The sequence below is a fragment of the Phacochoerus africanus genome, chromosome X (assembly GCF_016906955.1).
Source record: "Phacochoerus africanus isolate WHEZ1 chromosome X, ROS_Pafr_v1, whole genome shotgun sequence".
Taxonomy (NCBI): Eukaryota; Metazoa; Chordata; class Mammalia; order Artiodactyla; family Suidae; genus Phacochoerus; species Phacochoerus africanus.
This window is the reverse complement of record NC_062560.1, coordinates 128,221,034-128,291,574: the sequence shown is the minus strand read 5'-3', so window position 1 is coordinate 128,291,574 and position 70,541 is coordinate 128,221,034. Positions and strand designations below refer to the sequence as shown.

General features: G+C 50.3%; 3 protein-coding genes across 6 annotated transcripts; 1 reads left to right on the top strand and 2 right to left on the bottom strand.

Annotated features, from left to right (window-relative positions):
• Positions 1-3,981: 3,981 nt before the first annotated feature.
• Positions 3,982-20,810, bottom strand: ZNF275 (zinc finger protein 275). Of its 4 annotated transcripts, none has more exons than XM_047764086.1 (5): positions 20,697-20,810; positions 11,086-11,194; positions 10,661-10,884; positions 10,179-10,262; positions 3,982-9,903 (listed from the first exon to the last, which is right to left on the bottom strand). In XM_047764086.1, the coding sequence occupies exon 5, from the start codon at positions 9,872-9,874 to the stop codon at positions 8,747-8,749; it is 1,128 nt and encodes a 375-aa protein (XP_047620042.1). In that variant the 5' UTR covers positions 9,875-9,903; positions 10,179-10,262; positions 10,661-10,884; positions 11,086-11,194; positions 20,697-20,810; the 3' UTR covers positions 3,982-8,746. The 4 variants fall into 4 exon arrangements, with proteins under 4 accessions (XP_047620042.1, XP_047620044.1, XP_047620041.1 ...); XM_047764088.1 differs by lacking the exon at positions 10,661-10,884 and adding an exon at positions 11,656-11,746 and having other exon boundaries at positions 20,697-20,749; XM_047764085.1 differs by lacking the exon at positions 10,661-10,884.
• A 10,855-nt stretch (positions 20,811-31,665) lies between these two features.
• LOC125118157 (paraneoplastic antigen Ma6F-like) lies at positions 31,666-33,979 on the top strand. Its single transcript, XM_047764284.1, has 2 exons — positions 31,666-31,764; positions 32,008-33,979. The coding sequence occupies exons 1-2, from the start codon at positions 31,703-31,705 to the stop codon at positions 33,977-33,979; spliced, it is 2,034 nt and encodes a 677-aa protein (XP_047620240.1). The 5' UTR covers positions 31,666-31,702.
• A 33,980-nt stretch (positions 33,980-67,959) lies between these two features.
• Positions 67,960-68,859, bottom strand: LOC125118156 (PWWP domain-containing DNA repair factor 3B-like). The gene has a single exon (XM_047764283.1). The coding sequence runs from the start codon at positions 68,857-68,859 to the stop codon at positions 67,960-67,962; it is 900 nt and encodes a 299-aa protein (XP_047620239.1).
• Positions 68,860-70,541: the final 1,682 nt, after the last annotated feature.

The following is a 70,541-nucleotide window of genomic DNA, read 5'->3' as shown; positions in this document are numbered from 1 at the left end:
GGTTCTGGGCCGGGTTTCCTGCGCCGTGCGGTGTCTGGGGCTCTGACCCCGACCCTCGGGCCCTCAGTCCCCCCCAGGCTCCCTTGGAGCCCTCCTCCCCTTCCCGAGGGGCCCGGGCCACACCTCACCCTGGCCCGGCCTCCCCATGCCTCCAGGTGCCTGAAGGGGGCCTTTGGGGCCCAGCTGGAGCGAGGGAGGCGCCCCCCCCCCCCGGGGTGGGGGCGGGGGCTGCCCTGCCCCCCAGCTCCCAGGGCCCGTCTGGCACCGGTGTCTGCCCCCGGGCCCCTACCTGGACGTGCTGCAGGATCGTCCGAGCGCACCAGTGCCCCAGCTGCGCGTAGCGGCCCGCCAGCTCCTCGTCCTCCTCCCCGAGCTGCTCCACCAGGCACAGCAGCATCATGGGCATCATCAAAAACGTACAGACAATAAGTGCTGGAGAGGGTGTGGAGAAGAAGGAACCCTATGATGCCGTTGGTGGGATTGTACACGGGTGCGACTGCTGTGGAAAACAGGATGGAGAGGCCTCAGAAAACTAAACATAGAACTCCCATTGGATCCAGCAGTCCCACTCCTGGGCATCTATTTGGAGAAAACCGTGACTCAAAAAGACACATGCACTCCGGTGTTCATGGCAGCACTATTTGCAAGAGCCAAGACATGGCAACCACCTAAATGCCCACCGACAGAGGAGTGGATCCAGAAGATGTGGGACGTGCACACAATGGAATACTGCTCAGCCATCAAAAGGAAAGAAATAACGGCATCTGCAGCTACATGGATGGACTACAAATTATCATGCTGAGTGAATTAGTCAAACGGTGAGACACCACCATCCAATGCTTTCACTGACATGTGGAATCTAAAGAAAGGACACCGTGAACTTGTTTGCAGAACAGATACGGACTCACAGGCTGTTTCCAAGGAGACAGGTTGGGGGGGGTGGGGGGTTGCACTGAGGGTTTGGGATGGAGATGCTGTAACATTGGGTTGGGGTGATCCGTGTACAACTACAAATGTAATAAAGCACATTGAGTAGTTCAAAAAGAAACAGAGAAAAATACATACTACGTACTTACATACATAAACTTGACTGTCCTAGCCACTAAAAAAAAAATAAAATAAAATAAATCACTGGGGCCTGGAGGGAGGGGGATTTATTTGTTTATGTTGTGCTTGTGTGTTTGGCTCTGTAGTTTTTTTTAAATTTATATAACGATTTAAATTTTTTTCCCGTAGAGCCGGTTTACAGTGTTCTGTCAATTTTCTACTGTACAGCAGCGTGACCCAGTCACACATACCTGTATATCTTCTTTTTTCTCACATTGCCACACTCCATCGTAAGAGACTAGACATAGTTGTTTTTTTTTTTTTTTGGTCTTTTTTAGCTATTTCTTGGGCTGCTCCTGCAGCATATGGAGGTTCCCAGGCTAGGGGTCTCATCGGAGCTGGAGCCGCCGGTCTAGGCCAGAGCCACAGCAACGCGGGATCCGAGCCGCGTCTGTGACCTACACCACAGCTCACGGCAACGCCGGATCGTCAACCCACTGAGCAAGGGCAGGGATCGAACCCGCAACCTCATGGTTCCTCGTCGGATTCGTTAACCACTGCGCCACGACGGGAACTCCGACATAGTTGTTTTTTAACAAGTGTAACCTCTGTCCACTAAGGCGCACACATCCTAGGAGCTCAGCTTGGTGAGGGGAGGTCCCACTTGTGGTGACACTGGGGTTGCGGGTCTGGCTCTGGTGCTCTGCCCCTGTGGGAAGGGATTATGTCTTTCTCTTTTGGACCTTGGCACACAGCAGATGCTTAATAAATGCTTATTGAATGAAGGTCAGAAAAGGGGTGAGGGATGAGGGAGTACAGGGTTTTTCTGACCTGTCCTGCCAGAAAAAACTGGGGAGCCAGAGTTTTAATTATCTATTTTTAAAACTTTTTATTTAAGCCATAATATACGCTCAGCGGGAAAAAGTCCAACGGCTCACCAGTGTGTAAACCAAACTCAGAAATGCATAAACCCCAGAGAAGCCCACGTCTCCCCACCCCCGTTAAGGGTGGTCTGGGCACCCTTGTTCAAGTGTTTCTCTCTTCTTTCTTCTCCCTTTCTGTCATCACCAGTGGCAGCTCAGGAGTCAGTCTTAGAGCTGTGACCTGAACTGCAGCTGAGGCAACACCAGCTCCTTTAACCCGCTGCACCATGGCGGGAACTCCAGCAGTCCGTCTTTTGAATGAGATGCATTTTAGCCCAGTATTCTGAGGGGCTGGTGAGGGTGGCCTCGACACAGCTCTGGAAGCTTCAGGCTAATGGGCTAGGAGGCAGTTGAGAAGGGCAAACTGAAATGCGGAAGCCCCCCGCCTTTCTACCTATATGTGCCTGCAATGGAAAGAACATGTGTCCTCCCCAAATTCATGCATTGAAATGCTCACCCCTAAGGTGATGGGGTTAAGAGGCGAGGCCTTTGGAGGACTTTGAGGTGATGAGGGTGGAGCCCTCATATAAGGAATTAGTGCCCTTATAAAAATGCTCTTCCAGAGAGCTCCCCCACCCTTTCCACCGTGAGAGGACACAACTAAATGGCAGCCATCCATGAATCAGGAAGCAGGGCTTCACCGGATGCTAGCTCTGCCAGCACCATGATCTTGGACTTCCCATGCTCCAGAACTCTGAGCAATAAATGTCAGTTGTTTATAAGCTACCAGCTTATGGTATTTTTGTTATAGCAGCCCAAATGCACTAAGACAATGCCAGAGGCCCCTCCAAGGTGTGCTGGAGCTGGACAGAAGTGGAGTTGGCGGAGGGCCATGGGCTGGAGCCCGGGCAAGGGCAGTCAGGGAGGCCCAGATGCTGGCCATGAGGTCTGGGAACCGTGAACTCCGAGGTAAGCAAAAGACTTCTGGGGGGGGGGGGGGTCTCAGAGGAGGGTGTGGTCGGGAGAAGGTCCAGGGCTCGCGAAGACAGCGGCGCTAGGATAGGGGCAGAGAGGAACATTTTCCACCCCTACGGGAGCCCCAAGGGCTCCAAGAAAATAGCCCCAGCTCCCCCCTGCCCATTACTAGCTATTCAAGTGGACCTGTGGCCTTGACTTTCACAGCAGAAGCTTGCCAGAGCAGAGCTTGCACATGTTTTAAAGAAAAATAAGTGAAATTCTCAGTAGCAGGCACATCATGAAACCAGTAAAGCAAATGAATGGTTCTTCACAAACAAGTGGCTGGCCAGCAGGAGATGGTCCCCCCCCCCAGCCGGGCCGGGGGCGGGGGTGGGGGGCAGCTGCCTAGAAGCTGCATTTAAGGTAGAGGAATAATTGAGGAGGACAGGACCCTGGGGGAAAGATGACAGAGGCCTTGCCTGGGTACCTCCAGGGAGACCAGGTCGGTGGCGGGGTCGCGCTCCTTTCCAAACTGTGGCCCCTCCCGTCGGCGCACTTCCTGGAGCCCATTCATCCTTCTAGGATGGGGTAACCGACTCCATAGCTGCGCTGTTTGCATTTGGGAGGGTCAGGAAGCCAGCGGCCTGTCTCATCACCCGCCTCTTCTCATCACCTGCAGTGGTCGTGAGAGAGAGGGCTACAGCCCCTGGCCACCCAGAGAACTGACCTCACGCCCACCCCTACGCAGCGCAGAGAGGCCGGCTGATTCTCAGGTCTCAGAAGCCGCTTCTGTTACCCCATTCCTGATTGCTACAGGGGAAGCTCAGGGTCCAGCCAGCCTTCTGCTCCCACCTGGAATTCAGACTCAGAGGGGAGCCCTAGCGGCGGGGTGGGGAGGCACCTGGCTGAAGGACAGGCCCCTTCTGCCAAGGGATGGCTCAAACCACCAGGAAAAGCAGCCCTCTCTACTCAGGGCACCTCCTGTCCCCTCTAGGCATCCAGCGAGCAGCTGGGGGGTGGGGCCAAGGCAGAGGGAGGAGCTCCAGAGCCTGACACGAGGGGCAAGGGAAGAACTCTTCCACCAGGCGGGACAAAATAAGTCAGGGAGGACCAATGCCATTTAACATATATTTATTGAAATCTACTCGATGCAAGGCACTGTGCTAGGTCTGGTAGGGGCATCGGACACGAGGGGCCACCCCTGTCTTCTAAGAGCTCACAATCTAACGGGTGGGGCGGGGGCGGGGGCGGGGGCGGGGGCGGGCGAAGCTCTAGTGCAAGGCCAATTATAGTAAGTGCCGTAAGACAGACAAGTTAAGGAGACGGGGGAGGAAGGAGAAAAGAGCGCCAACAACCCAAATACAAACTGGGGCAGGACACAGCTGTTCTCAGATATGCAAGTAACTTTGAAGGCCATGTTTAAAGAGACCATGTCACCTTTTGAAAGTAAACAGCCCAACGGGTGCAAGGAGAACCACAGAACGAAAGTACACGAGCCATACAGAGGTTATCAACTCCCCGATCTGACGGATTTGCTGGAAGTGGTGAGAGAACAGGGTAGGCGGTGGTGATTGAACTCATTTCCCGGGGCAATCATGGGGCAGGACAGGAACAATGCCCAGACAGAGAAGCATTGGTCAAACTCATGGAGACCAGAGGGCATAGGTTTTCACTCATCTTAGCGAACCGAATATAGGACCACATCTAAGACAGGTGTTCACGCCAGTCGGTGGGGGGGGGGGGGGGCTTGGTCCTGGACGGAGGGCCACGGGGTAGCACGGGAGGAAGGCCAGCCATGTGATTCGTCTCGGGAAGCAGCCAAATGGTAAAATGCAATTGCTCTCGACAGACTGCAAAAAGCAGAGACCCACTCAAGCTGGCTCGGGTCAGGGGACTCTATGGCGGGGACACAGGCAGCCCAGTCAGGGCAGTTGCTTGAAACCCTAGAACGTAACAGGGCGGGCCACCCTGGGACGGCTCTGGGTGCCCAGCAGGAGCCCACAGACCTTCAAGCCGGTGCCGCCCATGGGGGCAACTCCTCTCGATCCCTCGTGGCTCCCTCTTTCTTCCAGCACCAGCCAGAAACTTCTCTCTCAGTCTTCTTCACTGATGGAGAACCCGAAAGGCCCAGCCCCGACGTCTCCAGCTCTGTCGACCAGTTGCTGCCCCCGAGGCAGGTGCTCAGTTCTGACTGAAGGAACGTAGCCTAGAGTGGGGTGGGGGTCACGTGACACACAACGAGGGCAGGGGAAGGGGAGCCCGGGCACGCAGAGCACAACACCAAGAAAGGTGCCCACCGAGACTGGGTGGGGCTCATTTTGAAAACGCGACAGTGGGCAGGTTACAACTAATCCAAACGGTTAATCATATTAAGCAGCAAAAGTGGTAAACAATTACTTTCTTTTTGAAAATTTCAGCAAGTATCCCAAACTTGAATAAAAGCAATGGACGGTTCCAGGATATAAGAAAAGGACACATTTCGCATGAGAGCCGGCATTCTGGGTAAGCCACCTGCTCTCCGTTTGCCTTTGTGATTAGAAAGAAAAATGAGATGAGGTAGATCCACGAATGCATAGACGAGCACACGCGACAGGAAGCCTGGTCACATTTTGCATCTGACGTAGCGGTACACCTAGAGTCCCACGAAAGCCACCCCCCAGGGACCCGGGGCAAAGCCTGGACTCGGCACAACTACAGGACACATGTTAAAGCCACAGACTGCTTGCGTTTGCAGAGCGCACAGACTTTACCCGCAAACACAGGGGCCGAAAAGCTGCGTTCGCTCTGGAGGACAGTTGGTTTGAGAGAAAATCATAGAACTGCGAATGGGAAAAAAAAAGAAGGTATGACGGATGCCAAGACGCCGCGTCCTGGCCGGAGACACGTGGAGCGGTGATGCCCACGATGCTAGGTTCCAAGTTAATACTGCATCTGGATCTTTCCTAAGACCCGGGCAACAAATGGCAGGGTGTCTCCTGCAAAGGTGCCAGACGCCCCCCCCTCCCCACGGCCGTCCGCGCTCGCTCCCAAATGACAGTTGTAGCACATACGTCATAACCGCTTGAAAAGAGAGAAGGAAGCAGTGATTTCAGACACAGATTCACAACGACGGCAAGGACTGAGGCCCCCAGAGCAAAAAGAATCGCTATGTAACAAGTGCCGTCAGCTTCTCTCCAGCCCGGGGCTCAGGATGGAGATGTCGCGGAGAGACACTGCTGTGGCCCGGAGGCCATTCCAGAGGACCTTCTAGCCAAGGTCACAGGGTCACTGTGGGACCCTGCTTCCCGGCCTCGGGGGGCCCATCAGAAGGGCCCGCTTCCTCGGCAAGCCCTCGAGCACCCCCTCTACCCCAGGCCCAGCTGCTGTGAAGTCACGGCACAGCGAGGCTGGCTTCTGCCTGCGGGCTCTCCAGGCCGCTGGAGGGGCCAGGTTGCTGGCCGGCCCTTGCTGCCGTTCCTCCCGGGGTGGGGGGTGGGGGGCTGGCGGAAGTGACAGCCCAGCCCCAGGATGACCAACTTCTCTTTCCATGCCACACAGGCCATTGTCAGAAGGGCGTTGGTGCCCTCCAAACCCGCCTTGGAGTGCCCCTCCTGGGCACGGCTGCTGCAAGTCACAGCCCGGGCATGGCGCAGCCTTCAGAGGGGCGCGGTTCTTCTCCGAGCCTTTGCTCCGTCGCCCCTCTGAGGTGTGGCCGCACCTCAGAACACACGGGTGAAGTTCCCCCTAGTTGTCGAAAGCGGAAGCCACCAAACCGAGCTCTTTCTAGATCCAGGGTCCCTCTCTAGGAGGAGGAGGAGGCCATCCACGTGACAGCGTCCCTCGAGTGAGTCTCCGTGTGTTTGGGACGTCTCTCGGGTGGATCCACTGCTCAGGCACTGAATCCACGCCGAGCATGGCCAAGGCCTCGGCCTGCTGCTGCCAAGACCCACCAAGTTGGGACCACCCCTTTGATGGAGGTGAGGCCCGGCCCTGTGGCTGACGGCCAGGGCTCTACTGAGGAACGGTCAGAGTGCGCTGGCCAATCCGAGATGGAAGTTCCTCTCGAGGGCCTGAGTGGCCAGGCTGGATAGTCGAGCACTGCCCACAGATGTGCGGTCTGCGTCTTGGATGAGCGAGCCTGCGTCTCTGGCCCATTTCCATCCAGCCTGCCCGCCTGGCACATCCAGCTTCTGGTGGGGCAGGGCTTTCAACTTTTCATTTGTAATTAAAATTCTAGAAAAAAATGTAATCACCTGTAACTACTGAAGCAATGGAAGCTACGGCGTAGCCGACACCTATGAGTGTTGGATACGTGAAAATCAAAAGCTGGCACAACAGAAATGTAATAAACCTGTTACACGAAGCAAAGCAATAAAACTGGAAAAGCCATCATCACAGTCGATGAAGAAAGAACTGCTGTCTAAAGTCAATATATCCAAAGGGAACTCGGTAACTGGTCAAAGGAGATGAACATACGATTCGCATGCAAGACAACGGAAACAGTATTTGAAGTCATCGCGCGAGACAAAGAAGAGGAGACCAGGAGTCAGGAGGCCTGGGTCTGTCCCCAGGAGTCACGGAACAACAGCGACGACAACGACGTTGACGGCCGAGGCCCTTCGCCGAGCGCGTGCCTCCGGGCCGGGCGCGGGCGGCACCGCGGTCCTTGCGGGGAGCTTCGGAGGTCGTCCCGTGGTCACGTTCGTTTCCCGGAGGGGGACATGGAGGCTGGGCGAAACACCAGCTGGGCCCCACCTGAGGAGAGGCTACGGGTCCCGAAAAGGAGGCGCCACCTCACCCTTGAGTCCTTGAGACGTTCCTACCTTGTTTTGAACACAGGAGTGCTGCTGGAGGACAAGACCCATGAGGCCGAAACGAACCCCAGTCAGTGGCAGCTCTGGACATGGATGGGCGTCACCAGATGGCACGGGCTTAAGAAAAAGGGCCACGAGAGCAACCGAACTCCGATTCAGTACTTTTTCTTAAGCGAAGGCCCTCTCAGTGACAGTGTCGCTTGAGATGCTTTCACGAAGTCGGTGAGAGGTCGTTTCAAAAAAGGAACACCTTCAGTTTAATGAAACAACAACAACAGCAAGCATTCTAATGTTACGTGAACATGTGCTTATGGCTTGGGAGGCGACTTCTGGCGAGAGCCTTGTCACAGTGCTACATGGCCCACAGCTCGGAGGGATGGCAGCCACTGGATGTGCTTTGGAACCGATGACGCCAAAGGGACTCTGAGGCTGGTGAAGGCGGTGAGGTTGGGAACGTGTAAGAGGAGTTAGAGTTAAATGACCTCATGGAGCGGCGCTAGGGAAAAAGGGAATGATTTTCTGAATTAATATATTATTCTATGTCATATGCACTTTACAATATGTATGTATCACTAAATTAATAAATTAAATCTTTATCAGACATGTGATTGTCCTATTTACAGCCCTAAAAATTTATAAATTCAAGTAGGCCAAAGCAGTCTGGGGCGAGCTTCTCTTCGGGAAGGTTGGCTTCGCTCTCTCTCAAGGCCATCCCCGAATAGCTGCGGGTCTCGGTGTCCCCCGGCGGGGAGCAGGTGGGGGAGGACCGACGAACCCCACCTCCACCCCCACGGCCAGGCTTCTCTTCTCTCTCTCTCAGGTTCAAGGCCTGTGGATTGGTACCTCAGGCCAGCTGAAGCAGCCCAAATACATCGAAATGCTAGAAGCTACTCTCATAGGCAAAAGGGGAAACACGGACACTTATAAATTGCTGGTGGCAGTAGAAGTTGGCTTCAACCTTTCCGACGACAAAATGTGTAAGCGCTACAAAACGGTTCATCTCCTTTGACTCTGCCCCCCTCGCCCAGAGCCCTGGGCGCCTCGGCCGGCGGCCGGCGGCCGGCAGCCGTGGGGCTGCGGCCCGTCTTACTCGTGGTGGCTGGGCTGATGCTTCTGCAGCGCCGACCGCCTCTTGAACACGCGGCCGCACTCGCTGCACTCGCAGCGCCTCGCTCCGCTGTGGGTCCTGCGATGGCGACTCAGGCCGGAGCTCCTGCGGAAGGCCTTCCCGCACGTGTCGCACTCGTAGGGCTTCAGTCCGCTGTGGATGCGCCGGTGCTTGATCAGGTCGGAGGGCCCGCGGAAGGCCTTGCCGCAGTCGCCGCAGGCGTAGGGCCGCTCGCCGGTGTGGATGCGCTGGTGCTCCAGGAGGCTGGAGCTCTGCCGGAAGGCCTTGCCGCACTGGCCGCACGCGTAGGGCTTCTCGCCCGTGTGGATGCGCCGGTGCTTGGTGAGCTCCGAGCTCCTCCGGAAGAGCTTGCCGCAGTGCGGGCAGCCGTAGGGCTTGGCCCCGCTGTGGATGCGCTGGTGCTCGGCCAGGCCGTTGACCCCTCGGAAGGACTTGCCGCAGTCGTCGCAGTCGAAGGGCAGGTGGCCGGTGTGCATTCGCTGGTGCTTGAGCAGCTCCTGGCGGTCCAGGAAATCCCGGCTGCACGTCTTGCAGGCGAAGGGCTTTTCCGAGGTGTGCAGCTTCTGGTGTCGGAAGAGGTGGGTGTTCACTTTGAAGGCGCGCCCACACTCCTCGCAGCCAAAGGGCTTCTCCCTGCTGTGCACACGCAGGTGCTGACTGAGGCCCGCGTTCTTCTTGAACCTCTTGCCGCACTCATCGCACTCGAAGGGCTTCGCCTCCCTCTCCATCTGCTCCCCCTTCGCCGCCGCTTCATCCGGGGCGCGGCTGGGGCCGGGCCGGGGCTCGGGGGCCGCGTGGCTCTTGCGGTGCTCGTTGAACTCCGACGCCCCCCGGAAGACCTCCCCGCAGTCGCCGCACTCCCAGCCCTTCTCCTCGCTGTGAATTCTCTGGTGCTGCACCAGCAGGACCTTGAGCCGAAAGGCACCCCCACACTCTTTACAGGCAAAGTGATGCTCCACAGGCGGATCCTGCGGGCTCCCTCCCCGCCCCTCCGAGTCCCCGCTCCGTTTGACCTCGGCGCTGGGCTCGCCCGCCCTCGGGGAGCTGGTGGACGCCGTATCCTGCGACTGGGCGTCTTCACCCATCGTCCGCGGTGGGGTCCCCCAGATGCTTTCTGAAATGAAAACGGCAGGACACTGCAGGCTGCAGACGAGGGAGGAAGGAGGGGACTCCTGCTTCAAGAGCCACTCTCCTCCCGAGACAGCCTCGAGCACCGGGCCTGGAGGCCACCGCTGCAGAATGGCTGCTCCCCCAGCGCGCCGGAAGCCAGGCCCGTGGATGGAAGGGGCAGAGGGGCCTGAGGGCATCAAGGCGACGCCCCCTCCGCCAAGGCTCCGCTGCCCCCGCCCCCACGTCCTCACATGTCCTCAGGCGGCTGCTTTCACTCACCAGGCTGCTCAGCTCGATCCACCGCCCGGGATGGGCCTGATGAGGGCGGGCGAGAGACAGAGGCCGGATTCCAAACAGGAACTCCTACGAGTGGAGAAGGAAGCAGAGGCGGCATCGGAATGGGGCAGGAATGGGACAGGGCCCCGAAGGGGAAACCCCGTGGGTCCTCACAGTCTGCCGGGGGCGGGGCCCTTGGTCGAGGGATCCATGCATGTCCCGTGCCTTTCCCAAGGGTCGGCTCCTTCCAGGGACTGGAAGAAGTAGGCTCTGAGCCCCCGGGGGGAGTACCAGGTGGTCTGGCTCAGGAGTGGATCCTCCCTTTCCCCCCGCCCAGCCTGCCCACTGAACTGGACATTCTTCCACAACAGTCAGAGCGGGCCCCTAGCAGTCTCTCCTCCTAAGAAGCCCCCCCACCTCACACGTGCAGCCCCTGACGGTGCAAAGGAGCTTTGCTGTGTCACCCGCCCTCAGGGGCCAACTACCTCAGGTTGCCATGCACGGAAGGAAGCCCCCTCGGTCTTCTATTGGCCAGTTTGTTCTAATGTCTTTCCCAACAGGAGACTGAGGGGGCTTCCTTCTGTGCCACTAGGAGTTGAGAGTTGGAGTTCCCTTTGGCTTAGTGAGTTAAGGGTCTGGCGTTGTCACTGCTGGGGCTCTGCCGATGGCAGTAGTGCGGGTTCCATCTCTGCCCGAGGCCTTCCGCATGCTGCGAGGGGGGCCAAAAGAAAAAGAACAGGAGTCGGGAGGGAGACTGGCAACTCTGAGATGCCGGGTGCAGCAAATACAAACACCCTTTGCTTTTCCTCATAGCCGGTTCGCGGGGAGCCGGAGCCCATCATCCACTCCCAGCTTTCTAAGGCCGTCAAGCTGGTGGCCAAGCTGGTGGAAGGGCGAGGGGCATCCTTACCCGCGGAGGTCACATTCCTTCAAGGCGCCGCTGTCCTCTGCTCAGGGTCCAGCCTCAACCACTCCCTCTTGGTGAAGTACTGTGCCACGCTGGCAAATGTCACCGAATCCTGAAAGAATTCCCAGGGATAAACGGTCCTTCCGTGCGTTCTAGAATGAGGCGAGGGCGGTGCCAGTAAGCCCAGGGAAGGAGGGGAGAGCCTGGAATGGCTGTGCATTGCTAACACAGAAACATAACCGCGAGCCTCGAGAAGCCCTGGAGAGAGAACCTGACATGCGCCAGGAGACCTGGGCCGTGGCCCTGGCTCCCACTGTCTTCCCAAGGGACCTCAGTGCAATCACTTTCTCAGATTGAAGCTCAGCTTCCCCACTAGTGCGATGGGAATGACAGGCCCCGCAGGCCCGCATTCCTCCCCGGCACTCTGGGGAGGAATGCGGGGAGAGGGAGGGAAGACAGCGGCTGGGATCCAGGCCCTGCTGTGTGTCGTGCTGGGGCAGGAGGTGGAGGCTGAGGCCGGACTCGGGGAGCAGTGGCAGATCCCCACCCCAGGCTGCGGGAAGCACAGCTCACCCGGGCCGCCAGCACCTCAAGAGAGCCAGTCAGGACTCGGTTTCCCAGGAATCCATCTTGGGGGAGGGCAACACCTGGGGGGCAGGCGGAGCTAAGGAAAGTGAAAAGAGCTGTGAGTGACAGCAGCCGTGCTTCGGGTCCCGTGGGATGGGACTGGCGATTTCCTTTTCCCTTGGTTTACATCTTGTAGAGTCTGCTCTTGCAGAGAGGCCGAGGGACAAGCCAGAGGCTGGATATGCGTAAGCAAACGGATCCCAAACACTGGGGAAGGTGCGCTGGCAAAGGATCAATACGGGCCGGCCAGAGGGCACCCAGACAAGACAAACGAGTGTAGCCCAGGCACAGACACGTGGAGACAGGGCAGGGAGACTGGCTCTCAGGGACGGGTCGGCCACAGGCCTCCGAGCAGCAGGCCTCGAAGAGGTCAGTGCTCACACTGCCAGGAAGGAAGTGTCCTCAAAAGAACATCAGGAGAACCAACTAGGAAGTTAGGGATCCTTTTCGCATTTGTAGGGGCAACAAGAAGGCAGACTGGGCCTCCAGAGGGAAGACAGGTACCGAAGAGCAGGAGCCAGGGCTTCCTGACCAGCGACGAGACCCTCTAAAGGCCACACCCCGCCCCCCTGAACAGAACAGCTGGGAAAAAGAAGACTGGAACAAAGAATCTTCAAAGACTAAGTTGCTAAATAAAAGATCTGAAGCCCGTATGCAAGTTACCTTTTTCTTTCAGAGCCCATCACAGGTGTGCATGTATCACAGGCCCCCCACTTCAGTCAGGTCACAGACACAGGAACACAGTTACTGGGCCAATGTCAGGTTGGTTTGGTTCACAGTTAAACCAAAGGAAGCTTTTCTTTTCTTTCTCTCTCTCTCTCTCTTTTTTTTTTTTGTCTTTCTAGGGCCGCACCCACGGCATCTGGAGGTTCCCAGGCTAGGGGTCCAATCGGAGCTGTAGCTGCCGGCCTACACCATAGCCACACCACCGCCAGATCCGAGCCGCGTCTGCAACTCACATCACAGCTCACAGCAATGCTGGATCCTTAACCCACTGTGCGAGGCCAGGGATCGAATCCACAACCTCATGGTTCCTAGTTGGATTCGTTTCCACTGTGCCACGACGGGAACTCTCCGAGGAAGCATTTTTACACTGCCTTAAGGAGTATACACCCCCGATACGCCAGAAAGATTTTTACATAAAATTAGCTGTTACATTAAAAAGGATGGACAGAAACTTCCACTTCTGGCCACGATGGAGTAACAAGGAAGGGATTTAATGTCCTGCCATAAGTAGAAAACGGAACCAACATAGATGCGAAACAACAGCTCTTAGGCGTTGGACAGCGTTGGACAGCACAGGACTATGATTCCTGAAAGAGTGCAGGGAAGGGGGACCCAAGCAAAGCCTGGTGACTTCATCATCAACACAGCCCAGCATTCAGGGAAGCTGAGGCAGTTGGAAGTTGCAGAGCAGAGTTCCAGAAAGGCGGGAGCTGTGCAGAAAAAAGAGCTCTAAAAAAAACCTGCATGAGACACCCCTTGAGTCTTTCTTACCAAGCTATGCATGCATAGAGTGACGCTCTGAAAAACTCGGGAAAGAATGATGCGGAAGCTGCAAGCTGAACAATTCCGAGGGCACACCAAGGTAGGCAGATGTTCAGGGTCCAAGCAAGCAGAGCAGAGAGTCCTCAGTGACCACCTGGGGTATTAAGTACAGAGTCAGAGGGGCCATATGCTTTAGAGGTAGGGCCCATCTATCCCTGGAGCCACAGCTACCCTGGAGCTGCTCTACAAACGCTTAAAAGGTGGTCTTGAAGAGATGAAACTGTTCCACAAATAACTACCTTCCAAAACAATGTCCAACACTTTTCACAGTGAAACAACAAAATCCAGACACTCAACAACATAATCTCTACAATGAGTAACATCCAAAAAACAAACAAACAAACAAACAAAAAACAAAAAATGATGCCAATGCCCAGAAGCAGGAAAATCCGACTCATGGAAAGGAAAATAATGTCAATAGCAACACTGGGCAACGATGGCTGATAGACCTCACAGATGAGGATAACAGCTCACTTAACTATGTATAAGAATTGAAAGAAAAATACAAACATAATTAAAGAAATGGATGACATAAACAAGAGCCAAATGGGCCTTTTGGCTCTTTGAGATGAAAACCACAATATTTAAAATGAAAACTTTGCTGGATGTGATTAACAGTCGATTAGACAGAGCCCTCCCCAAACCCCTGTAAAAGATTAGAAAACTTGAGGGCATAGCCATAGAAACTATCCCAAAGGAAGCCCAGAAATAAAAAAAAAAAAATTTAAAAAACAGAGTTTCGGTGATTTGGGCAATAACAGAAAGTGGTCTCACATACATGTAACTGGGATCTGAGATGAGGAAAAGTATAATTGAGGAAATAACAACTAAAATGTATTATTTTCCAAATTTGATGAAACCTAGATCCAAGAAGCCTGATCAACCCCCAGCAAGACTAACAAACAAAAAGCAACCCCCTGAACCCGCATATGTACGGTAAGACACATTATAATCAAACTGATGAAAATGAGTGATAAAGACGAAATCGTAAAGCAGCGGGAAGGAAAAAAGATGTTAACATACAGAGAAGCAAAGATAAGAATAACTGCCGACTTCTTATCAGTAAATGTGCAAGGCAGAAAACAACTGAATGACCTTTTTAAAGCGCCAAAGGGGGAAAAAACCTATCAACCGAGAATTCTATATTCAGGGAAAGTATCCTTCAAAAATGACGGCAAAATAAAACCTTTTTTTCAGACAAAGCAAAGCTGAGAGAGTCTCTCAGCAGCAGACCTGTTCTATAAGACACATTAAAGAAAGTTCTTTAGGTGAAGGAAAATGACATCAGACAGAAACTTGGATCATGGAGGTGTGAACACCAGGAATGTAAATGTGTGAAGAAATATAAATTAAGAGATAATCGAACATGTCAAGCAAGTATAAGAAGGTAGTGTGGGGTTTATAACATACGTAGAAATAAAATGTAGGAAGCCCTCCAAGATGCTGATGAAGGCCAGTCGTGGAAATAAAATACAATTCTAAAAAATAATTCCAAAGAAGAAAGGTGAAAAACAAAGGGAAAAGAATAGATGGGACAAAGACGGAATTTCTCTGCAGAACAGATGCTGACTCACAGACATTGAAAAACTCATGGTCTCCGGAGGAGACAGTTTGGGGGGTGGGGGGATGTGCCTGGGCTGTGGGATGGAAATCCTGTGAAATCAGATTGTTATGATCACTATACAACTACAGATGCGATAAATTCATTTGAGTAAAAAAAAAAAAAAAAAAGAATAGATGGGACAAACGGAAACAACCACCAAGAAGCAAACTTAACTCTAACCATACAGATAATGAAGTTAAATATAAATGGACTAAATACACACCAATTAAAATGCAGAGATGATCAGATTGTATTAAAAAAAGAGACTCACCTATATGCTGTCTACAAGAAACTTTGAATATAAAGACTTTAAATGTAAAGACAGAGATAGGATGGAAAACAATATACTATAAGCAACAGGAAGGGTCTCCTTCTTGAAGAATCCTAGAACTCAGAGCATGAAGAAAACTGGAGAAATTAGGCATAAAATCAAGAGGTGGTAGGAGGAAAAAAAAACACAAAAAATAAAAAATAAGTAAATGAAAAAAAAATCAACAGGTGGCCAATGCAGGATGACACAGAGCAGATCACAAAAATCTGAACCCTTCAAAGAAGACTGTAGACAGGCAGTAGCTGTTTATTAAAACATCACAGCAACCAAGCTACACTTCTTGGTAACCAAAAAGGAACAAGAAAGATTTTAACATTTTAAAAGATATGGGGAAGAAAAAGGCTCAGCGTGTGCGAGGACAGGGCAGAGGCCAAGGGCACAACTGAGACTGGCCCTCGAAGCTGGTCATCATTCTCAGGTGCCCGCACAGGAAAGGCAGGCACAGCAGAGTGGGGCTGGCAGGAGCATCTGGGCAGCTCCAGAAAGCTTGGAGGCAGGCCCATGGCTGGGTGACTTCCTGGGCTCATCCCCCCAAGCTCTCAGCACCATGACAGGTGTAAGCCGAAGCCCTGCTTTGGCCCCAACATCCATGGAAAACCCATCTCCCGTCTTTAACCGGCTGCCCAGCACAGGTGCTCCCCAGCGTGTGAGGGGAGCCCCAGGTGCCCAGCAGCTGAGCCCTCTGCATCCTACTGTCACCTGGGCAGGACACCCTCTGAGCAGATGGTTTGACTCTGGTTTTTCCCAAACAAGAAGAACTGGTCAGAGATGACTTAGACGACTCATTCTGCAAAATGCACTTCAACTGCCACTGAGGTTTTGTTGCCACGTGGAAGGGAGAGCGGCACATCTCACCTTCACCTTCTGAGGAAGAGGGTCAATAACGAGCCTTGTCTCGCTGCCTTCGGGCCAGAGACCTAAGGCCCTGACCCCTTACGAGGCCTGGCTGAGCCGGACACTCGGCCCTCATTCTGCCCTAAATCCACCAAGGCGACACCCCTCAAGGCCTCTGGAACCTGTCGCAGGTGGCTCCTTCGAAGAAGAATTCAAGCCTCGCTCGAGTGACACCTCCTCAAAGTGTGTTCACTCTGCAGCTCCACGAGGGTTTACCTGTAACACTTTTCACCACCTAAAACGGCTTGGTTTTATCTGACTCTCCCTGCGAGAAATGTCACGTCTCTCTTTCATGGTCTCCCCTGAGCCCCCAGCCTCCGCAGCAGCTCCCAGCCCCGGGCAGGCATGTGCGAAACTGCGCGGGCTGGGCTGTGTTAAACGCAGCAGACCTCCGTTTACGAAGCCCCTGCTGTGTGTCTGGCACCGTGTTTCTCCCACCTCCATCGCTCGCAGAAGGAAGTCATGGATCTGAGAGGTTAAGCAATTTGCCTAAGGTCTAGCTCCCAACATTGGCGACGTTTTGAACCACATCCGTCCGATAAAGGAGAAGTGGTCTGCAGCCAGGTGCCGTCTAACACCAGGTAGCCACTGAGCATCCTCGAAGCCTCGTGGTATACACGGGTTCAGGGGACTGGCTTTAAATCCGCCCAAGACCATGCCGGCTCAGACCTGCACGGCGCCACAGGCACACCCCTCATTTCATTGAGCAGTTCCTCTTAATCGAGCGGATCCTACTGAAGTGTCTCCACTTAACTGGCATGATTAACTGTTGAAGTCCGGGAGCCACAACCCCCAAGCGAATTGTTAATTACCCTTTCCTGTGTAGCAACAGGAGTGGCCCTTCCTGTACCAGCCTTGCCTGGGGGACTTTGGATCACCACCCACAGTGTCAGGGCCCCGGGACACACAAAAGGAAGCTAAACGGCATGATTCACCTGGTATAAAAGCTTTAGGACACGCAAAGGAAGAGCATTGAAAAAGATACCCGTATGAATCCCACTGCGGTTAAAAATAAAATCCTGATCAACCCCAAAGACAATCTGATGACTCAGAAGCCATGTTGTCCAACTGCTCTACTTGAAAACGGTGGAACGCATCTGGAAGAGGAGCTGGACTCCGGGACCCAAACAGGTGTCCATTGCCTTCCCAACGTGGACCTTGGGAGATCAAGGTCAAAGCAATTCCAGGCAAAATATGAAAGCGCTTCACGTTCGATCGAGGTCAGCATCACCCCCTCTGTCTCCACGGAAAAGCACGCCCCAATCTCCTAAGTGCATTCCTTTACCCAGCCGGGAAATGGACGTTGGGAGAAAGACTATGGGAAAACAAATCTTTGCCTCCTCATAGAAACAACATGCTCTTCCTTCTTCAAGTGGGACCTGAAGCGCAGTCGGACGACCACACGCTCCCAGAGGGCGAAGGCCCTGCCAAGGTTGCTGTAAGCCACTGCCCGAAAATCTGAAAAATTGTGCTTCCTAAAACATGAGAGTTCAAGTGAGTGAACATACGTTCCTGATCTGTGCGTTACAGGGCAGCAGAAATTTTAACCCACTTATTTAAATCCAGCTTTCCGTATGCAATCAGAAACACTGAGAAGCAAAATAGTCATTCCACTTTGCTCTGAAAGAACAGAAATTAGGAGGTGAATTCCATGGAGACAAAAGCCAACCCATGTCACAAAAAGCAGTGAATACCTAGGTGTCTTCGGATCACCTCTGAGCCTAGCAGATCGGCATTCGACTGACTCCATGGTACAGGTAGCCAAGCAACCATCTCAGCAGGGGCCACCCTGCCCTAGGCAGGGAGGGCAGGGGAGAGGAAGCGAGGCCACCCAAACCAGATCTGGCAGCTCCCAGCAACTTCGAAGGGGCGCCAGAATCACCTGGACTCCCTGGAGCATCTAAACGAGGACCTGAGGCAGGATGTTCTCAGTCCCCAGAGCACGAGGAGGCTCAGGGTGTTCGCTTCAGTTCCGGGCCAGAGCAAAACGCCCCGAGGGTGTCTTGACGGGTCACACAAGGGACCACGTTCTCCACCGTCGAACTCAGATGGGGGCCTTCAGCTCCGTCTCCCATCCCTAACCTAACCCTAACCCATCCTATTAATCAGCTGGATTCCCAATCCTCCTTACTGGCTAGCTGTTCTATCTTGGGTTGTGTTGCTTTTAGATGGAGAGAACCGTCTCTGGGCAAAGATGGTCCAACAACACCGGCATATAAGAAAACATAAGTGCTTCCAGAACCAAAACGATCCTTCTCACCATCTCGCAGTCCCTCTCGTGGGGTCTTCTAAGGGTACGGCCAGCTTTAAGGCCAGCCCGTGGGGTCTGTAAACGCCCAGACTTACCCAAGAGGCACGCAGGGATGACACTGTATCTCAGAGTAATTCTGAGCAATTAGGCAGGGACCATCCCACCTGATGGACTGAAATAATTTGAGGGGACAGCAGATTTGGGTGCACCCTCTGGGAAGGCGGGACATGAGCGCCCCACGAAAGGACAGGCTTCGAGACGGAACACGGAGCGCCGAGATCCCCATCCGCCTGGGTCAGGCAAGGCTTGGGGGATGCTGAGCCGAGCCCTTGGGCTGGAGCGGGCTTAGCCCTCACTGGCTCTCAACCCGTCCTGCCAGGATGTGGCTGGGAAGGCCCATCTGAGTCCACCCTGTACAGTGCAAATGCACCGCTCCTGGAAGTGAATCCTAAAGGGCCAAAAGAGAGGGTGTTTCACCAGGAAAGTCTGTTTTTCTTGGGATGTTTGCGTCTGTGTGTGTCTTTTTCTGTGTGTGTGGGTGGGAGGCATCTGTCTTGTCTTCCCCGTTTTCCTCTCTCCCTCTGCCTGGGCACCTGTCCCTCTGTGTTTAGCTTTGCGTTTTCCTTCCTTTCTATAAAAAGCCAGAAGGTACACCGGAAAGGGATTTCGTAGTGTTTGTTGTACTTCATGGAGGGAAGGGTTCTGTTTCCATTTCCCCAAGAAGACACGTGCTATCTTACTGAAAATCAACATAAATTGTAAGTATAGCTTCGTTTACGTTACACTGCCCCGGCTACGAAAGATCCTAAACGGGGTGGTGGGTGCTGTGCGAATCCCAAGGAGTCCAGGGCTGGATCGGCGGCTTAGAACCCCGGCTTGGGGTCTTCAAAGAACTCAAGGGATGGAGTAGCAGGTGCAGGTGGGGCCAGGAAATCCGCATTGCAACCAGCATTCAGGGGATGAGGGTGTGAGCGGCTGCGCCTTGTTAGCCCTGGGCCGGTTTAGGTTCTGGAGGCTTCCTCACCTCCAGTACTCAGGAGCCAGCCTCCTGAATGGGATCCTACGCTGTGCGTTGTCCGATTTCTGGAAAGAGAATTCATACTTTCTAGCGATTTTCTAAGGGGTCTCGCACCCAAAGAAGGCTGAAAATCACTGTTCAATAGGATTCTAAATATAGATGCTGAGACATTTTGGGGGGATGGATGGGACTGTGCCAGGCACCGTGCAAGCTGCTTCCACTTAAAGGCCCAGAGGGGGGAGGGAGGGTGGGGAATGGGGTGAGGCAGCATTAACCCAGAGGGGGTGCTGCTGTTGGAGCAATCCCATCTGAGATCCTTTGGTAAAAGAAAAATGTCGGGTCTGAGGTCGGAGAGGAAATATTTCACTGACCAAGGAGACTGGAGGGGGCCGGTGGCCCTGGGGCTGGGCCTACGCTCGCTGGAGGGTGTCAGTTGGAACAGGGTGGGGCCTCCGGGAAGAGGGCCAGGATTTGGGGGGGGTGTTTGAAGGGGACCATGGGCTTTGGGCGACAGGCGAGTATGTGTGTGGGGAGGATGGAAAAAAGACATGTAATTAATCATCCAAATATAGAGCAGAGGAGGCAGCAAAGGAGTTGGGGGGGGGGCACTGGAGCGGGATATGGTGGCCCCAGAAGGGCAACAGAAAAAGCCCTGTTCAGACCAAGGGCCCTGAGCGCGTCTTCCCCGGGCACGGGCTGCTCCTCCCGCTCCTTCCCAGCACTTGGGCTCTAGGCTACCCACCCCCATCCTCCCCGCCAAGCTGAGGCTCGACCCCCACCCCAAAGGAAAGGAACCTTCTCCTTGACACCCACCGCGCATCTCAGACGGCTGCCCGGCCCCTCCCCCAGACCGAGGAAAAGCCATGTAACACCCCCCACAACGCTCCTTCCCTCTCCGTCTCCATTGCGCTTGGGGGTGGGAGGGATCGGTGGCGGGGGCGGGGGGGGGGGGCTCCTTCCCGTACAGACCGGTTCCCATCCCCAAGCCTTACCCCCAAAGCAGCGTAGGCCTCGGCACGTCCAGCAATTCCCGCCCCTGGCCGTCGCCCCCAGCCCGCCGCTGGAAGGCCTTCGGCCTCCTCGTACCCGCCATCCCCGACCCGTCCCCCGCTCCAGCTGGCCCCCCGGGCCGAGCTGCTTCCCGCGGGAACAACACTTCCCCCAAGACTTGGCAGGCCCTCGTCCCCCTCACCGCACACTCCCTGGAACACTCACCCCAGCCCTGCACACGCTCCTGCCCCCCTCCCCCCCCCCCATCCATCCTCCGCGGCCCAAACCTTCACCCTGGCTCCGCACACCCTCCCGGACCCCGCGCACATCCTCTCGTGGCCCGCACGCTCACCCCGGCCCGGCGGCGGCCGCCGACGCCCGGCCCTCGGCGGAGCAGCGCTGGCGCGGCCCAGGCCCGGCGTGGCAGGAAGCGCCACCCAGCCGCCAGCGCCCGGCTGAGCCCAGCAGCCCCGCGGCGCCGCCGTGGGTAGTGGGAGAGCGAGGCCCCGCCCCGGCTCCGGGCCCGCCCGGCCCACCAGTCCCGATTGGCCCCAAGAGGGGGCGGGGCGGGAAGGGGACGTGGCCGAGCCCCGGGGGCCTGGGGGGCCAGGGTCAGGCCAGATCCCAGGGGTGTCGCGCGCGCGGGCCGGATGCTCGGGGAGAGGCGGGATCAGCTGAAATGGATGTACTACTGAATGAATGAACGAGCGAACGAAGCGACTAGCACACGAAGGAGGGGGCGAAAGCAGGGAAGGGACCCCCCGCCTTGGGCTCATTCTGGATGGGATCATGGGCGGGGGGGCGGGATGAGAACGGAGGGCGTAGCAGAGCCAAGCCAGCCCCCACTGCTGGGGTCAGAGTGCCTCACTCAGTCAAGGAAGGTGTTGTGAGCCCTCGCTGTGCCACGCACCGAGAATACGGCTGCGAGCAAAACCAGGCTGCATCGCTGCCCTCAGGGGGCGCGCATTTGGCGCCCGAGAGCTCCTATGAGTACGTGTTGGTGTGCGTGTTGTGTGTGTGTGTGTGTGCGCGCGCGCGCGCGGGCACAGGAAAAGTGGAGGGGAAACGTATTGAGTTAATTTCAAAAGAGCAGGTCGCACTATGAAGAGGAAAGAGCAGGATCCTTGGATCAGTGGTGCCGCAAGTAGAGACGGCCGCTTCCAGATGAATTTGCTCCCCGTCAGAAAAGCTCCGGAAGCTGCTGCGCCCTGCCCTGTGCTAAGCCCATTGATGCTTTCTTGAAGATCAGTGTTCCGTAAGGAAGGTAGTATACAAGGAGCAGCAAATAACGCACAAGAATGATAAGAACTGTGAAGAACATCCATGAGGGTGATGCTTGGGAGTGATGGGTGGAGGGTTCCAGTGAGGCTGCCGTTGATATGAGACTTGAAAGACAAGGACTCAGACTGTGAAGGTTACAGAGGATAGGGGATCATCCATAGGCGGAAGGAAGAGCAAGCTCAGATCCCCTGTGGCAGGAACCCACTGGGCATCACCTAGGATCAAAAGAAAAATGCAGTACGCCAAGGGAAAAAGCCGCCCTGAAATGGAGTCTGAAGGACATGAGGTGTCTTTTTATTTTGGATTAACATTCTTTTAATGCTTTGTTAGTGATAATGATTATGACCAACTTCTTAAATACTCGTGTAACAATTTTATCCATTCGATGCTACCAACTTCTTTTTCTTAGCTACCCTGCACATTTTATCATGAAAACTTTGCAACATACAGATCAGTTGAAAGATTTGTACCCACGTACCCATTCACCAATATTCTACAATTAGCATTAGGCTATACTTTTGCTTGATCGCACTCATCCTTATTTTACTGACCCATTTCCAAGTAAGTTGCCGACTATAAGCACAATTCACTTCTTAACACTTCAGCGTGCATGGCATTAGCTAGAGATCAATGCCTGTTTACTGTTCTTTTTTGCTTTTTGGAGGTAAAATGTACATACACCGAGATGCACAAATCTTAAGTGCCGCAGGCAGTGAGTTTTGAGAAATGCACACTCCAAGCTCTCGTCAAGATGCAGAACTCTGTCAACACAAGCAATTCCCCTTGTGCCCTTTCCTCCTCGGTCCCCACCGCAATTCCACAGAGGCAACCACTGTTCTGTTTTTTCCATCATAGATTTTGAGATCTGTCTAGGTTGTTGAATGTGATGCTTCTTTCTTTTTATTCCTGAGTAGTATTCCATTGTTTGCATATATTCAGGTTGGTTTATTCATTGACCTGTTTATGATCTGGATTGTTTTCATTTTGGAGTATTAGAAATAGAGCTACTATGAACATTCATGTGCAAGTTTGTGTAGACATATGCTTGCATTTCAGTTGGGTAACTACCTAGAAAGGCAACTGTCACATCACAGGAGACTTGTTCTGTAAGAGACTGCCAGAATAGTCTTCAAAGTGGTTGTCCAATTTATGTTCCCACCAGATATGTATGAGAGTTCCTTTTCTCCCACTCCTCCTCTGCATTTGGGGTTGTCAGCCTTTATTTTTAGCCTTTTAAGTGGGTGTGAAGTGGTAACTCATTGTGATTTTAATTATCTTCTCTCTGATGACTAATCATGTTGAATGTGACGTTTTTATGTGCTTACCGGCCATTTCTATATCTTCCTTTGTAAAGTGTCTGTTCAAATAGCTTGTCCACTTTTATGGAGTTATTTGCCTTTTTATCATTTACTCGTAGTTTATTTTTTTAAAAACAGCTTTTTTGAGGTGTATTTGACTAGTGCTAACGTGGACATGTTTAAAATGTACTGTCTCAGAAGGTTTGACATACATACAGATATATCTGCATGAAACCATCACCACAACCAAGGCAATAAACAGGTCCATAATTTTCAAAGTTTCCTCCTGTCCTTTTGTCCTGTTTCTTCTTGCTCCTGTCGTCCTCAAACAACACTGATCTGCTTTCTGTCACTGTAGGGGAGTTTGCATTTTCTAGAGTTTTATGGAAATGGAATCGTATAATAAGCATTCTTTTGTATCTAGCTCCTTTCACTCAACAAAATGATTTTGAGATTCATCCATATTATTGCATATATCAACAGTTCACTCTTTTCTATTGCTGCATAATATTCCATTGCATTGATGTACCATAGTGCGTTTTATCCATTCATTGGTTACTGGACATTTGGGTTGTTTCCAGTTTGGGGCAACTATAAATAAGGCTTCTATGAATATGTGTGTACAAGCCTTTATACGGACATATATTTCCTTTTATCTTGGGAAAATACCAAGAAGTGATATGGCTCGATAATACAGTAGGGGTATGTTTAACTTTCAAAAAAACTACCAAACCAATTTCCAAAATCGTTGCACTATTTTTCATTCCCATCAACAGTGTAGGAGAGCTCCAGTTGTTCCCCATTCTTGTCAAGACTTGGTATGACCAAGTCTTCTTAAAGTTAGCCAGGCTAATAGCTATGTAGTATAATCTCATTAGGATTTTAATCTGAACTTCTCTGACTAGTAATATTGAGTATATTTTTATGTCCTCATTAGCCATCTTGTTCATCTTCTTTGGTGAAGTGTCTACTTAAATCTTTTGCCCATTTTATTATTATCTAGTTTTTGTCTTCTTCTTGAATTGTAAAAGTTCTTAGTATATTCTGAACATAAGTCTTTTGTCTGGCATGTGTTTTGCAAACACTGTATCCCAGTCTGTAGCTTGTCTTTTGAAGAGCAGAAATTTCTAAATTTTGATGAAGTTAAATTTATCAATCTGCTATTTTTATGGATTGTGCATTTGGTATCATATCTAAGACATCTTTGTCTAACTCAAGGTCATAAAGATCTTGTTTTAAAGGTTTTATGGTTCTGTTTTTTTTTTTTTCCTCCTTTTATCTTCTTTGGTGGCCGCACCTGCAGCATATGGAAGTTCCTGAGCTAGGGGTCGAGCCACAGACACCGTAGAAGCAAGGCCGAACAGTTGTGTTATGAGCCACACGGGAAGTCCTGGTTCTAGTTTTTATATGTACTTAGTTTTCTGATCCATTTTGAGTCTTTTTTTTTTTTTTGAGATATGGGTCAAAAATTCATTGTTGTGTATGTGGATATCCAATTAGTCCAGCATTATTTTTTGAAAAGACTTTCTTTTTCTACTGTATTTTTTTTTTGCCTCTATCACTTTATAATTTGTGGATTCAGGACTGTCTATTGTTCTGTTGATGTACTTTCTCTCTTTATACCAACAACGTGAAGTTTTGACTAGTGTTGTTTTATAATAATCTTAGGAATCTGATAGTGTAAGTTCTATAACTTTGTTCTTTTCAGTGTTGTTTTAATTAGTCCAGGTTTTTGCATGCGCAAATAAATTTTAGAATTACTTTAGTTTCCAGGGAAAAAAAAGCCTGCTGGAATTTTGATTGGGAATGGATTAAATTCTGTAGAGCAATCTGGAGAGAATTGACATCATACCAATACTGAGTCTTTTGCGCCATGAACTAGGTCTTTCCCTCCATTTACTTTGGTCTTTAATTTTTCTCATCAATATTTTGTATTTTTCAGTGCACTGTTCTTTCATACAGGAAAGAGCCACAGCCATGGAACCAAAATTAGGTATATAAACTCTGCCCAAATCTCTGGTGACACCAGGCTCTGTATGCATAAGGCAGACTCCAAGAAAGTAACTGAGCAGAGATTTCAGATGATGCTCAATACAGGGGGCGGAGGAGACAGAGTTTGGAGTTTGCGTTTAGCTAAGTTAACTGCCTGCTGAAGTAGCAGCAGCAGCAACAACATAAATAACAATAATACCTCCCTGGAGAAATATAACAGAAAACAAGAAGCCAGAGCCCCTAGAACACATTATTGACAATATCCAGGATATGATGCTTAATTACTAGATGGAACAAGAAAATGTAGTGACACTCAAGAAAAAAAGCACTCAAGGGAAACTGACCCCGAAATGACCCTAATCCTGTAATTCACAGACAGTATTTTTAAAGCAGCTATTATGAATATGCTGAAGGACATAAAGTATGCTCATAATTATATTTTTACAGTGATACATGTACTTCCTAATTAACGCATAAAACAACAGTATCTAAATGCAATCTACCAAATCTCTAATTTTGAAGTAATGCTATTTCTAGTAAATATTTCTAGATATCTATAATAACCATATGAAAATATTTATTTCTGTTGGTGACAGAGTAACATGCACTGCTAATACTGCTGTGGTTTGCTGTCACATTCATTATTGGAAGAAATTTCTTGACTGCATTTTCCTCCATTTGAGTTTACAGATTCCTTGAGTTCTTAATGTCAGGTTTAGATCTTAAAGTCACAGAAACTGTTTCTCTCCAGTCGAACCAAAAACCACATCTGGCATATAGTAGGTGCTCAATAAATATTTCTTAAGTAAGTGTATACATCTGTGTTTCAATCTAGCGGTGAAGGACTGTCCTAGCCCTTCCTCAATAGATCTGCTCAACAGGTGTTCCTGCTGTGTATGTGCCCTACCACCACCCAAGTAATACCATATTATCCCAATAATCATATGTCCGCCTCTCCTTACCATTCTGGAGACCATCTCTAGTTTGTTTCTAAATTTTTAGGAATTAGGATAATGTCTGACACAGCAGATACATGGTAGATGCTTGTTTGTTGTTGTTGTTTTTTGTTTGTTTGTTTGTCTTTTTGCCATTTCTTGGGCTGCTCCCTTCCTCAATAGATCTGCTCAACAGGTGTTCCTGCTGTGTATATGCTCCTGCGGCATATGGAGGTTCCCAGGCTAGGGGTCGAATCGGAGCTGTAGCTGCCAGCCTATGCCAGAGCCACAGCGACACGGGATCTGAGCCGCGTCTGCAACCTACACTCCAGCTCACGGCAACGCCCGATCCTTAACCCACTGAGCGAGGCCAGGGACCGAACCCACAACTTCATGGTTCCTAGTTGGATTCGTTAATCACTGCGCCAAGACGGGAACTCCAGTAGATGCTTGTTGAATGGAAAAATACGTGAATGAATGATATGTGGCCACCCTCCTTTGGCCGTTGTGTTTGTTATGACCTACGCAATCAGGTGTGTTACGTAAAAATGTAAATGTAAGGTTGAAAAAGGTCAAACGTAAAAATAAAAAATATATAGTCCAAGGGAATATTAATGAATTTATAAAAGAGGAAATGTTAGCAAGGAAAAAGAAATCAGTCAGTAAAATGAAGCACTACGTATAGGAGAACATTAATAAGCGTTATCACTGAATTCTCATTAGAAACAGTGGGAACCAGGAGACAGTGGTACAGCAACTTTAAAATGCCGGAAAAAAAAACCCTTTTGAACCCAGAACTCTGTATCCGGGGGAAATATCCTTCAAGAAGGAGGGTGAAATAAGTATATTTGAGACAGATGACACCTAAGAGAAAATTCTAAAGAACAACTTTCAATCTGAAGAAACTTGATAGTAAAGGGAAATCTTGATATGAAGAACACCAGAAATGGTAAATGGGGGTAAATATTAATATTTTCTTTTAATTTCTTTTATAACACCTATGACTTTTTTTTTTTTTTTTTTGCTTTTTAGGGCTGCACCCATGGCATATGGAGGTTTCCAGTCTAGGAGTCTAATCGGAGCTGCAGCTGCCGGCCTGCACCACAGCCACAGCAACTCGGGGTCCGAGGCACATCTGCAACCTACACCACAGCTTATGGCAACATTGGATCCCGGACCCACTGAGCGAGGCCAGGGATCGAACCTGCATCCTCATGGATACTAGTTGGATTCATTTCTGCTGTGACACGATAGGAACTCCAACACCTACGAGTTTTTAAAATAAAAAGTTTGACAGTCTGTTATACAGTTTTTAACATATGTAGATGTAATATGTATGGCAAATACAGCATAAAGTATGGCATGAGGGGAATGAATTTATGTACTGGAATGGTTCTCAATTTATGCACAATATTAACTCTAAGTAGACAGTGAAAAATTAAGGATATATATTATAATCTCTAGAGCAACCACTAAAAAAGACAACACAGAGTTATAGCCAAAAATATAACAGATAAATGAAAATGGAATTCTGAAAAACTATTTGATTAACTGAGACACGAAAGGGGAACATAGGAACCAAAATAAATGGGATAGATAGTAGAAGGATAGACTTAGGGCCAACCACTTGTAAAATTATACTCAATGTAAATGGCTAAACACTCCAATTAAAGGGCAGAGATTATCATAACAGACAAATGAGGATTTCCCATTGTGGCTCAGCAGGTTAAGAACACAACATAGTGTCTGTGAGGATGCAGGTTTGATCCTTGGCCTTGCTCAGTGGGTTAAGGATCTGGCATTGCTGTGAGCTACAGTATAGGTTGCAGATGCAGCTCGAATCTGGCATTGCTGTGGCTGTGGTGTAGGCCGGCAGCTGTAGCTCTGATTCGACTCCTAGCCTGGGAACTTCCATATGCCCCAGGTGTGGCTGTAAAAAGACAAAATAAAGAATAGATAAGCGATCAAGGCCTTTTCTGTCTACAAGAAATTCAGTAAAATATAAAGACAGATGGTTGATAGTAAGAGGATGCAAAATGGCATACCTTGCAAAAAGTAAGCATAAGAAAGTAAGAAAGGCCATATTAATACCAGATGAAGTGGAGTTAAAGACAAAGAGTATATTACCTGATATTAGGGGTAATAATGACATAAGTAAGGGCCAATTAATCAGGAACACATAGGATTCAAAAGTGTATTTGCATCCAATAACAGAACTTAAAATATCTGAAATAAAATTTGACAGAATAAAGGCATAAGCAGATATTTCCACAGTTTTGGTTGGAATTTTTTTCTTTTGTCCTTTTGCCTTTTTCTCTAAGGCCGCTCTCGTGGCATATGGAGGTTCCCAGGCTAGGGGTCGAATCAGAGCTGTAGCCACCAGCCTACGCCACAGCCACAGCCACGCCAGATTGCTAACCCAGTGAGCAAGGCCGGGGATCGAACCCGCAACCTCATGGTTCCTAGTTGGATTCGTTAACCACTGCGCCACGATGGGAATTCCTTGGTTGGAAATTTTAACACCACTGCTTCAGTGACCGATACCACAATTAGGCAAGAAATCTGTAGATAACACAGGCGGGCTGTATGACATTATCAATTGTCTTTACTTCACTGACACTTAGAGAACATATTCCTAACAATTGCAGAATATATATTACTTTCTTTCTTTCTTTTTTTTTTGTCTTTTTGCCATTTCTTGGGCCGTTCCCACGGCATATGGAGGTTCCCAGGCTAGGGGTCGAATCGGAGCTGTAGCCCCCGGCCTACGCCAGAGCCACAGCAACGCGGGATCCGAGCCGCGTCTGCAACCCACACCACAGCTCACGGCAACGCCAGATCCCTAACCCACTGAGCGAGGCCAGGGATCAAACCCGCAGCCTCATGCTTCCTAGATAGATTCGTTAACCACTGCGCCACGACCGTAACTCCACTTTCTTTCTTTCTTCCTCCCCTCCTTCCTTCCTCTTCTTTTCTTCCTTCCTCCCTTTCTTTCTTTTGCTTTTTAGGGCCACACCTGTGGCATATGGAGGTTCCCAGGCTAGGGGTCCAATTGGAGCTGCAGCTGTGCCTCCACCACAGCCACAGCAAAGCGGGATCCCAGCCACATCTGTGACCTACACCACAGCTCATGGCAATGCAGGATCTTTAACCTACTGGGTGAGGCCAGGGATCAGACCTGCATCCTCCTAGGTACTAGTTGGGTTCTTTTCCACTGAGCCGCAATGGGAACTCCATCATATAGTTTATTTTCAAGGGCCAGGAAACAAGTCTCAACAAATCTAGAGAGATAGAAATTTTATATGTTAAGTTATATCAGTCCACAGTGGCATCCCATTACAAGTTAGTAAGAATAATGTATCTCTAAATATTTGGAGATTCAACATCTTGCTTCTAGAAAACTCATGGATCAAAGAAGAAAACACAAAGGAAAGTAGGAAATACTTCAAATGGAATAGTAATAACAATAAAATGTCAAAATTAGTGAGAGGCAGCTAAAGAACTGATTGCTTTTTTTTTTTTCCACTTCTTGGGCTGCTCCCGCGGCATAAGGAGGTTCCGAGGCTAAGGGTTGAATCAGAGCTGTAGCCACTGGCCTGCGCCACAGCCTCAGTAACTCGGGATCTGAACCGCATCTGCAACCTACGCCACAGCTCACGGCAACGCTGGATCCCTAACCCACTGAGCAAGGCCAGGAATCCAACCTGCAACCTCATGGTTCCCAGTCGGATTCGTTAAGCACTGAGCCACCACGGGAACTCCAAGAACTGATTGCTTTAAATGCTTATATTGGAAAAGAAAGAAGGCACAAAGGAAATGCCCTAAGCTTCCATGTAAAGAAACTAAAAAAGGAAAAGCAAAGCAAATACGAAATAGGTAGAAAAAAAGGAAATAATAGAGATGAGAGCAGAAATAGATGAATTAGAAAACAAACTATGGAGAAAATTAGCAGTCATATGTTTGAAAATAGCAATGAAATTTTTAACCCTCAGTAAAGATTAATCAAGAAACAAGAGGAGTGCACTAGTCATTGATATCAGGAGTGAAAGGGACATGTCACTGTAGATTAACAGGTAGTAAAATGATACAGCACTATTATGAGCATCTTTACGCCAATAATTTTGATAACTGAGAGAAGACCGACAAATCCCTGGAAACAAAGAATTTACCAAAACTAACAACAGATTAAATAGATAATATGAATAGCCCTATTTCTTTTTTTTTCTTTCTTTTTTTTTTTTTTTTTGGCTTTTTGCTATTTCTTTGGGCCGCTCCCGCAGCACATGGAGGTTCCCAGGCTAGGGGTCCAATCGGAGCTGTAGCCACCGGCCTACGCCAGAGCCACAGCCACGCGGGATCCGAGCCGCGTCTGCAACCTACACCACAGCTCACGGCAACGCCGGATCGTTCACCCACTGAGCAAGGCCAGGGACCGAACCCGCAACCTCATGGTTCCTAGTCGGATTCGTTAACCGCTGCGCCACGACAGGAACTCCTCTATTTCTTATAAATAGATTTAATTCACTATCAAAAAACTTTCCTAAAAACAAAACAAACACAACGATTTTGTTTCCTAAAAACAAAACAAATCACAACAGGCTCAGATGATTTCATGGGTGAATTCTAGCACATATTTAAGGAACACGAATTGCCAGCCTACACGAACACTTTCAGAAAACAGAAGGGAACAATGCCCACCTCATTTTGTGAAGCTAGGATAACCCTGATACTAAACCTTGAGGAAAAGATTATGGAGAAAATGAAAATGACCGAAAAATACCCCTCGTGAACAGTGTAACAAAAATACTTAAATATCTGCACATCGAATCCAGCAATACAGAAATAGGAGAGATTTTCTACTGACTATTTATAGATGTGAGTGAGGCACAAATGGTCACTGACTTGGATAGGCCAGCCAGCTACCTGACCCAAAGCCTGCACACTCTCCAAGGCAATGGCTGCCTGGGTGGTTGAGGGCTGGCCTTTACCGTGTAAAGACGTGTGCTTACGCTCCTGGCTTGGGAACAGCCAACCAGCCTGCCGAGGAGATTCCAGGCTTAATGAGGGCAGGATGTGCGTGCAGGGTAGGGATCAGTTATTAGGGACCTCTGCCCCCACAACTGCTGATTTCCAGTCCCCACCTTTACACCCCCCCCCATATTTGGCACAATTACTGATGGAGGCCATTTTGCTGTCGGAGGGCCAATGAGTGTGCCTGTTGCTTCTGGAGGCTCCAAGCCCTGCCACATCCAGCCCTTACCAAGCAGGTCCCGCTGCAGCAACAGTGACACCTCAAATGCTCTCCTGATCCAGCCACCTGTCCTGCACAGAGACGCTCATCCACCTGGGGCTTCCGGGAGCCCCGCGAAGCCCACGGTGGCCTCAGCACAGAGGGCCTGGGAGACCCCTGGACTGCGCAGCCCCAAGGCACACACAGTCTGCTGGCTCTCAGGCTCCAGGGCTCCGAGGTGCCTCTGGAGTCGACTCCGAAGCCCACAGGCAGCGCCCACAGAGTCGGAGAAAGGGAGCAGGTGACCCGGGCTTCGCAGGGGCGGGACCTCAGGGCAGGGGCCAGATCCACAGGCAGTGGGGGCGGGAGGGGGGTCTTGGTGGGACGCTGGCGAGGAGGGGGGTGGGACTCCGGCCTGCAGGGGTGTGGGGAGGGGAGGTGGGGCTCCTGCTTGCGGGGGTGGGGGGGAGCAGGGGAGGGCGGCTCCAGCTGCAGAGGGGCAGGTGCTGGTGGGAAGGGAGGGGCTCCCGACTCGGGGCGTGAGGGGCGAGGAAGAGGGCCTCCGGGGGGCCGGGTCCGCAGAGGGAGCAGGGGCGCTCCGGGTCCCGCGCTGGGAAAAAGGATGGGAGGGCCCCTGGCTGGGGGCTCTGGGAGGGGAGGGCTCCCAGCTGCCCGGATGCAGAGGTGGGTGAGAGGGGCTGGGCGGCTGTGGGCGGATCAGAGGCGTCAGCCAAGGCGAAGGGGGGGGGGGTCTGCTCGCTGCGGAGGTGAGGAGTGCAGGGGCGGGGGCTCTGAGCAGCTGCAGAGGGGCGTGGGGAGCAGGAACTGGCGGGGGAGGGGCGGCAGGCCGCCGCTGTCTGTCGGGGCCGGTGGCGGGGGGGGGGGCTGTCTGATGGCAATGTCCCTTCCTCCCCTCTGCACCCACAGGCCGCAGTGCAGAGACTGCGACAGTCTGCGCGCTCGCCTGTCGGATCGTGCGCCCTCCCCCCAGGTCCGGGCGATGGCGCTGGCGATGCTGCGGGATTGGTGCAGGTGGATGGGCGTGAAGGCTCAGCGCTCTCTGCTCATCCTGGGCATCCCGGATGACTGCGAGGACCAGGAGTTCCTGGAGGACCAGGAGTTCCAGGAGGCCGTGCGGGCAGCCCTGCGGCCCCTGGGCCGGTACCGAGTGCTGGGCAAGGTCTTCAGAAAGGAGCTGGGGTGCCGGGTCGCCTTGGTCGAGTTTGCCGACAGTTTCAACAGAAGTTTGATCCCCCAGCAAATACGAGGCCGGGGGGGACCGTGGACTGTGGTCTTCCTGCCCCAGGCTCCTGACTCGGAGTCCCAGGAGAGACCCAATTCCCCTGCACAGGCCCAGAGACAAGCAGTGGCTGGCGGGGCAGGGGAGGCAGGAGTCCTGGGTGAGGCAGGAGCTTCGGGTGAGGCAGGAGCTTCGGGTGAGGCAGGAGCTGCAGGTGAGGCAGGAGCTGCAGGTGTGGCAGGAGCTGCAGGTGAGGCAGGAGCTGCAGGTGAGGCAGGAGCTGCAGGTGAGGCAGGAGCTCCAGGTGAGACAGAAGATGCAGGTGAGGCAGGAGCTGCAGATGCAGCAGGGGCGGAGGCTGAGGCAGGAGCTGCAGGTGAGGCAGGCGCTGCAGGTGCAGCAGGGGCGGAGGCTGAGGCAGGAGCTGAAGATGAAGCAGGGCTGTCAGATGAGGAGGGCGCCGCGGGGGACACAGGAGCGGCAGGGGTGGCAGGATCTTTGAGTATGGCGGGCGCCGCGGGCGAGGCAGGCGCTCCAGGTGAGGGGGCAGGAGCCATGGGCTACGAGGAACTGAGAGCCTTCTCTGGGCTGGGAGAGCCAGGCCGCGGGGAAGAGTCCTTCGAGAGCTGGCTGGACCACGCCAACGACATGCTGTACCTGTGGCGCCACGTGTCCGAGAGGGAGCGGCGGCGGCGGCTGGTGGAGAGCCTGGGCGGCCCCGCGCTGGACCTCCTGTGCGGCCTCCTGGCGCAAGATGCCGACATGGCCGCGCAGGACTGCCTGGCCGCGCTGGTGCAGGTGTTTGGGGACCAGGACAGCCCGGTGACCGCGCGGCTCAGGTTCGCGACGTGCGCCCAGCGGCCGCAGGAGACGCTCTTTGCCTACGTGATGCGCCTGGAAGGCCTGCTGCAGGCGGCCGTGGAGACGGAGGCCATCCACCCGGCCACGGCCGACCAGGCGCGCGCCCGGCAGGTGCTGATGCGGGCGCGGCCCAACGACACGCTCCAGACCAAGCTGAGGAGGCTGCGGCTGGAGCGGAGGCCCCCTGGCTTCGTGGGCCTGCTGCGCCTCATCCGTGAGAGCGAGGCGTGGGAGGCCGAGCCGGCTGCGAGCGAGCAGGGGCACGGGGAGGAAGAGGCCCGCGCGGGCATCGCAGGCCTGGCCGCCGCCCAGCGCGCCCCGGCCCGTGACGTCGCCGCCCAGGGCACCGCTGCAGAGGGCACCCCGGCCTTCCCGGCCCGGGAAGATAGCGGCCAGGCTGCCCTTTCCAAGGAAGGTGGCGCCCAGGCGCCCCCAGCCCAGGAAGAGGCCGGTGCGGCAGTTCCCGCCGCCGCCGCCGCCGCCGAGGCTGGCGAGGCCGCCCCTGAAGCCCGAGGTGCTGCCAGCGTGGCCCCTGCCCCTGGGGAGACCAGCCAGGCCTCCCGGGAAGTCGGAAGTGCTCCTGCCCCTGCGGGCCTAGGTCAGGCAGGATCCTCAGACGCCCCCGGGGCCCCCATCACTGCCTGGACGGCCAGGGTTTCTCCTGCGGCCCCAGGAGGTCCTGGCTGTGAGCCAGATGACCTTGACCAGGAGGCCGAGGAGCCCCCCGAGGAGGGGCTCAAACTCAACCCCGAGGAGCCGGGAAACGAGGACGGGGCTTCCGACACCAGCCCCCCCTGAGTCCTTCTCGGGCCAATAGGCTCAGCAGGCTCCCCGGGGCCCCAGGCGGGGAGGCAGGGGGAGGCCAGGCCAGGCAGCCTCCTGGCCCCACAGGGGGAGCAGGGCTGAGGGGAGGGGAGCCCAGCCCAGCCCCAGGTCCCCCACCATCCCCAAGGGGCCCTGGCCACCACCCCCATCCTTTCCAGGGACCAAGATGACCATGTGTGACACCAATCGGGGAGGGGAGAGGGGCCCCCTCCCCCCGCTTTGCCACGCCAGCCCTGCCCCCAGCCCCAGCCACCCACGCTGGCCTCGGAGACCTCAGGGGCCATGTCAAGGTGCCTGGGCCTCCCGAGAGGGGACCCCTGTCCAGCGTCCCCCGGGGGCAGGCAGGCTGCACCCTGTGCTGGGAGCCCACCTGTGTCTCTGTAGCCCCTAGTGACCCACGTGTCAAGGCAGCCCGCTCTCTGGTCCTCTCCTCTCCAAACACGCACTAGCCTTGGTTCTGCCACAGAGCCCCGAGGTGCCCCTGAGCCCTGGCCACATGTTCCCCGCCCACCCGGACAGCCACTTCGGGACCCCGCCAGGTGGCCTGAGCTTCAGCGCCAGCCAAAGCTCTGCTCGCTGTGGTCCCGTGTCCCGAGCTCACCGTCTGCTTCCTGGGCGTAGATGTAGGCCCCCCGCGGCCACGCGTCCTTGTGGGGATGTGCCTGTGTCCTTCTCTGAGCAGCTCCCCCAGCCCCACCCAGCGTGGAGCCCCCCCCGGCCCAGTCCCGGGAGACAGTGGGAAGGACAGGAAGGACGAGGGCGAGGCCGGCGCCCACCACGTGACCTGCAGAAGGAAGACCTGGACCGCCCGTGGCCGGCGGGGACTTCGGGAGGCTCCACTGTGTCCTGCGGTTCCAGCCCGCCTCTCCTCGTGACTCAGTTTCCTCGGCGTGGTGGAGCGTGTCCTGCTGTGTTTTCAGTCCCATGACTGTCCTGTGTGGGCCCTAAGGCAGGGCCAGCCCCCCGCATGTCGGTCAGAGGCGGAGGGGGCGTCCTGGGGGGAGGGGACGTTGCTGGGGTCCATCGTCCTGGCGAGAGGCCGCCCGCGGGGCCCTCAGGAAGGAGACCATGGGGCAAGGGAGGGGGAGGGTCACAGTGGGGGGGGGGCCGCTGAGGCACCGAGTTGGGGACCGGGGGTTGGGGGGGTGGGACCTGTGGGCTCCAGCGGCTGTTCGAAGTTGTTCTCTGTGTTGTCACTCTCTGTCCTCAATGGTTTCAGTCAATGCTTCTCATCAATAAATTTCACGGACAGTTTCCGCTGAGTCTGCCTCTGCTGTGGGCAATGGAAGGGGGTGGGGGCGGAGGGAGGCACCGGTGGGCTGGTATCCCCAGTGGGCACTGGGGTGTGGTCCAGGCAGGGTCCAAGGAGGTCTGTGGGGTTCCCTGGCCTGGATGGAGCCGGGCGACAGGGACTTGTGGGCACAGGCCGTGGCTGGTGGGTCCCCGGGAAACTCAGGGAGCCCCCAAGAATACATGTGTTAGACGTTGGAGAGGGGGGGCAGCAGGCAGGACCCAGTGGGTTCAGGGAGCCAATTCCCAGGACCAGTCACAGATGGGTCCAGGCGTGAGGTCAGAAAGCCCTGCTGAGAGTGCGACACAGGACTCTGGGGTGGGGGGTGGGGGGTGTTTGCTCACCCAAGGGCCCCCCTCCCTGTCCCACTCCGTCCCCTGCACCAGCCCTGTGTCCTGGGAGAGGCGGGATGGGGGCGCTGCGCGTGCTCTCCATCTGCCTTTTAGTGGCTCGGCGACTTTGGACCTGGAATGACCTGAGCCATCGGGCCCCTCCCTGCAGGGGGTCTGGGGAAGGAGGGCAGGAGAGCCAGGCCTGTAGCCTCCTCGGTCCAATGGGTTGGTGCCTTGTTGCGGGGACCCTTGGATGTGCCCCACGCGGTGTAGGGCAGGATGGAGTGAGGCCCCAGGTGGCCCCGCTCTGCTGCCGTCCTCAGCCAAGGTCCCAGCCCAGGCGCATCTCTGCTGGGCCCCCTTCCCACCAGCCCCTGAGCATCTGGCCGGCAAGACAGGAGGAGACCCCAGCAGGGGGCTGATCCCGTGTCTCTCATCGTTCAGCGTGTACCTGTGGCAGGTGTGAGTGCGTGTGTGAGTGTGAGAGTGTGTGAGGAATTCCTCGCTCGATGCCCCCATCATTTGGGCGCAGCCCTGCTCACACCCACATCTTCCTATAAACCTGCCCCCCTGTCCCCCACCCGTGCCCCGTGGAGTCTGGAGCAGGCCTGCCTCTCAAGCCTTAGGCCGCTGTCCCTGGCCACCGGCGTCCTGCCTGTCAGCACCTTGGGCCGCCCTGCTTGCCGCTATCCATCTGGCTCACACTCACGGCTCCCATTGTCACGGTAGGAAGCCATAGCTCTCTTGCTCCCTGTCACCTCCTTGCAAGCCAGGGTCCCCATCACAAAGACACAAGATCAGCCCCCTGCACAGATTGCTTTCCTATGCCAGGGCTTGCCCGGGGCAGGTATCTCCTCCCCAGGACTGACAGCCAGCCCGGATTACCAGTGAGTCCCCTTGTGGCCTGTGGCCCTGTTTCAGGGCCCTGCTGTCCTCCCCGAGGCCAGATCCAAGTATCCTAGCCCACACCCACCTGCGCCCCCGAGGTGTTCAGGTGCCCTGCACCCCGGGCCTCCATCGACTCCCCCCTGGTTGTAGTCCCGCAGGGCAGTCTGAGAGCCAAGATCCCACCTGGCCAGGTGAGGGACAGTAGAAGAAAGAAGTGCTGACGGGTTGGAGCCTGGGAGAGGAACTGCGTCCTTAGAGCTTCCATCTGAGCACTGACTATGCCAGGCACTGGGCTGAGCCTCTGGGCCTGCGAGGGCTCGGTGGGACCTCGCAGGTGCCTGGGGTCGGGGGTGGGTGGGCTCCACCAAGACCGCTTTTCTGCACTTGAGGACACTGGGCACAGGGAGGTTCAGAGACTTGCCTGAAGCCCTCCAGCTCCTACCCGGAGGTGCTGGGCTCCCAGGCCAGGCTGGGACAGTGCTCGGCCCAGGCCCTGGAAACGCATCCAAAAGATTGGCTGGAGGCACGCAGCTGGCAGTGAAGGTCCCCAACGCACAGCTGAGGGCTATGAAGCAGATGTAATGGTGACAAGAAGGTGGTGGCCCCTGGTCTCTGCTCCTGCCCGCCCCCCCGGGCATAGCCGTGTGGCCGACCCTCGGCTGGGGCAGGTGTTGGGTTGTCTTCTCCAGTATCTCCTTGTGGGCACACACTCAGGCAGCACGAGCTTGTTTCCCATGAGGCTCCCCCGGTCAAGTGTGAGGATGAGCCAGGGTGGCCGGGACCTGCTGAAAATGGAAAATGGGAAGGAAGAGAGAGACCCAGGGCTAAGGTGGACCCCAACACGCTGTGCAGCTCACCTTACTGAGCCCCTGTTCTGGAAAGCACGCTGGATGCCAGATGCGAGCTGGCAGATGAGGGCATTGACCCCCATTCCTGACCTTGGGGGGCCCGGCGCCCTCCCCGGCCTGCTGCCTCGTGCTGCAGCTGCCCTCAGGCCACGAGATGCAGCGAGAGGCGTCAGGGCTCCTTAGGGGCCCAGTGTGAAGTGGGCCGCCTGGGGGGGCGGGCATATCTGTGGTACGCGTGTGGGGTACGTGGCAGGGAAAACTCGGGCCCCTTGTGCACCCTCACCTCTCCGGGAGTCAGGCTCTAGCAGAGAGGCCAAGGAAGGGGCCACAGGGACCTGGCCCAGTGGTGGAGCTGGAGGGGGCCGGGATAGGTGAGGAGGCTGTGCAGGAAGGCGGGGGTCCCTGCAGGGGCCGGGAATGGAGCCTGACTGAGGGGGCGCCTTTGACCTCCGCACACTGTACCCTGCAGGGTGCTCCCCCGGGAAGGTCCCAGATTGGCAGCAGGGCTTGGGGTGAGCAGGGCCAAGCGACGCATGTACTCCAGACATCGGGCCCCTGCCAGGCTGTGGGCCACAGCACCCGTGTGGTTTGAAACAAGGAGCTCCCGTCCCCTTGGCGTCCCCTTGGCCCGCCCTTGGCGTTCCCAGGCCTCGTTGATCCGGAGCCAAGCACATCGCCTTGTCGGGCACGGCCCCCAAGGGCAGCTCCCACCTCCAGTCTTGCACCACCACCCATGGAGACTCCGGGGCAACTCCTCCCTCCCCTGCCGCTCGTAGGAAGGTCCCTCCCGCCTTCGCCACATGTCTTTCCCGCCAGCCTGGCTGGGCTGGCGCCTTCCTCCGGGACCCCTGCCCCGCAGGCAGGGCCCATTTCTCTCCCTTCTCTCCAGACTCTCTGCTTTTGCTGTCGCCCTCAGCCCCGTGACGCTGGTGACTCGGGCTGGCGGCGGGGCCAGAGGAGGAGACACTCCAGTGAGAAGACAGCACAACCGCTAACAAAAGAACTCAAAAAATATAGTAGCAGAAATGAGAACAGATTAGCCTAATACACTAGAAAGGATCATTGCTATTTAACAGAAAAGCAGGCATCATGGAGGAATAGTGGAAAAAATGACATATCAGGAGGAATGGCAGACATAATCCTGCTCTACCAGGAATTACATTCCACACTCATGGATTAAAGGTGAATGATGCCCAATTTTGTTTTTAGGGAAATACAAATTGAAACCACACAGAGACAGCCATTCACAGTGACCCGGACGATAACAAGTGTTGGCGAGGAAGTGTGGAAATTGAACCCCTCACACACTGCTGGTGGGAATGCAAAATGCTGCAGCCGCTTTGGAAAACAGCTGACAGCTCTTCAAAAGGTTAGGCGTAGAATTACCATAGGATCCAGCACAGCTACTCCTAGGTCCCTACCTGAGCGAAGGGAAAATAGATGTTCACTCAAAAACTTGCACAGAAATGTTTGCAGCAACGTTATGCATAATACCTGAAAAGAGAAAACAATCCGAACATTCACTAACTGATGCATGAATAAATAAAACGTAGTTTCCCATACAGTGAAATATTATTCAGCCATAAAGAATGATCAAGTACCACTACATGCTGCAATATGGACAAACCTTGGAAACATTACGCTGAATGAAAGACGCCAGACAAAAAATGCCACGTTTTTTACTCTGCCTCCGGACAGAAGCGAGGTTACGCAACGCTGTGAATGGGCTGCAGGAACTGGCGCGCGCAGGCGCACACGGGCCGGATGCCGGTCCACTTCAAGAGTGAATTGTATGGGATGAGAATTCCGTGTCAACTTCCAAACAGCAGATTTCTTCACACGGGAGGACGCCGCGGCTCCCGAGTCGGAAGACCCTCGTCCCCGGGATCAGTTCAGCCGCTTTTACCCTTCACCACCCTCCTCTGAGGACCAGTGTGCAAAGCTTCCGGGCCCTTCTGCAGGCGTGGTCCCAGGGCTCCGGAATTGCTAGAGGTGCTGCAGATGGACTGCTGCCCTGGGTTGAGGTGGCGCCAGGGAAGGGCAGGCCAGGCCAAGTGGCTCTGGGTCCCCAGCAGACCCCGCCAGGGGTGGGCCGGGGCCCGAGCGCCTCCATGGGCCTTCCTGTACCCCCAGGTCTGACGGCCGAGGAGACGGCCCAGGGTGGGGGCTCCACTCCCAGGGTCGGATCCTGACGAGTCCAGGTGGGAGCTGCTCTGGGAGTCGATGGAGAAGCAACCTGGCTCGTGTGTGCCTTTTTCTCCCCCCGGCTGGGCGGCTCTCAGCCAACCACCCTGGGTCAAGCCCCCGACTTAGCCGGACCACTGGGGGATTGATGGCCAATAGGGAGAGGGGCCCAAGGGGCCTCTCGAAGTCCCAGAAGGGCCCTGACTGGGAGCGGGTGGAGAAGAAGCGAGCTCCCCCCTAGGGCAGGGGCAAAGACCCCTGGTTCTGGGGATGGAGGGCGGACCCCACCGACCTCAGGGCCCTGGGCTTGGACTGTGGGAAGGTTTGTGCTAATGCAGGTCTCTGCCCCATCCCCAAAAGAGGGGGATGCCTGGGGCTGGTGGAGCTGCCAAGGCCAGGGGGGCCTGGAGGGGGAGAGGCCATCATTACCCCGCACAGGGCCCCAGCACGTCTAGGGATGAAAAACCTAGGACACACCTGCTCAGAGGAGAGGCCAGGGACGCATCCAGGGCACCTGTTTCTTTCATTGTTTACCAGCAAGGGGCCCCCAGGCCTGGTGCATTTCTCTCCAGGATGCGGCGGGCAGTGGGACAGGGCTGTCAGTGGGGATTGTGGCTGGCAGGTTCATTCCCACCATCTGGGTACACAGAGAGGAAGGGACTAAATGCTGGGGAAGAGGGGCACCCCGATCTAGGTCATGGTGGCAGGGATGTAACTGGGCACGTTGTGTGCTCTCTAAGTGCTGGGCCCCTTCTTGGACTTCGTGGGCATCAGTGTCCCATCTAGGGGCAGCACAGCGCACCTGCATTTGGCATGGTGTGTGCGTGGGCCCAAGGGGGATGGATTTCCCTGACAAAGAACTCAGCCTGGGGGAATCCACAAGGGCTCCCTGGAGGAGACGTGTTCTGAGGTCGGTTCTAAAGGGCTCACCAGGGCTAAAGGGTGGGAGACAAGGGAGAAGGTATGGCCAGTTCTTTCAGAGAGGAGAACCATGTGTGCCCTGATGTTCGGGTGCCCAGAGTGCTGGCATGCCCAGAGAGGCTGCCGAGGCAAACGTGGACTGATGGTGAAGTTTTTCACGACAGGCAGAGAGCTCTCCTGCTGTCTGCCGTGGAAGCGGATTCTGGGGCAAAGAGCATGAGGTGGCCTGCAGCAGGACAGAGGTGGCCGGCTCCAGTTCTTGCAAAGGGAACTGCTGCAATTACACGTCAAGAGTGGCGAGAAATTTTCAGGACCCCAGCCAGCCAACATTCTCATGTGCAGCCTCGGAAGCTACGCTGTGTCTAGACTTGACCCAGGGCAGCTGTGCATAATAGCTGGGCATTATTTTAAGCTTCTAAATTTGTAGCAGTAGGGTACAAGGGGCTGGATTAGGTAAAGGCAGCTGCTTCCCATGGATGTGGCCAAGGGGCGTGCCCTTCTTGCCATCCAGGCTGAGGAGTGGTAGGTGCTGGCTCAACTCACTACAACACTTGGGCAGTGTTTTTGCCCTCGTCTGTCTTTCTTTACAAGGTCTCCTTTCCTAAATTCACTGACCAAACTCATTTCATTCCTGGCAATGTTTCCCATCCCTGCAAGTGGCATCTTTAAATGGTCTGGAGGTCCCAAGATTTAGAAGATTTTAGGGGTTTGGAAGACTCCACTTTTTTCTTCCTCCTCATCCTCCATCTCCTCCCTCCTCTCCCAGACTTTCGGTACAAGGGTATCAGAACTGGTGCAGGTCCAGCTCCTTCTCCCCACCTACTATCTCAGCAGGACTGACTTAAAAGAATGCGAACTCCCCCAGCCCAGCAGACACTCCCGGCCCCTGTGAGGTCCACCAAGAAATTTAATGGCTGGAAGCCCAGTTCCCTGAGTAACATTTCCAGGCACATGGTGACAAATAGCAACAATACAACAAGGACATTTGGGTTTGGGCCTGGAAACCTCAGCGGTTTGTTATCATGGGTTGAAACATGGAACGGGCGTCTCTGATTTGAGCCCCATGATTTTAACGCTTATCTCTTTCCTTGATAATTTCTTGAACTTGCGCCATTGAACCTTGTTATGGGTTGAATTGTGTCCCCCGAAAAGGATATGCTGGCATCCTAACCAGCAGTGTTTCACAATGTGACCTTATTTTGGAGGTAGGATCTTCACAGAGCTAATGGAGTTATAATGAGGTTCTTAGGGTGGGCTTCCTTATCGAAAGGGGAAATTGGAAGCCCACACACACCCAGGGAGGCGCTGTGAAGAGAATTAAAAAAATTAAGGCACAGAAACTGTCAGTGCAAATATCGGATGTTTTGCATGGCTTACAAACTTCTCCACTGCCTGCCCTCCTAAATTTGCCTTCTGTGGTACCTGCATCATCACAAGAGGAAAATATGTAAAGTCATTGTTAAAAGAGTACAGAACCCCCTCCCCATAACCTAATCTATCATGAGAGATTTTTTTTTCTTCATTCCACTGTGGGGCATCAAATCAAGCAAGTCTTTAAACGTTTTGGCCACAGGACCCCTTTGCCCTCTTAAAATTTATTGTGGATCCATAAGAGCTCTTGTTAATGTGGGTTTTACATATCGCTATTTTCTGGCTTAAGAGAAGGCAGCTGAGTAATCACATCCCTTTCTGATCTCCAGTCTGCCACGATATTACACTTAGGTGTCTTCTGCAAAACTCCAGCTTACCCTTGGGAAAAAGCACAGAAGGCAAACCCATCTTAGCATCATTACAAAAAGAGAGCTGATCTTGTGGGCTCCTTCCTACAGGGTTGCAGGGACTCCCAGGGTTCTTCTTGGGTCCTGGGAACGTATTTATTAATGACACTGTACAGGTAGCATTAATCACATAGTTTATGTTTCTGGGCACTTGTCACCCCACCTGTCCTGCCTGATGCTGTTACTGAGTGGAAAGCAGTGGTCAGGCCAGGGCTATGGAGGGACCCAAACGGCAGCGTGGAGGTATGCATTTGTGAACAAGCATTTCTGCGAGCCTATACTTGCAGCTGGGCCTGGAAAGATAGGACAAGGTCATTCCCTTGGGAAAGTGAGATAAAGACACACGTAAGTAACACACAAAACTGTGAGATCATTGTTACAAGGAGTAGCCACCGATTGTGGGAACAGATTATTGCAGGGGGAACACCGGTTGGATTTGGAGAATTTTCCTAGGGTGACCCAGATGGGGTGAAGGGAGTGCCCCGAAGCCTGCAGGCAGGATAGTACGTCCAGTGTTGAGGGCTCTGCGGGGCCAGTGCCAGGGGTGGGGCGTGCGATGAGGCAGAGGGTACCACAGCCTTGGTATCCCCTGGGAACTTTCAGAAATGCAAATTTTCAGCCCCCGCCCTAGTCCTGATTCTTTGGGAATAGAGCCCAGCACTCTGCATTTTAACAAGCTCTCCAAGTGGTTCTGACAGGGAAGAAACATCTAGAATCACTGAGGCCCAGCATTGGGTTAAGAGTACAGGCTTAGTGTGACTGGATTCTAAGCGCAGTCCCACGGCTTATTAGCTTTGTCATCCCAAGCAATACTCTGAACTTCATTTCCCACAACTTTGAAGTGACCACAATAAAGAAGGTTTCCTGATGGGAGTGCCCGGAGGCTTGGAAGGGACAGGGTGTACAGGACACTCAGGCCAGGGCTCAGATGCAGCCTCTCTTGCCCGCCCTTCTCCATATGACTGCCCTTGATACAGACATGGGCCCACTCCAGCATGTTCTCTTTCTCTTTGGTGATTACCCATCTCACGCCAATAAACACGGTTCCCTTCCCATCTCGGTTTCCTCATCTTTGGAATGGAGGTCATGAGACGCTCTCTTAGGTGGGAGTGAGGAAGTGAGGTGACCGGAGATTCCTACTCATGCCTTTTTCTGCTTAAAGAGTTCTCCCGGCAGCCTTCCCTCTCTGCTGAGTCAGGGGAGGTGCCCCTGCTGTTGCCTCCCACAGTCCTCTGGCTTCCACCATCTTGGATCTCAGCAGCATCCTCTGATTTCCAAGTGCGCGTTTCAGCACCTCCTCAATGGGGCGCTGAACCCCAGCTCCCAGCCCAGTTGCCGGCATGGCACAGGTGCTCTGAAAGTGCTTGTTGACTGAATGAATGCCTCTCTGTGCTAAAATTAAATAGGCTTTCAGTTAGATAAACACCAGAACTCAACTTCGTGGCCGACTAGGATAACTCAGTTTACATTCCTGTTGCTTCAGAGACTGGAAAAGAAACAGCAAAGCTCCTACTGATCTTAGCCCGGATGGTTTTCCCACCTAGAGTGAATCAATCCCAAGGACAAAAATGCTCTTGCCATCCATGTGTTTATATATATTTTGTTTCAGCACAGAGCACTGATAAGAGGATGGGGTTTTGTTAACCACCCACCAGTTGAAGAGGAGGGCGGTGTCCATGCAGGCACGCAAGAAGCTTGGGGTGGGAGTTGAGAGTGGGTGTGTGAGCCAGTCGCTGTAGGTGTCCAGTACACACACTGCAGTCATGGCTGGCCACATCAGGTCAGGCTGCTCAGGCTAAGAATTCCGGGTATATTAGAAGAAAAGTCTTTGCTTTCAGTAATTGCCAAGGACTATATTTACTTAAGTGACTTCTAGTAGGTCAGTGATATGACTGTTTACACAACAGCGGTAGCCAGGCTATTTCTTGAGACTCCCTCCCCTTGTCCTGGACCTTCTTCCCCGTGGCTTCAGGCTGCTGGCCGTGGGGCTCAGACCCAGCTAATGCATCTCCACGGGACACTGCTGGATGTTGAATGCCTCACCTCCCAGATGGGTTGTGGATCAGAAATGTTGGCACGAGGTGGTTCTCAAATCCTTGTGATGGAAATTGGTCATCCTTACTTGTGATGTGGACTGTTGGTGATCTGAAAAGAAAATCCTTAGCTAGCTTTTCTTTTTCTTTTAAAAATATTTTAATGGTAAAATTCTCATAAAATGTACTGTTGTAATCATTTTAAGTGTACAGTTCAGTAGTGTTAAGGATATTCATGTTGTTGAATAGCCAATCGTCAAAAATTTTTTGATCTTGCAAAACTGAAACTCTGTCCCCATAAGCATTACCTCCTACTCCCCTCTCCCACCTCTGGCAAACACCATTCTACTTTCTATCTCTATGATCCTGACTCCTCTATGGGTCTCATAGAAGTGGCATCATATAGTATTTGTCCTTTTGTGATGGGCTTATTTAACTCAGCATCAAGTTCTCAAGGTTCATCAATGTTATAACAGATGTAAGGATTTCCTTCCTTTTTAAGGGCTGGATAATATTCCACTGTATGGATAGACCACATTCTGTTTGTCCATCCATCCACCAATGGTACAGGTTGCTTTCATGTTTTTGTTATTGTGACTAATGCTGCCATGAATATGGATGTACAAGTACCTCAGTGAGACCTTGCCTTCCGTTCTTTGGGTAAACATCAGACAGAAGTACAATTTCTGGATTGTATGGTAATTCTGTTTAACCTAGTGAGGAGCTGCCTCAATGCTGTGGGCCCCTGTTGAGGGCCCAAAGAATGCATCTAGGTCTCAAGTAGTTCTTGACCCCAAAAGGCTAAGGGAAGCCTCAGTTATCTCCCACATTCCCAAACATGACCTTCCCACTTTCATCTTGGCCTTTTTCCATCTCAGGCCAAAAGGCCTTGGGATCTACTTCCTTCCATCTGCCTTGTGGCCTGGCCTTTGGTTTGCGGCACAGCTGGTCATCTCAGGGCTAACATCCTGGTAAGCTTGTCACACCCAAGCCCATCATCAACCTTGGGGATCCAGCCCCTACCATTGAAAAAAACGGACTTCATTTGTTCATTGGCCAGTCATTCCTTGAGCTCCTGGCATGGCTGGGAGGAGATTTGTGAGGACCTTTTTTTTTTCCTTGACATGGTCCAAGTCCTGGGATAGGAAATGCATGGTTTCAGATTTCAACCTGGTTTACAATGTGAAAAGCTGTCATTATATCGCCACACTACTGATGCGGGGTGATTACAATCAGTGGGTGTTTGGGGAATGTTGTGGGTTAAATCTTGACTCCCTCTAGAAGATATGTTGGAATCCAATGGCAAGTAACTTAGAGTGTGATCTCATTTAGAAGTAGGGTCATTGCAGATGTAATTAGTCAATACGGGGTCTTTAGAGCAGGTTCTAATCCAATATGATTGATGTCCTTATAAAAAGGTAGAATTTGGACATAGCCACAGACATCCACAGAGGGAAGAGAATGTGAAGACACAGAGAGAAGACGGTCATCTGTAAGCTAAGGAGACAGATCTTGAACAGATTCTGCCTTCCCTGCCCTTTGAAGTAAGCAACTCTGTTGACATCTTGATCTTGGATTTCCAGCCTCCAAAACTGTGTAAGCCAATATACCTCTGTCGTTTGAGTTACCTGCTTTGTGGTGGTTTGTTATGACAGCTTTAGAAAACTATTGAGCAAGATGTGTATGTACTGTTAGGGGTGTGAGAAGTGTAGGCAATCATTCTTGCCCCAGGTGGTAATCAATCCACTGGGGATGTAAGCTGAACACCAGGGACATTAAATCGTTATCAAATTTAAATAATAATACAATAGGAGACTTCACGAAGCAGTTTATACTACTACTACTAATTTTATTATAGTTATAACTATTTTATTATTATTATCATAAAAACAAATCTAGGGAAATAGAGGAGTATTTCTGACTGATACCTAACCGTTATTTCATTTTCATGGAGTCTTCTCCACACATCTTAATTAAAATATTCTTAGAACTTGATTAAACACTAGTAACCTGTTAGGCACTGTGTCAAGTGCCAGGGAGAGGCCAGGAAGACTGACTTTGTTTCTGCTCTTAGGAACGTGATAATCTTATGCATCTAGAGAGAAATAGAAGACAAATACATACTTCTTTGAACAGACCCTGTATTACCTTCTTATTGCTTCCCTAACAAATGACCCATATATATTGTCTTAAAGCAACACACATGTTTTACAGTTCTGGAGGTCAGAGGTCCAAAATGGGTCTCACTGGGTTAAAGTCAAAGGTGTTGGCAGAGCTGTGTTCTAATGTGAGGTTTTCCTCACATTTTCTAGCTTCTAGAGGCTACCTTTTGTGATCCCATTTTCTCCACCTCTGGGCTTTCTGCCTCCTTTTTCCCCATTTAAGGACCCATGTGATTAGGCTGGGTGCGTCCGGATGCTCTAGGACAATCAATCTCTCCATCTCAAGACCCTTACTCAACCTAATCAATCTGTCAAGTTCTTCTCACTGCACAAGGTCACATATTCACAGTTTCCAGGGATTGAGAGACATAGACACTTTTTTTTGGGGGGGGGAGGGTTAAGATTGCATCATTCTATTGACCACAAGACCCCAAAGATCTTCCTGTAATGAAAACTAGAATGGTAAGGCTTTAGGGTGTTGTTTTCTTGGAAGCACTTGAGTGCTGGACTCCAAATAATCTTTTGGCATTTCTTGTTTGCTAAAAAATAAAATATTGAACATAGACACATGAAACCTGCCATTCCCTCACGGATCACATGATTTCCTTAGATTAGGATTCTGCCTTTGGGCAGCAGTCAGTGAACACTGAGGAGGAATAAGCCTAGATTGTGACACTGAGAAGGATGTTAAACTTCCTAACTCTAAAGCTAAAGAAAAGATAAGAACTTTTTTGGGAAAAAAACCAACAATGCCATTTGTACAATCACAAAAGGAATTAATGCTAGGGTGATTGCCAAATTGAAAAGAAAAGCTGGTTGTGGATCTGATGCTTTGTGAAGCCTAGAAAAATGCTTCACGCTTGGGATCACTTTGCATGCACAAAGAAGTGAGAACATTTTATGTAGATTATTCTGACAGGCCCTGGAGGTGGGGTAGGTGCCTTCCACACTCCTCAGAGCAGTTTCCAGACAGTTCTCCCTTCATTCGCAATAGAAACACAACACACAGCTCAGCTTTAAAATGTTTCACGCCCTATCAGCCACTGCATGATTTTTAGTGCCATGTGAAGCCTGGCTTACTCACCACCTTTTCTTGATTATTTTAGCTCTTGCTTACTCTCACTCTCTCTATGATGTTCCTATTTTAATTCTTGGTGATTTCAACACTGAGTCCTTCCAAAGCCAGACATGTAAGATACTTGACTTCCTCTCTTCCAATGACCTCCCGCCACCCCAGCCGGTCACTTACCCAGACTTCCTGAACCTCAAGTGCCAGCCTTGAATCACACCACAGAACCCACAGCTCATTGACTCCAACAGCTTTTCACCATCCATTATCTGCTCATGTCGTCTTTCCTCTGATTACCCAGCTTAAGTTTCCTACTCAGTCATTACTGCCATTTCCCTGCTCATGCCTTTCAACTCCCTTGCTTCGCTCTCACTGCTTCATATCCTCTCGTCTCCAGTTACTATGATGAACATCTACGTTCGGATCTAAGGTCACTGCTGCCACTCCTCCCATTCTCTTTGTCCTTAAAAAAAAATCCCCTTTTTGTTGTTAAAATAATACAAAGAAACTAGTATAAAGTGAATGTATAGCTTAAGAAATGTTTTAAGTCAAGTGCCTTTGGAAATATTCTAGTTCGATTAAAAGAGCTAGAACCTTGCTAACCTCCAGGAAGTCCTCCGTGTCCCTCCTCAACACAACTTCCTTACTTTTCTTCTACTATGACATATGCCCAAGTATCCTCAGCCTGTGCACCATGTTGAATTTAGAGGCATAATCAAATTCAAGTTTAATATTTTGAGCGGAAGACTACATTATAGGTGGGACAGCATTCTTCATCAAGAGGGACATAATATCTGGTTGTCTCTTTTTGTGTTGTGAGTGGCCACTGATTCTTAGAGGTTAGATCCTTAATTCATTAGAGGCTACAAATAGCAAAAATCCAAGGCTTCTTCATTTCCTCTCTAAAGACACTCTTCCCTTTATCTACAGTTGTATAAGAAAGTCCTGATAAATGCCTGAATCTTTCCCTTTATTTTCCAATTTTCAAAATAAAGTATTGATCCCCTAGCAACCTCTCAGAGTTGTCATTTTAAAAAATCACTTTGAGTGTGTGTACTTAGACATAGTTTATCTATTTTAACCAAATGCAGTTTCATTCTTATTGATAATGAATTGGTTTCCTCTGTGGCCAGCAGGAGTATCTTCAGGTAGTTGAGATCCCAAAACTTTTGAACACAACCCCAGTAATCTTTGAGTATTCTCATTTTGTAGTATGATCAAATGTTCTACCCTCCTAGATATGGAATAAGCTATTTCCCCAAAGACCTCCATTTTCATTTTTGCTGTTGTTTTATTTTAAGTGGGAAATGATATTTTAAGAAAAATCTGAGTCAGAGGAAGTCTCATTACTGCTGGGCTGATAACTGTTTCTAGACCTCTTTAGGGGTCAGTGCCAGGAATTACATGCAAAGGTTAAAGATAGACTATCTCATAGTTCATAGTGATAACGTCCATTCACATTCCAGATTACAGGGTAAGTTTAGTTAGTCTCTTCTATTTTACACACACACACAATTTGAATTAGAATATGACATTTCTAATTCTCATTTGGTTTATCCTACACTGTACATAAAACATACACAAAAGATCCCAAATAGTCAAATCACACTTCCTGACTTCAAAATATATTAAAGATTTGCAGCAATCAAAACATCACAGTACTGGCCTAAAGAGGGACATATAGATGAAATAGAATAGAGAGCCCAGAAATACATCCGAGTGTATATAGTGGCAACCGATCTTCAACAAGGGAGTCAAGAATACACAGTATATTCACACACAAAAGAATGAAACTGGATCTTTCTGTTACACCATATGCAAAAATCAACTCAGAATGGATTAAAAACCAAAATGTAAGACCCAAAGCTATTAAACTCCTGGAAGAAAATGCGGGAAAAGATTTATGACAGGGGTCTTGGCAATGACTTCCTGGATATGACACTAAAAGCATAGATAACAAAACCAGAAGTAAACAAGTGGGACCATAGTAAACTGTAAAGAAAACAATCCGCAAAAAGAAAAGTCAGCCTACAGAATGGGAGGAAATATTTGCCAACCACTAATTCCTGTCTCCGAAATACATAAGGAACTTGTACAACTCAATAGTAAAAAAAATATAACCTGATTAGAAGATGGGCAAATGACCTGAATAGACACTTTCTGAGGAAGACATATGGATGGACAAAAGGTACATGAAAAAGTGCTCAACATCACTGATCATTAGGGAAGTTGAGACACCCCCTCACACACATCTGACAAATGCTGGCAAGATTGTGGAGAAGAGGTAACACTCATGCACTGTTGGCGGAAGCGTAAACTGGTGAAGCACCAATGGAAAACGACGTGCTGGTTCCTCAACAAATTCAAAATAGAACTACCACATGATCCAGAAATCCCACTTCTGGATATGTATCCAAAAGAATTGAAATTACGATCTGGAAGAGATTTCGGCATTCCCAAATTCACAGTAGGCAAGATGGGGAAACAACCTAAATGTTCACTTGTAGATGAATAAATATGGTATATACATACAATGAAATACTATTGACTATGGTATGTACGTACAGTCAAATACTGCTATTAAAAGGAAGGAAATTCTGCAAATACATGACAAATGTGCATGGATCTTGAGGAAATTATGTCAAGTGAAATAAGCCGCTCACAGAAATTTGTATGTTCAGTGTTCTCACCACAATAAAATAAAAATTCTTTAAAAAGCAAGGAAAAAATGTAAAGATAGTATAGACCATTTCTACTTAAAATAATTTTGTTATTAATACAATATAATAGGTATAATTTTTATACACAAGTAAAAACAAACTTAAATTGCAAAAATATTTTGGTATTATAATTTTATCTAATAAATATTTAAAAGTCATACTTAGGGAGTTCCTGTCGTGGCGCGGTGGTTAACAAATCCGACTAGGAACCATGACGTTGTGGGTTCGGTCCCTGCCCTTGCTCAGTGGGTTAACGATCAGGCGTTGCCGTGAGCTGTGGTGTAGGTTGCAGACGCGGCTCGGATCCCGCGTTGCTGTGGCTCTGGCGTAGGCCGGTGGCTACAGCTCCGATTCAACCCCTAGCCTGGGAACCTCCATATGCCGCAGGTGCGGCCCAAGAAATAGCAACAACAACAACAACAACAAAAAAGACAAAAAATAAATTAAAAAAAAATAAAAGTCATACTTAAAAATGCTCAGTTTGTTCTTTTCCTATGCTTTGGTAATTTTTAATCTTTGGGGACTCAAATCCTCTTCATCTCTTAATCCATCTTTTTTTTTTTGTCTTTTTGCCATTTCTTGGGCCGCTCCTGCGGCATATGGAGGTTCCCGGGCTAGGGGTCGAATTGGAGCTGTAGCCACCGGCCTACGCCAGAGCCACAGCAACGCGGGATCCGAGCCGCGTCTGCGACCTACACCACAGCTCACGGCAACGCCGGAACCTTGACCCACTGAGCAAGGGCAGGGACCGAACCCGCAACCTCATGGTTCCTAGTCGGATTCGTTAACCACTGCGCCACGACGGGAACTCCTTAATCCATCTTTTTAAAACAAATTCCCATAGTTTCTTGTATTTCTCTTAAGGCCTTATATATTGTATTTATTTGCTCTCAGGTTCCTTTTAATTTAATCTTAATTTCTGAAATTAATAAACCTTCTCAAAACCTTTTTTTTTTAATTCTTTTCTGAGTTTATCATCTCATTTCTGAGTTTTTCTAATTCTTTCATGTTTTAAATCATTTTCTTAATGCCTTTAACTAGCTTTACAATGCACATTTCTTTCCAGGATGGTTTTACTGTCTAGAGGGATATTATTCTGCTCCGTATACTCCCTTTTATTTTAATAACTTTATATGAGATGTCTTTGATCTTTTTCTGTTACTCATTTTCACCCCAAATTACTTTTCCTGCATGTGTAGAAGGGATATAAATCCACAGACTTTCCAATATCAAATATGAAGAATGCCCTCTTCTGTTGATTTTGAAAACTGTTAAAATATGTGACCTTACTTCCTCTTATCTCAATTTGTTTTCCTCCCTCACTTTATCTGGATTTCTCTTTTCATTGCCCCCAAGGCTTTATTTGTATTCTATTCCCACTAATTGCTCCTCCTCCTCTTCTGGAAGGTTTGAGAGTTAATTGGGTCTGACTGGCACAGCCCATTTTTTACAAAAATTTATTTTTTATGGCTACAGCTATGGCATATGGAAGTTCCTGGCCAGGAATCGAACATAAGCCACAAATGCAACCTACACACAGCTGTGACGACACCGGACCCTTTAACACACTGCTAGGCCAGGACTTGAACCCACGCCTTTGTAGTAACCTGAGCCACTTCAGTCAGATACTTAACCCACTGTGCCACAGGGGGAAGTCCTGATCCAGCCCATTTAAATATTCATGATGATATTGGCCCACCCTTCCCTTGCCTCTCTCTCTCTCTCTTTCCTCTGGGAAGCTATGGGCACCTGGAGCATGAGCATTTGGTCCCTTCCTCCGTGTGTGCCCATCAACTCCCAGAGCAGCTCTCACCTGGACGAGTCAGGACCAGACCCTGGGAGTGGAGCCCCCACCCTGGGTGGTGTCTGCTGTCCCCTTGCACATGCAGCCCTGCCTTGGGACAGGGACTCGTGAAGAATCTCTGGACAGAATTCAGGGTTCCTTGACATGCCCTTCCGTGTATGTTCCAGTGTCTTCATTTGCCCAGGCTTCTGCTCTCTGCCTTCCCTTTTCTCAGTGCTGCAGCCGATTATCCAGTAGGGAAAACAGTCACTTCACCACCCTGGTCCCGCTCTATAGTGCTCTCTGGTGCGAGGGCAAGTCACTCTGTCAGAGATGGAAGCTGAAGTCCAGCTCTCCTCTTTTGAGCCACACCCAACTGGCTGCCATGTACGCCTGCATCTTCTCTTCCAAAGAAAACATTCCACGCTCCCTTGCTCTCCTGACTTTTCTTTCTGGCTCTTATGGGTGCCCCTTGGCCATTCTGATCATTTTATTTTCGGAACTGATTTTTGTTCTTATTCCTTTCAAAATGTCCCTGAGCCAAAACGTGACACTCCAAGTCTGGTTCAACCAGAGTCAAAGAAAGCTGAACACCACTCTTCCTCCTGGCTTATGGCCTGTACTCATTTAACATTTATCCATGTTGAATTTTATCTTATCATTCTAGTCTGTTGGGACATGAAATGACTCTGACTTTTTTGTACAGTATATCAATGTTCAGCTCTTCATCCATCTCATCCATCCATTCATTCACTCACTCGACAAATATTCGTTGAGCACCATTCGTTGTGCTGCCAGGCTCTGTGACAGGTGCTGCAATTAAATCACAAACATATAAATAAATCACAGCCTAGTCCTTCCTCTTTGGACCAGAGTACATTTCTGCTTCATCTCCACAAGTTCCAGTTTCCCTGTCTGGTCATGTTCCCTCCCTGTCTTGCTTTCAGTTCCTGCATGTCGCATTCTTCCCCAACCCCTTAGCACTCTGCATTTACTTCTCAGTTCCTGTGTCTGCTCCTTGGAGTAAAATCTATGGTTCCCCATTCATTCTCTCAGTGGAAAGATGCAGGCATCTCCTGCAGATTCGGTGTCGTCATTTATTTTGTTTTTCTCCTCTTACTCTGTTTCGTGTTCTGAAATTTCTGGGTTCCGAATTCAGCTTTTGAGTGATTTCTATATTATCAGAAACTGCTAATTGGTCAAAATACCCTCTTGTACTTTGTAGGCTCGTTTCATGACAATTCCCTTCGTTAAGTCTAGAGTATCATTCTTCTCTCTAATTAGTTGGAATTTATTTATAATGATTTTTGTTTTTTCCATTATAGCTGGTTTACAGTGTTCTGACAATTTTCTACTGTACAGCAAGGTGACCCAGTTACACATACATATATACATTCTTTTTTCTCCCATTATCATGCTCCATCATGAGTGACTAGACAGACTTCCCAGTGCTACACAGCAGGATCCCATTGCTAATCCATCCCGAAGGCAACATTCTGAATCCATTAACCCCAAGCTCCCAATCCCTCCCACTCCCTCCCTCTCCTGTTGAGCAGCCACAAGTCTATTCTCCAAGTCCATGATTTTCTTTTCTGTGGAAAGATTCCTTTGTGCTGTATGTAAGGTTCCAGATATAAGTGATGTCATATGGTATTTGTCTTCCTCTTTCAGATTTACTTCACTCAGGATGAGAGTCTCTAGTTCCATCCATGTTCCTGCAAATAGTACGATTTTTTTTTTAAATGGCTAAGTAAGTAGTATTACACTGTATATATGTACCACATCTTAATCTAATCATCTGTAAATGGACATTTAGGTTGTAAAAAGCTGTTCCCCTCAGGCCACACCCTTCCCTCCTTCAGCCTGAAGTTCACCAGCCTGCCTCTAAAACACACTGAGGTCGGCTTAATTTTCCAAGGAAGTTTGTAACATATGAGCTTGCTGGGTGTTCTGCCTCCAGGCTCTGTGGTTTCGCCTGTTTCTCCTCATCACACTTCCACCTTCTGCCCATTTGGGATCCCCTTGGAGTGCTATCAAGGGCTGAAGACATCAGTGGATTTTAATAATCCTAGCCCTCAGTGAACTGGGTTGTTCTCCCACTTGTTTCAGTAACAGTGCATATTTATTTTTCCCTGTACTTTTGCAGATTATTTACAATAACATCTTGTTTTAATATCTTTTCGTGCTTTGCATTTGTTGCACATCTGTGAAACATACAAGTACTGCTTCCCATACCATAGAGGTGAAGAATTGGAGGTACAAAGAGGCTAATAGCTGGGTCAGATGATTAGTTCGTAGCATCTTCACTAGACTACAGCCCTCTTTACTTGTGGAATTTCCTTCAGAGTTTAGAAATGTAACAGTAGAGAGTATTTGCCAAAAACCTAGTATATCCTCTCTGGTGGCCATGAGAATGTGCCTCTCCCATTTTGGACCACAGAGAGCACCACTGCTCAAGGGCCCCAGCTGCTACACTCTGAAGTCTATCATCGTGTTCACTCTGCTTCTATTAATGGCTGAGCGCTGCTGGGGCAGTAAGGCCAGCTGCTTCCTGGGATACATGGAACTCTTCTGACGGCTGACTCTGGCTTGAAGTCTCCCAATGGGAGAAGTATAGTTTCCATTTGAAGAAGAGGAAAACATGAATTATTTTGACAATACTTTTTTTAGAGTACAGAGCTGAGAAGCAATTGGACCTGAAGAAGTTAAGTCACATAGTTCCTGGGCAGCAGGGCCTCTGAGGGGGCATCCCCTAGGGCTATGGGGTAGAAAACCAGCACTGGGAAGTTGGAGAGAGGGCAGGGTCACCTGACAGAGGAGAACTGTGCCACTACCTTGCCTGGGAAACAAGTTAAAAGCATGTGATTGGTGTATAGGAATGTGCCCACCATGTGGGTCCATAATGAGTATGATGAATGCAAAAAGGATCAAACCTGTCATAGTGATGAGGAAGTCCAGCTTTGTGATTCACCTACCCTCAGCCAAGGAGGATTGATGCTTTCTAAGACGATGGAGGTGTAAGATTTTTTTAATGTAAAGACCTCCTGTATTCCATCAGCCAGCACATATGGACTGGCATATGCTTAGGCATAGTGAGCTGGGCATAAAGACTAAGTCTGATGCAGCTTATATTCTCATGTGTGGAACACACCATACACAAGTAAGCAAATAAATATTTACCACAATTTCTAATGGTGACAAATCTCTGTTGAGAAGAAAGCAGGATTATGTGATAAGGTATTAAAAGAGTCAAGGATTACCTTAGGCAGGTGGTCAAGGAAGGCTTCTTGTTGGATTTGTTGTTTCTGGCAGCCAAGTGCAATTTGAGGTGAAACAGATAGTATTTAAATTTGTGGAATTGACTGACATGACCTAGGTTCTCAAACCTGAGGGTGCATGAGAACCACCAGAAGGGCTAGTGAAACACAGGATACTTGGCCTCATCTCCAGAGATTATGATTCAGTCAGTGTGGGGCATAGACCAAGAATTTGCTTTCACATGAGGCTCCCAGGGGATGCTAGTGCTCCTGGTCCTGCACTTGGAGAACCACTGTCCTCTGGGATGAGTGAAGCTGGGAATAGAAGGCAGCTGAAGATTAAACCTAGATTTAGAGGTTGGACTATGAAGAGGGGCAGATAGGTAGAGAGAGAAGCAGGAGGATGTAGTGCCCTGGAAACTGGGGCAATAGAGTTTGAAAACTACATTGAATATTCTGAAGAGTTTGAGAGCTGAGGCCTGAGAAACGATATTGGATTTAGAATCCAGTAGGATGCTGAACTCTGTTTTTTTTTTTTTTTGTTTGTTTGTTTGTTTGTTTGTTTTTTGCAAATAGTACTGTGAAGTTGTACCATCTGGGGACGGGGGGGGGAGGGGAGTGGCCTTCAATTCACCACAGCCTGCAGAGAAAGCTGCTGGAGTAAATGTATCTGTGGACAGGAATATGGGGAGAAACTTGCAGTGAACATTTATACTTAGTTAAACCATGACTAACCACTGAATTCACACAGAAGGAAAACAAATGGAACAAAGAGGAAAATGCCTTTGGTTATAGCCTAATCTTATTGAAAACAGAGAATTCATAGAGACAAACTTTTGGACTAGTCTTTATATTCATTTCTCTTTGTTCAAATCTTTGGTGCGGTTTCTGTCTCCTGACTGCTCCACTCAATATCATCACACTGTCTAGAAGCCCACAATGCAAACTTTCTGCCCATCACAATAAATCTGAATTTCTTGGCCCCACCAACCTTTGGAACATATGCCCTTAGGATTATCTCAGAGACCTAACTTTCCTTACTTTATGGTATGGTATTTAAAATTATCCCACTTCCAGAAAACCTTCTATTTTATTTCATTGCCCAAGGAAGTTTTCCTATCAGCAAGAAAAGTACTGGCTCGGCAACCTGAGCCATCTGACCCCATGGCAGCTGAGTATGTGGTGTGTTAGGGGACTGTGACATTGTTCTAAGGTATGGGCACCCCTCAGGAAAGTAATAAGAACAGGCTTTGGATTGTTGCAATAGACCTTAAGAGACTTTAATGCTTTGGAGAGCTGAGGGTCTTGTTTTCAGAATAAAACTTCAGAGTCTGCCCTTGTACAGGGCCTTTCTACCTGTGTTCAGCATATATAAGAGCATCAGCAGGTCAGAGGCACTAGACTGGCAGTCCAGGTAGTCTCAGCTTCCATTCTGCATTCTTTCAATGACCTGTGGGTCTCACTGCTTACAGAGTCAGTGTCTGGAGTGCATGTTTGGCCCAGATGGGTTATACTCTTCTGAACTGTGAGAATCCACACAGTGCCTGAAAGCAAGTAGATGCTCCTGAGAGGCCTGTTGAGCAAATAAATGAGCACCATTTACTGGGACCCTCTCTTTCACTTCTAAGATGTCGTGCTTGCTTGCTTCTCTCCTGTCCCTGTCCATGATTTTCTGCTCTCCTTTGCTGATCACTTCTAAACCTCTACTCCTGCCCAGACCTCTCCTCTGACCTCCAGACCTGTGTGCTGACCCAACTTCTGGTTATTTCCATCTAGTGCTTCCACTGTGTCTTAGTCCATTCATGCTGCTATAACAAAATACTGTAAACTGGGTGACTTATCAACATTTATTTGCTCATTTATGGATGGATGGATGGGCAAATACCGTGCTAGAAACTATTGTTAAGAGCTTCCTAGGTTTCACATTGTTCTAGTCCATCCTCCATGTAACTGCCTGAGTGACCATTCAAAAATTAAAATATAAATCACCTTAGGTGGCTGCTTGGAATCCTGCAGTGGCTTCCTTTAGAAACATTGGCCTCTTGGATATAGGGCAAAGGGAAAGGGAGTTGCAGCTATATTACTCTTAGACAAAAGAGACTTTAAAGCAAGTAGCTATTTCTAGAGACAAAAAAGGTCATGTCATTAGAGGCTAAAGCAATTTCAAAGGAATCATCTAATAACAAAGTTTCAAAATGTGTAAAGCAAAACTTGACAGAAATATAAAGGAAAATTGACAGAACCACTATAATATTAGGAAAAATTAACATCTTAACTTCTAAGAAGAGTGCTAAATGGACAAAAAAATCACATTCTTCTCAAGTGCACATGGAACATTCTCTAAGATTGATCACATCCTGGGCTACAAATCCAACCTCACTAACCTCAAGAAAATTGAAATCATATCAAGCATCTTTTCTGACCACAATGCTATATGCCTGGAAATCAACAAGAAGAAAAAAACTGCAAAAAAAACCCACACAAACACGTGGAGACTAAACAACATGCTACTAAACAACCAGTGGATCACTGAAGAAATCAAAGAGGAAATTAAAAAATACCTACAAGCAAATGACAACAAAGATACGACACTCCAAAACCTATGGGATGCAGCAAAAGCTGTTCTAAGAGGAAAGTTTATAGCAATACAAGCCCACCTAAGGAAACAAGAAAAAGCTCAAATAAACAAGCTAACTTTACATCTAAAGCAGCTCGAGAGAGAACAGACAAGATCTAAAGTTAGTGGAAGGAAAGAAATCATAAAGATCAGAGCAGAAATCAATGAAATAGAAACAAAGAAAACCACAGAAAAGATCAATGAAATGAAAAGCTGGTTCCTCGAAAAGATCAACAAAATTGATAAACCCCAGGCCAGACTTATCAAGGAAAAAAAGAGAGAGAACTCAAATCAATAAAATTAGAAATGAAAAAGGGGAAGTCACAACAGACATCACAGAAATACAAAGGATCATGAGAGACTACTATATGCAACTACGTGCTAATAAAACGGAAAACCTAGAAGAAATGGACAAATTCTTAGAAAAGTACAATCTTCCAAGACCAAACCAAGATGAAATAAGAAAAGATGAACGGACCCATCACAAGTACTGAAATTGAAACTGTGATTAAAAAACTTCCAACAAACAAAAGTCCAGGACCAGATGGTTTCACAGGCGAATTCTATCAAACATTTAGAGAAGAGCTAATTCCTATCCTTATGAAACTATTCCAAAAAATTGCAGAGGAAGGGATACTCCCAAACTCGTTCTATGAGGCCACCATCACCCTCATACCAAAACCAGACAAAGATACCACAAAGAAAGAAAACTACAGGCCAATTTCACTGATGAACATCGATGCAAAAATCCTCAACAAAATACTAGCAAACCGCATCCAACAATACACTAAAAGGCTTGTACATCATGATCAAGCGGGATTTATCCCAGGGATGCAAGGATTCATCAATATCTGCAAATCTGTCAGTGTGATACACCACATTCACAAACTGAAGAATAAAAACCATATGATCCTCTCAATAGACGTGGAAAAAGCCTTTGACAAAATCCAACACCCATTTCTGATTAAAAAAAAAAACCCTCCAGAAAATGGGCATAGAGGGAACCTACCTCAACATAATAAAGGCCATATATGACAAACCCACAGCGAACATCATTCTCAATGGTGAAAAGCTGAAAGAATTCCTGCTGAGATCAGGAACAAGACAAGGACGTCCACTCTTGCTACTACTATTCAACATAGCTTTGGAAGTCCTAGCCATGGCAATCAGAGAAATAAAAGAAATAAAAGGAATCCAAATTGGAAAGGAAGAAGTAAAACTATTGCTATTTGCAGATGACATGATACTATACCTAGAGAATCCTAAAGACTCTACCAGAAAACTGTTAGAGCTCATCCATGAATTTGGCAAAGTCGCAGGATACAAAATCAACACACAGAAATCAGTGGAATTTCTATACACCAACAATGAAAGATCAAAAAGAGAAATTAGGGAAGCAATCCCATTTACCATCACATCCAAAAGAATAAAATACCTAGGAGTAAACCCACCTAAAGAGACCAAAGACCTGTACTCTGAAAACTATAAGACACTGATGAAAGAAATCAAAGATGACACAGAGAAATGGAAAGACATACCGTGCTCTTGGATTGGAAGAGTCAACATCATCAAAATGACTATACTACCCAAGGCAATCTACAGAATCAATGCAATACTTATCAAATTACCAAGGACATTTTTCACAGATCTCAAACAAAATATTTTAAAGTTTGTTTGGAAGCAGAAAAGACCCAGAATAGCCATAGACATCCTGAAAAGAAAAATGGAGCTGGAGGAATCAGGCTCTCAGACTTCAGACTATACTACCAAGCAATGGTCATCAAATCTATATGGTACTGGCACAAAGATAGAAATATAGATCAGTGGAACAGGATAGAAAGCCCAGAATTAAACCCATGCACCTACAGCCAACTCATCTATGACAAAAGAGGCAAGAATATACAATGGAGAAAGGACAGCTTGTTCAATAAGTGATGCTGGGAAAACTGGACAGCCACATGGAAAAGAATGAAATTAGAACACTCCCTAACACTGTACACAAAAATAAACTCAAAATGGATTAAAGACCTAGATATAAGACCAGATATTATAAAACTCTTAGAGGAAAACATAGGCCAAACACTCTCCAACATAAATGACAGCAACATCTTCTTAAATGCACCTCTCAGAGTATTGACAATAAAAACTTAAAAGTTTCTACACAGCAAAGGAAACCCTAAACAAAATGAAAAGACAACGCACAGAATGGGAGAAAATCTCTGCAAATGAATCGACTGACAAGGGATTATTCTCCAAAATTTATAAATCCCTCTTACCACTCAATACCAAAAAAAAAAAAAAAATCCCATCAAGAAAATGGGCAGAAGATCTAAACAGACAGTTCTCCAAAGACGACATACGGATGGCCAAGAAACACATGAAAAGATGTGCAACATCACTCATGCTTAGAGAAATGCAAATCAAAACCACGATGAGGTACCACCTTACACCAGCCAGAATGGCCATCATCAAAAAGTCTACAAACAGTAAGTGCTAGAGAGGGTGTGGAGAAAAAGGAACACTAGTACACTGTTGGTGGGATTGTCAATTGGTGCAACCACTGTGGAAAACAGTATGGAGATGCCTCAGAAAACTAAACATAGAACTACCATTTGATCCAGCAATCCCACTCCTGGGCATCTATCCATGGAAAACCATGACTCGCAAAGACACATGTACTCCGATGTTCATTGCAGCACTATTTGCAATAGCCAAGACATGGAAATAACCTAAATGTCCATCGACAGAGGAGTGGATCAAGAAGAAGTGGTTCATATACACAATGGAATATTACTTAGCCATTAAAATGAAAGAAATACCAGCATTTTTAGCAACATGGATGGGCCTAGAAATTATCACGCTAAGTGAGGTCAGCCATACAATGAGACACCAACATCAAATGCTTTCACTTACATGTGGAATCTGAAAAAAGGACAGAATGAACTTCTTTGCAGAACAGATACTGACTCACAGACTTTGAAAAACATATGGTTTCCAAAGGAGACAGTTTGGGGGGGGGTGGGGGGATGCGCTGGGGGTGTGGGGTGGAAATCCTATAAAATTGGATTGTGATGATCATTGTACAACTATAAATGTAATAAATTCATTGAGTAATAAAAGAATCATTAGAAATCATTAAGCAATATTAAACAATGGTTAAAAAAATTAAAAAGTTTGATTTTCAAATCAGAAACCAAATAAGTTCCATACATTGTAATTGGCAGAGATATCTCATAAGACCCTTTTAATTACATATTATTTTCCCTTTTATCTTTCTTTTTACTGTGGTAAAGTTCACATAACATCAAATTTAACAATTTTAAAGTGTACAATTCAAGGGCAGTTAGTACACTCAAAAAATTCTACAACCATCACCACTAAATAGTTCCAGAACATTTCACCACTCCAAAAGTAAGCCCTTACCCATTAAGCAGTCATTCTTATCCCCACATTCTCCAGGTCCTGGCAAACACTGATCTGTTTTGTATCTTTTTGAAGTTGCATATTCTGGATATTTCATATTAATGGAATCAAACAACATGTGGTGTTTTGTGACTGGAATCTTTCACTCAGCATAACATTTTTAATGTTTGTGAGTGTTATAGCATATATCAGCACTTCATTGATTTTAATTGACTGAATAACATTTAATTGTATGTATATACCATATTTGTTTATCCATTATTAATTTGATGGAAATTTGGGTTGTTTCCATTTTTTGTTATTGTGAACAAGGCTTCTATAAACATTCTTGTACATTTTTTTTTGTCTAAAATTCTGTTTTCAGTTCTTTTGGGTATATCCCTAGGAGTAGAATTGATAGGCCTATGATCATTCTTTATTTAATATGCTGAGAAATCATCAAATTGTTTTATATAGTGGCCAGGCCATTTTATGCTCCCACCAACAATATATGAGGGTTCCAGTTTCCTCACATTCTTACCAATACTAATTATTTTCCTTTTAAAAATATTATATCCATCCTAGTGAGTGTGAAGTGGTATTTCACTGTGTTTTTTTTTTTTAAGATACAATTAAAAGTGTCTTCAGATTCACAGATAAAGAGAACAAACTAGTGGTTACCAGTGCGGAAGGGCAAGGGGGGTAAAATAGGGGAAGGGGACTAAGAGGAACAAACCGCTAGGCATATAAGAATAAACAAAGATGGAATATACAGCACAGGAAATATATACTCCATATGAAGTTATTAGATAATACTGGCTTAGCTATAAAAATATTGAATCACTGAAAAATGTGCCTTACTAATGAGATGTCAGATAGTTGTGATTAAAATTTTATGATTCTAATTTCCTTGACCACCTAAATCAGAAAACTCCAGAATATGCTGTCTTTAAAAATAATTAGGAGTTCCTGTCGTGGCGCTGTGGTTAACGAATCCGACTAGGAACCATGAGGTTGCAGGTTGGATCCCTGGCCTTGCTCAGTGGCTTAAAGGATCCGGCGTTGCCGTGAGCTGTGGTGTAGGTCGCAGATGTGGCTCGGATCCCGCGTTGCTGTGGCTCTGGCGTAAGCTGGTGGCTACAGCTCCGATTCGACCCCTAGCCTGGGAACCTCCATATGCCGCGGGAGCGGCCCTAGGAAAAAAAAATAATAATAAAATAAAAATAATTAATGATGATACACTCTAAACAATTCACATTATTTGCTCTTTTCTTTGTCACCTCTTCCCCATCTCCATTCTCAGAGAGGAGAGCGTGTGTGTATAGTGTTGGGAGAGCGGCGTGTGAGGCTATTTAGTCATTTAGTCTTAAATAATCTCAATGCATTCAAGCCCCTTTCAAATACACCTTATTACATCCAAACTAAAATTTAGGGCTGCATCCACAGCATATGGAAGTTCCTGGGCTAGGGGTCGAATTGGAGCTGCAGCTGCTGGCCTACACCACAGCCATAGCAAGATCCAAGCCACAGCTGTGATCTACATTACTGCTTGTGGCAACATCAGATCCTTAACCCACTGAGTGAGGACAGGGATCGAATCCAAAACCTCATGGTTCCTAGTCGGATTCATTTCTATGGCGCCACAATGGGAACTTCCACATTGTTTTTTGTGTTAAACCACCCTTACCTTCTTGGGATAAATCCAACTTTGTCACTGTGTATAATCATATTAGTTAAAATTCTTTAAATCCAGAGAATTGCTATATTTGATTTACTAGTATTTTTTGGAGGATTTTTGCATTTCTATTCATAGGGAACATTGGTCTGTACTTTTATTGTGGTGTCTTTGTCTCACTTTGATATCAGGTTAGTGTTGGCCTCATAGAATAAGTTAGGAACTATTACCCTCTTCTATTTTTTTTTTTTTGAAAAATTTGAGAAGGATTTATAATTCTTTAAACTTTTGTTAGATTTTACCAGGGAAGCCACCTGGTCCTGAGCTTTTCTTTGTTCTGAGGTTTTAGATAATGCTTTCAATCTCCTTGTTTCTACAGGTGTATTGAAAATTTCTGTTTCTTCATTAGTCAGTTTTTAGTTTGCGTGTTTCTAGGAATTTGTCCATTTCATCTAAGTTATGTAATTTTGGATGTTCAATTGTTTATTGTATTCTCTTACAGTCTTTTTTAATCTCTGTAAGATTGATAGAAATGTCCCCACTTTCATTTCTGACTTTAGTCCTTTGAGTCTTCTCTCATTTTTTAGTATAGAATCAATATTGCTTTTATTTTCTTATATTGTAGGGAATAGCAGCGTATTGACTTCCATGTGTGTCTTCCTTTATAATGTCACTTGACTCAATGTGAAGATTCTACCACCTACCAAGTACATTATAGCTAACTATTATACTGAGAGTCTGGAGAAAAAAACCCTGGGTGGGTCCACAGAACCATCGGATCGCTTGTCAGATGAAATTGAGAGAGAACTTACGTACCCAGATTTCACAAGCCCCTTTCTTATCAGAGAATCTCATATTCAATACCCTTTATGAAAATTCAGGTATCCTCCTTTCCACAGGTTTTTGGGGAATGCTTGACTGAGTTTATTATGACCTCCACTTCAATCAATGGCAGGCGCCTTTGGACTGACTGATTTCATGAGGGACTACAGTTTTCCATTATAGCTGATAACACTAGCCTTCTACTTTCCAGCTCTCATTTTCATCTTTTTATAAAAATCAAGTAATACCTTTGTCAGTTGTCCACACATCTAGACCCTGAAACACTAACATCTATAACATTACCACAAATCCATGTGGTCAAATGAGACTGTCCCCATCCTTACCTTGCTATTCAGTGTAGTATTTGTGCTCACCTTGCCCTTAATGGCCTTGTGCCAACATCAGGGCCCTGCAGTTTAAGAATCCTGTCATCTCCATTGATTGCCAGTTCCATGACAGCATCGCTTGCCTCCAACAATGGTTTGCAAAAGAGTCAGAATTGAGTTTTCAAAGAAGCCAGTGCTGCTTCACCAACACACTGCTTATTTGAGTAGTAATTTATCTGCCTTACAGGGGAGCAAAAGCCAGAGGTAGGATACCTGGCTTCACATTATAAATCATATTTAAAAAAACCTACTCCACTAGATTTTTTCACCAAACCCTCAATTTTCTCTGCCAAGGCATTCCCGATATTTCCATATCTTTATGTGAGGCTGTTATTGCTCAGTCTTATAATATGTATATTAGGCTGCTAGTTTGGCCACTTTAAGGAGCTTAAACCCCAAGTTTCCGCTCTATGTTCCCATGTCAATAGGTGCTCCCCATGTTGACTCGTATTCTGCCTCATGTCTTGCTGGTTCTACATCCTCAAAATTTATGGGCATATATTTTATCCCAGGTGAGGCAAGTACATGTGAGCCCATTCCTTCAGAATGTGAGGTATTTCCCATCCAGACAAAGCTGTATGTCCTCCCTCATGCTGGTATCTTACCAAGTGATACCTACCTACCCTTGATATTAGGCTGAGACCAATAGAAATGAACAGAGAAGGATATTTGAACAGGAGAAGCAACATCTCTTTGAGTAACTGCCTTAGATGTGATCCTTGTAGGTTCTCCAAGAAAAAAGATGCTTCTCTCCAGTAACAAGTGTTAGGGGTTGTGAGTGCCTAGCAGAGGGTCCAGAGGATTCTGAATATTCAACATTTTCATGTTTGACACCTTACTAAGTCTCAGGGTATCACGTGTTCTATGTCAGCTCCATACAGCATACGGAGAACTGTACATCTGTGTAAGCAATCACTTTGCAGCTGGAAGTTTCCCTTCGGCAAAAACCAACAGGCACCCAGGAACTCACAACTATGGGAAACCCCAGGGCTCTGGTTTCACATATATGCCATCAGTCCATGATGCTGATAAATATTTTTCTCTGAGAAGATGTGGTAGTGCATCCCAGACATGTTAGAAATTAGGTTGTCGCCTAGGTCACAAGACGGTGATGCCCTTCCTAAGGAACCCAGAACTTATGCTCAGAGCAGACTCGGAAACACCAGACATGCTCCACCAGCTCACAGTGCTTTGAAGGAATGAGTGAGTGAAAGAATGAACAGCAGTTCCCGTCGTGGCTCAGTGGTTAACGAATCCGCCTAGGAACGAAGAGGTTGCGGGTTCCATTCCTGGCCTTGCTCAGTGGGTTAAGGATCCGGTGTTGCCGTGAGCTGTGGTGTAGGTCACAGACGGGGCTCAGATCCCGTGTGGCTGTGGCTGTGGCATGGGCCGGCGGCTACAGCTCCAATTAGACCCCTAGTCTGGGAATCACCATATGCCATGGGAGCGGCCCTAGAAAAGACAAAAATACAAAAAAAAAAATGAATGAACTAATGAGGTCATAAAGAAAATATGAGAACCTGCAGGTAGGCCTGTCTCCCTGAGAAAGCTGAGGCTGGGGGGATGCATTTGCCTCAGAGAGACATGGTGTGTTACAGAAGAACGAAAGTGTGCTGTCCCAGGGTATAAGGTCCACATAGAGCCTGGAGGCGGTGCATTTCCAAGCATGTCCCAGGTCTATGAGGACGTCACGTGTATTGGCCCAGGCAGAAATGACCCAGGAGTCTTGGCCTCTCTCAGGCCGCGTCCAGAGGGGATCCGCTGGGCCTGAGGCTGATACGATGCGGAAGCGCCTCTTCTAAAATGACCAAAATGAGCCTGCAAGAGGGTATTTATTTATCTAGGGTGAGAAGAGGACTGATGGTGAACTCGCAAAGATGGCGAGGGACCCGTCCAAATTCTAAAATTACATGTGCATCCACAAGCGTGTCTGTACATGTCCGTAGACCCATATGTGCGTATACGTATGTATACGCATGCACTATACAGTCACACGTACGTGTATAAACACGTATACCCATACACACACAGACATATTACACATACACATACTGAACAGACACATACCTCTGTGTGTGTGTGTGGGGGGGGGTGGATATATATGCGTGTATGTGATGGTCCAACTATGTGTTGTACAATATGATGTTTGAAGAACAAGGGGTTGGAGGTGAAAGAGATGAGGGCTGTACTGCGAATCAAAACAGCCGGCCTTGGCCCATTTCACCCCCCAAAACTCACGTGGCCCTGTGAACAGGTAGCAGGAGCCCGTGAGCGACGGGTGACTCCAGGAACAAAAACGCGCTCAGGTTCACGTTACACCTTAAGTGTTTATTTTCACGGTGAGTTTTAAACAGGAAACGAGCTTTGCGAACATTGTCACCCGCATCCCCCTTCCCCCCCCCCCCCGCCCGCTCAAAGAAAGGAATGTCGTTTCGAGTTAGGGTAACAGCTCTTGCACTTCAGGATTTAGCCCTCCATGGCATAGGCTTCACCGAATTCCAGCCAAAGCTGTGCTTAGCTGAATGGAGACTTTCCCGAAACCCAGGTCCCAGCTCCCAGGTCCCAGCTCCCAGCTCCCGGCTCCCGGTCCAGCTCCCACCGCCGCCGAGGCAGCCTGCGACGACTCAGGGGTCTGCCCCCCTACTGCTGGAACCCGCGGGAGCTGGTCAATGGAGAAGTCGAAAGAGCAAGCTAGCTTGGCTTGAGAGGAGTGAGGGCCTTTTGAGGGGGCTCGGGGCCCGGACAGGGTGCCCGCTTTCCTGCACTCGATGCCGGGTAGGTGGGCTCCCAGCAATCAGCCTGGACTGCGAGGTCCAGAGTAGCTAGACGGCGCGTGTGCGAGGGCTCCAGGGTCTTCCGCGTGGGGACACATGGCTACCTGTGGAGGGCCCTGTCCCTGACAGTGGGCAAGGGAGCTGGGAGTCTGTCTGTGTGGGGAAGCCAAGGAGCCGTGGCAGAAGGGCTCCTCGCACAAGCAGCCTCTCGGGGAAAGGGAGAGGCCGCAGTCTTGCACGGGCTGGCAAAGCCTTGCGGGCACACCCAGGCTGCAGTCACCCGCACTGGCCCGGGGGCTACCTGCAGGTGGTCGGATCACTTTGGGTTTCCGGCGGCTTTTCCGAGAGCCGTTTGCAGTAGCCCGCGTGGAGAGAAGGCGGCTCTGTCGGCGGCCGCACCCGCACCGGCGGACAAGCGTGGCAGGGAAGAGTCAGGGGCTCCCGTGGGAGGGAGGTCGGTCGGTCGGTCGGTCGGTCCTTCCCGGCGGTGTGTCGCGGAGAGAACGGGCAGCCCCCAGGGCGTCTCTGTAAAAACAGAGCCTAGAGGTGAGAAGCCACCCACCGCGGCTTGGTTGCCGACCCCAGGGCCAGGGCCTTGCGGAGACGAGACGTAAGGGAGCGTGCGTCCTCTTGTAAAATGCGAGGTGTGGTCCAAGGCAGGGTTCTGAAAAGATCTGGAAACGTAGACGTGCGGGCCAGCAGAGGAGGGCGCAGGCGCCAGCGAGCCGTGAACAGGCCAGTGGCGGGAGGCGCCGGGGCCGGGGCGGGGGCCGAGAGAGGAGGCGACCCCGGCAGGCCCAGGCAGCCGGGACGGACCCAGGGGGAATGCGGCACCCTGGCGAGGCCTCGGCAGGGGCTTCCGGGAGGGGGGTGCGCGCCAGGGAGGCCGGAGGGATCGTGGGTGTCCTCGAGACGGGGCGGCCACCCACACGAAGGGGGGGAGGGTATGGCTGCGGGGTCTCCCTGCTCAGCTGGCGGGGGTGGGGTGGGGTGGGCGCCACAGGGGGAGAGTCATTTAGCCCTGAGCCTCCTGGCGGACCTCTTGCTGAGCTCCCTCAGGACCTTGCGGTCAAAGAGCTCCTTCTCCCGGTAACGCACGGGGGGCCCCTGCAGGTACTTTTGCTCCGCCTGCTTGTAGTCCAGTCCGTCCAGGGCGGCGATGGAGCAGATGATTGCTTCGGGCAGAAGGACCTCCAGGACGAAGCTCACCTTGTCGTCCCGGGTCAGAGCCAGCACGTTCCTGTCTATCTCCCGGTAGATGTCTTGCAGGTGTCTCACCACGACGTCCAGCTGATCGTCGTCCTCCAGGTAGGTCTCCACGCAGATCACGTACCTGCCCGACCTGAGAAACGATGCCAGCCACCTGGAGCGTTTCCTGCCTTTGACGATGTCCAGGAGATGGGGGTCGGCCCCCTTCCTCCTCACGATGAAGTCCACCAGCTTCTGGTTGGCTCGGTCGCGGGCAGCCCGCATGCGGTCCGGGAGGATCTTCCTCCCGCCCAGGGCGGCCTCGTCCTCGGAATCCTCCAGGTCGGCGTAGTTCACCTTCGGGAAGTCCACGCGCAGGGGGCCCTCCTGGATGGCTCTCCTCAGCGGGTAGCTGCAGTCGGCGGCGAAGTAGTCCAGGAAGGAGCCCGCAAAGGAGCCGCGGCCCAGCCCGTCTCGGTAGTGGCAGATCAGGGAGAAGCACCAGTTCACGCCCTGCCCGTACACCTTCCGGGCTCGCTCCAGCAGCTTCTCTCGCCCTGCACAGTCCAGGTGCTTCAGCCTCCGCAGAGGGACGCGGATGCCGCTGCTCTCCCGGGGCATGTCGGCCTCGATCAAAAGCACCCTGGCGGTCTGCTCTGCCGGGCTGACGCTCTTCACCACGGCTGGCCAGAACGGGTGGTTTTGAAACTTGAACCAGACCATCGTCCCTCTTTCAATGGCACCACGGCTCGGGCGGCAGAGCCCTGCCGGCCGGCCGGCCCGCTCCCCGGCCCACGCCCTGCTCTCCGGCGCCGGGGGCGCTGCCAGCCTTGGAGGCGAGCGAGCTTGGAGGGTCTCGCCGCGCTTCCCCGCCCTCTGCTGCCTGCCGCTTCCTCTTCCTGCTGGCCCGACGCACGGAGGAAGGCCGCCTGGTGTTAGGGGCCCCGGAGGGTGCTGCCGCACCCTCCAAGCCTGGATCCCGGGCGCTGGCCCCGGCGGCCTGGCCTTTCCCAGCAGAGCTAGGACGCCCACGGGAGACAGCCGGGGTCTCTGGGCAGAGGCCCCGCGCCGCCTCCTTCAGAGCCTTGGGTCTGGGCGGGCCGCCTCCGCCTCTGGCCCCAGCACCCTCCTCCTGGGCTGGGCGAGGCCAGGTCCAGCCTCTCGAGGTGTCCTGCCTTCCCTTGCCCCCCTTCTCGTGGGCGTCTTCTGACCGTGCCAGGGCGGGGGGGCACGGGCTGGAGCTCCCTGGGGGTGCCGTCTGCATTTCCCCTGGGCCGGGGGCGACGGCCGCGTGCCCCAGTGACTTGTCGCCGCCGCTGCCGCTGCCGCCGCCGCCGCCGCCGCCTCTGCTCTCTGAAGGTACCGAGGCGGCTGTGGGCTCTCTGCTCTTCCTGAGACGCCCCGGCAAGTTCCCTTTGGGCGCCCGGCACTTTCTACGAGGGCGCTTGGGTGGAGATGGTGCCATGGCGTCTGCGTCCCCGGCCCCGCTCTCTGGGGCCAACGCTGCCCTGTCTCTCCGAAGCTCCCGGGCCACTGTAAGCGCCCTCCTGTAGGCTGCTTCCTGGCCCGGCAGGGCGCTGGCCTTCCTCTGCCGGGCAGCTGGTGAGGAGGCCATGGATTCGATCCGAGACTCGCTCCGGGGCCTCTCGTCTGGGCTTTTCACTCTGATCTTCTTGCCTGCTGAGAGGGTCTGGGCTTCCAGAGCTCAGGCCCGTCTCCCCTTCTGTTTGGGCGAGGGCCTGGACCTGGACGACAGCACGGCTGGCCCAAAGCGGGCCTTCCAGCTGCACAGGACGCCCTTGGCCACCATCGTGGGCGTTCGACTTGGGTGCCGGGAGGTAATTAGCGGAGGCCAAGCGGCCTGGCCGTCACACCCGCAGCCGAGGCAGGTCTTCCTTCAGCAGGGAGGTTCCTCTCCACACCTCGATGCCGAGACGGGGACTACAAAGCATTCCAGCGTGGGTGGCCGGTCCTTCTCTGCCCCCACCTCCGAGGGCCACGGGAGCCCCTGTCCTGAGGGGACCAGACACGGGAGAGGCCTGGAACATGGGAAAGGAAAGAGGAAACCTATCAGGAGGAAAGTCCCTCGCGAAAGTAGAAGCATGTTGGTCAGAGAGAACGGGTGAGAGAGAAAGCAGAGCCACACACGGGGTGTGGATACCCCGCAAGCACGTGGGGAAACCCTAGGAAGAGGCGGGAGGAGATGGATCGCCCTCCAAACCCAGCGTCTGCACATCTTGGTTGCTGCTGTCTAGAAAGAGCAGGGGGGGGTGTGTGTGTGGGGGGGGGTGTGGGGGTGTGTGGGGGTGTGTGGGGGGGGGTGTGTGTGGGTGTGGGTGTGTGTGTGGGGGGGGGTGTGGGTTCTCGTAGGCCCGATCCCATTTGAGTCATCGGATGTCCTGTGC

Bases quoted from the DNA above. Each gene is read 5' to 3' on its own strand.
- LOC125118157 (XM_047764284.1), top strand. From the start codon at position 31,703: ATGGGAGGGCCCCTGGCTGGGGGCTCTGGGAGGGGAGGGCTCCCAGCT. The intron at 31,765-32,007 runs GTGGGTGAGAGG...CTGCACCCACAG, and splicing joins CCAGCTGCCCGGATGCAGAG to GCCGCAGTGCAGAGACTGCG.
- LOC125118156 (XM_047764283.1), bottom strand. From the start codon at position 68,859: ATGGTCTGGTTCAAGTTTCAAAACCACCCGTTCTGGCCAGCCGTGGTG.
- ZNF275 (XM_047764086.1), bottom strand. From the start codon at position 9,874: ATGGGTGAAGACGCCCAGTCGCAGGATACGGCGTCCACCAGCTCCCCG.